Genomic DNA, 72,089 nt, shown 5'->3' on the forward strand with positions numbered 1-72,089 from the left:
ATCAGACTAGGCTAATTTTGGTAATGAGGCCCATGGGCCCCTGGGGTAACGTTGTGCACCCCTGGTTAAGAAAGTGAGGGTTAAAGACTTGAGTGACCTAAACAATTCTTGTTACACCATTAATCCAATTTGTTGTTGCAATGGAAATATCATAATTTCAGAATCAAAATACTTTATCATCCCTACCATATCTAAAAACACCATGTCGCTTTTTAAAAAATGGAGCATTGGGCGGGGGAGGAAATAGTTGTCTCTGTGTACTTAGTTATTAGTTATGTGCCTGTGTTGTCGATTAGAATTTGTTTTGTGGTGTTGTTATAGTGAAAATACAACTTTTCCATCACTTTTGGTGCTAATTCAAACCGGGCCTTATTCACAACACGTGCATCTAATAAGGCCCGCTTGAGATTTTTTTTATTTTTTAATATTTTATAACCCCTTTTACTTAGAAACTTGTTTCATAGATATGTTGTTTAGATAGACCCAAAGTATCCTCATTCTAAGTTTCGTTCAAAATTATGCAGTATTTAGAAAAATATTGAGGTTTGAAAATTAGCGGGCCTTATTAGCTGCAGGTGCCTTATTGCTCAACAACTGAATTTCTGAAAGCATGCTTTGCTGGCAAGCCAGTGGTTGTGTTGGATTACCGATCGATCGAAAAGTGAACACGTTACGTTTCTGTAAAGGCTACCTACTTTTGAGCGATGACATTATAATTCCAAAATAATGTCTATAACATTCATATTTATCGATATTTTGAATTTTAATAAATTATAGCAAAAATAATTCTGAAAGTAGCAAGTATATATATAAATATAAGGACTGTAGCAGATGAGTTTTAATCCGCTACAGTGGTGACATCTGGCACCACTGGCTCGCTTAGAGGGGAGCGCAGTCTGACTCGGCGTCACATTACAAGTATTTAAAAAGTATAGAACATGTATTGAACAATGGAGAATATGATTTTCATCTGGTAAAGTTACGATATGTGAGAAATATTGATTATTATGCATTTTGAAGATTAAATTTTAAAAATGGCCAAATTTAAGGCCAAATCTAGAAAAAGGCCAAATCTAGAAAAAGGCCAAACGTATAATTTCTAAGGCCAAAAGGCTCTAAAAAAAGCCAAATTCGAGAAATTTGGCCTTAAAAAGGCCAATCTGGTAACCCTGATATTAGCATAGCTAGAATAGCTGCGCCACCAGCGGCGCAGGGTGCTGCTTAAAAAACGGCCATAACTTTTTTTGCCAAGGGTCCTTGGTTGGAGGAGAGTGAAAATCCTAATGTAGAGGAATTAAGCTTTCCAACGATACCAAATTTGTTAAGGTCGCAATTTATTCCAGGCGGCCCTATATTTTCGCATTTTATGCTTAGACCACAGTCTTCTATATTACAGTCTCTATATTGCTTAGACCACAGTCTCTAGCTAGCTGTTTGCATTCAAAAGTGATTTACCAATACCTTAGCCCACCCGACGGTGTTTAATGCAAACATAGTTATTTTGCTTAAGTGTGTGCTTATGAAAATTAGCACAAGTGTATATATTTTTAGTGGAATTGGCTCAAAATTAACCATGGTTGTTTTTTTTTGTTTTATTATTTTTATCCTGCATTGCGGGAAAGCGGACTTGAGCGCTATGCATCGGTGTACGCCTTCCGACGTACACCTGACCCACGCTGCAGCCGACGGCAATGTCTGTTTCCGGTTGTCTACTCTACTTATGACTGAAATTTGGTACTACCCATTACTCGAAATCGATCACTGGGTAGAGGCAATTATCGTAAAGTTTCTTGCCCAGAGAAACAACAGCAAGTGCGGGTGGCTGGAGTCGAACATGCAGGCTCTCGACTGCGAGCCCAACGCGCTAACCACTCGGCCACTGCTGCCGGTAGTGAAAAAGAACTCATAATATATAGGCTACAAATGTGTCATGTCAAATGCAATTCTTCATTTTGGTGCAAAATATGTTAAGTGGAACAAGAAAGGAAATTACATACATAACGTAACTTTATATTTGTATCAGTAGTAAACAAACAATTTTTTTGCCAGTATATCTGTAATCTGTAGTGTAAACTGACAGCAATAAATATTCAATGGCAAGTTAGAATGAACTTATAGGGTCTAACCTAGAAAACTAGCCACAAGAATGGGCAATTTTTTTATTGTAATTCAAATATTCTTAATGAACAGCAAAATTGTTGATTGTGACGTATAGATTTGACCAATGCATCATAATTCGCACAAGTCTGATATAGCCTTATCTAGATTTACATAATGTACCGGTAATGAATATCTTTTAAAAATTCTTCAGAATAAATGCCTGTACATATACATTTATAAACTTTGAATACACAAAAGTACTGTTTAATCTTGAGTCTGGGTCAATTTCCATTGGCAACAAGTGCCTTCCTTTAAACTAACCAGTGCCTAATATTTCTGGCAGAAAAGTTTAGCAACTAACCAGGTTTTCAACAACCTATGTTTTGGTCTTCTGCTGAAGAAGTCAAAATTCAATTCCTTAATAATTTGAAAACTAACATTATCTTTTAACTACATATGTTCATGCTAACCTAAGCCTAAGAAAAATAGAACAAACGAATTTTACTAGATAAATACTGTAACTAACATCCTAAACATTCTACATTAGTTAAAAACAAGTCTGCAACCACAATATCTTGCACAATTTCACCATTGATAGTAGACAATACGGTATGCCTGTATTTGCATACCTTTGGTGCTTTGCTTTCATAATATTCTGACGCACCACTAGGGGCGCTGTTTTACGAGCGACGACAACTGCCTTTTTCGTTAGCCTTCCAGACTAGTAATATAGAGACTGTGCTTAGACTATCACTCTATCAGCACAAATCATAACATGCAGCGCACAAAAAAAAAGCACAGCGAAACAAAACCAACAAAAAACAGCCGCACTTCAGGCTGAGTCAATCTGCAAAAACATTTACAATTTCCCTCAAAAAGTTCAAATTTTTGCCCGAGATCATATTGTCTGCACGCTTCAGTGCTCACAGCTGCTAGAAACACTCAGTGGTGCCGTTCCTAGTGTTTTTCCACTAGATCTAGTGTTTTTGGCTTGCATCTAGTACACTAGATTCTAGTGTTTTTTTTTTGCTATCTAGTGTTTTTTAAGGATTCAGCGCTATGTTGGTGTGCATAAGTTTGGACAGTGTTCAAAGTAGCCCCACCTATTTTTGTTTGGCTGCATCAATGTGTTTGTAGTGCTTTCCAAGGTGGACAGCGGGTTTTTTTTCTGGTTGCACCTAATGATGACCAAATTTGAGATATTTAGCATAAATACTTTAAAGAATACACACAAATGAATGTGAAAAGTGTTCAAAGTAGACTAGCGAAGTACGGTAGGCAGCGTAGTCGGCTTACATTTGATGAGTGTGGAGTCCTTAGACTACACTACCTCAGAGATTGTGAGTAGGGCAAGCTGAGGTAAAATGATCACGGGGGCAAGATGATCACCCCGATTTATTTTCTTTTAAAATAAAGCTTTAACGCAATGCTGCCAAGTAGTGGCAGCTCTACCAAAGCGCCATTTTGTATGTAACTTTCAGCCATTTTAGACTAGCCGTTTAGGAGCTGTGCTGAAAAACGTGATTTTGGTAGCTAAAAGTAAAATTGCGAAATCACAAAAAGCAGATGATAACGTTGTGTTTGAAGAATGTCAGAAAAGCGAAAGTATGCGCATCAGTTAGGGATTCAAGAATTCTTAATTTAGCCTTGCTTCTTACAGCTCGTTAATATTTTTAAGTTTCAGCAGAAAACTTAAAAAGTTGAAAATAAAATGCTTGGCTTATGCAGTTGAAAATAAAATGTTTGGCATGGGGCAAGATGATCAGTTGCACGTGGGGCAAACTGATCAGGGTTATCATCTTGCCCCACTTGAAATAATTTTGGACAATATAATTCTGCTACTTTATGACTAATTTAAATGAGTGGATTTATAGTTAAAATTGCTTGCACTGTTGCTGCTGGTTAACCTCGTGAAATTCCATAAAGTGACATTTGCATGAGTTACTGTAATTTTATTGCAGATCTTTTGGTTTAGGCCTACCATACTTCATAACATATTTACGGTACTTTTTCTGAAAGAATTAGGCTATGGCACGGCTATAGCCTATAGGCTAAACGAAAAACTGATCATGGGAATGCTTCTTTAGAACTTCAATACAATGCCAATTCTTTTTGCCGATAGCTTCAGTGACTGCGATTCAAGTGATGCCTACAGAAATTGTAGAAGGAGACTTCATTGTAGGAAATATTACCGGAAAATCGAGAGTAGTTCCATATATCGTGAGAATTGACTCTTTTGAAGATGGCGAATACGAGGAAGTATTTTTGAAGAAAATGCATGCTTACCAGGAACATTTGAAAAGCTTCTCTTTGTAATTGATGAAGATGATAGTGCTTCATTCACAAAAAGTGATATTATTCACAAATTGCCGTCACCTCACTTCGGGAGTGGAAGCGAGAGAAAATCACATCAACTATATTTTAATGCTAACCGGTCCGCATTTAATTTGTAAAAACTTTGTCTAAGATTCTCCAAGCAGGGCCCAACTATAAAGGAAGCACATTTATGTTTGAGGTGCAGAATAAAAATCAACGTTTTTGCATAGGGAATATCATGAAATCAAACGATTGACATTCCTAAATTAGTCTTTTTTTGACATTCATGCATGCTACAGTAAAGAATTGGGTTTTGTTCAATTGTACCCCATGATTTACCCTTTTAGAGTAGCCTACCTATGGCCCAGCTGTTGAGCAATGTGCCGTGTGTTTGAATGTTTTTTTGCTGTTCGTTTGAAAGATTCTTTTGCAGTTCACGTATTGCATACCAATCGTTGATTTTCATAATGTCAGTCGCTTGCCTCTTCAATTTGAGGCTACACCAAGTTGTTTCTATTTTTCCCCACTTCACAAAATGCATAAAATGTATGATCACCTTGCCCCATATGTGTGATCATCTTGCCCCAGTACCGGGCAAGTTGATCATCTTGTCCACATTTTTTCAAATGGCTATAGATTCTCATGCTGTTGGCTTATAATGTAAAGCATGCTACCATTAGATGCGCTGATGAACACATACTTTTGTAATGCTAAGAATTTGTAAATATCTTTTAAACTTTGAATTTTATGGAGATTTTAACCTTACGATGATCATCTTGCCCCACCTTGACAATATATTTGTAAAGGCCAGATTTGGGGAAAATTTGAAAAATAAAATTGGGCAAATTTTTTTCGCCCCCCAAAATGTTTTACTTTTCTGCGGCTATGACTTCAGGGCTCTCACTTTCTGGAAAATTCAGTTCTATTTTGAAATTTTAAAGGCTTTTAACACCCACTAATGCCATTGGCTGTGATTTTTGTAGGCTACATTATGCATGTAAATGATCGTGTATTTATGATACCAGTGTTTTTTTGTGAATCTAGTGTTTTTTTCAGTCAAATCTAGTACTTTTCCACGACAAGGGAGTGGCAACATTGGAAACACTATGGTTGCAAAAAAGTAGGCCTACTGCAGAAAGAAAGTGCGGAGGCAGCTTCAGGCAAGAATACATAAAGAAGGGGGTGCGAAGACTTACAGCGTTCTCACGACACAAGAAAGGCGGTAGTTAGTACGGTAGCCTACCGCGCTAAACATACGGTTCTTTTTAAAATTGCAAAAAGTTTTGTAGTGCAGCTGGTAGGCCTACAGTTAGCACAATGCGTTGCTCAATCAATCAATGTTTTATTTGTCAGTAACAGGAACATAGGTACATGTTTGAAATATGCAAGTAATATAGCCTACAGCCCTACACAATGCAAAAGTTACACAAGTTCCCATACCGGCAGGAAGACAACGAGACGACCATACGGTCTACTAGTCAATTGCCACCATGCGCTTAAGCGCACACCCCGAGAGTCGAACCAGCGCCGGTTCATCTTGAAGCTTCTTCCTTCACCAAGTTACGCGCTAAGCTATGGGGGCGGCGACCATCTGATCTTTGAAGCGTGACGTGAAAAGCAAACCACTTCACGAGCTGAGTTCATAGTGGTGAAGCACAGTTTTTAAACGTTTTGATTAGCCTATTGTTTCGATCAAATAGTCGCTCATTTTAGTCGTAGCCTACATTTTGTACTAAAAGTACTTTATTGACTGAGTACAATTAAGTTATCTATATTTGCAAAAAAAACAGAATTTAGGGTAGGCTACTGCAGGGCCGCAGCAAATGAGCCCAACTACGGCCGGCACAGCGCTATAGCCGACTGCACGCCGGCACGGGCCCACTGAACGAAAGGACCTAACATTGATAAATTTTATTTTAAAATATTTCAGTTAACAAATAAAGTAGGTAGGCTACGGTAGCCAAAACTTTTATTTTGTAACATTTTAGTTTAGCCTAAGTTATTACTTAGGCCTACCATATTTTCATCACCTAAAAAGAAGACACGCTTCGCCAGCAAGTAAAATACAAGTAGAATGTTACGTATGAAGAATTTTTTACATCCTTTTGAATACTTATAAATGATATGGCGATCGTCCCCCCCTGCCAGGCCCGTAACTAGGAGGGGCGCAGGGTGGGCGAAGCTCCCCCTACAAAAATTTTGGCACCCCCTGGAAAAAATGATGTTAGGCTAATTAGCTCTGTTTGCTGACTTTTCAGTTTTATATCTGATTTTTTTGTGTTGTTTAATTGTAAACATTGTGTGTTTAATGGTGTGGTCGAATGTTGTGCTAGACAGATTCGAGATTTAATGTTGGTTAGATCCAGAATACACCAGTTTCCAACTGAGCAAAGCAGTGTGATAGCCGATAAGTCTCCAGAATACGGTGCAGAAAGTTGACTGCCAAATACACGCCTTACTGATTTGTGATTTCCTGGTGATGGAAGAGTTAGCCTAGCCTACTAGTTGCTGTAGGAATGGAAGAGGAAAGGGATCTGAGAAAGTTACTGATGTAGCCTATGCTGTGATAGACGACATTGTTTTGGAGATGAAACTCAGATTTGCTGACAATTTTTGGTTTTTCACATCTGTTCGTGCCCTTTTAAGAAAATATGAAAACTTCTTAGACCGTGAATCTCTTATTCCATTAGGCCAATATACGCAACTGAAGATAGATATTCCATCAGAGGCGGAATTGCAAGTTGCAAAACAGTTCCTACATGACCGTGTGGAAGTTGCAAAATTCCAATATATTAGCCTACTGAAAGAACTGTACAATCAACGACTGGCCTTCCCGAATGTATATAAACTTGCTGCTACTATGGCATCATTTGGGTCCAGTAATGCGGTTTGTGAGAGTGGCTTCTCGGTCTTACCTCGGATAGACAAACCTACACGCAGGTCTATGTTCCAGACAAGACAGGCGAACTTGGTCCTGTTGGGTTTCAAACGAAAATGACCGAGAAAATAGAGGTGAACGTTTTTGTTAATAGACTCAGTGAAGTCAACCAACGCCTTCTGGGAGGACCTAACCTATCTATGGCGAGGATATATTTCACTGATGGTGTGAAATACATTCTCAATATTATCCTTAAAAGATTGATCTTGAAGAGATGATTGTTGATTCTGCACTAGGGAAAAATAGGTGCAATGTAGGTTACACATTGTACAATTATTTACAAAACGATGAGTGACAGGTGCAGCGGCTGCAGCCCTATTTGATCATAGTTGAACGCCTATTTTCTGTGTATATTTTGTGTGATTTATACAGCGCATTAGAGGAAAATGCAAATAAACTAAAACGAACTCGAAGTTCATGAAAGGATTAAAACTACCAAAAAAGTCAACTACAAAGTCATAAATTTTTATTTCACTGCAGCTTCTATGCCTATTTTTAACCATTTTATCGCTAGTTGATGGTCGGATCCGGATCGGATATTTTAAAAATGATTTTGTTTCTCAATTTCTATGCTATCGTCATTATAACTGCTTTAAAAGCTACAGTATGTAATTGACTCTATAATGCCAGTTTACGCTGCTGTTTCTATGATAATCTATGCTAATGTAAACGCTGCTATACGATTAATGTTTTTGCGTAGATATACCACATTGTGTACAAACGTCGTTTTCGTACATGATACGGAAGGTAAAAGTTGGGCCCCCTCTGGAATACTTTTTGCCCCCCTGGTGCTCCAAGCTAGTTACGGGCCTGCCTCCTGCCCTAAAATTTTATCTGGATGGGGGCCAATGGTGCCCTTTTAAGGTTAAGTGAGCTTTTAAGGTTAAGGTGAAGTGAGCTACTGCACATTTTTCAATAATAATAATTTCTGCTATTCGCTTTTAGCCTAATTACAATCTTTCATTTTGCCTCAAAATAATAATATTCACACACAAAATTCTGTATCACAGTAGCATGATGCCCTTCCGTGCCATTGTTTTTTGTACACTGGTATGTAGGCCTAGTTCTTGTAACTTACCATTACTCGATAATGAGCTATTGTGTAGGTCACAAACATAATTTATTGCAATCCTACCACTCCTATGCTTCTTCAAAGAAGGTTTTGTCACAATTATGTTTGGTGCTACTACCAGCCGTGAAAATCAAACGCCAATGATTCGAGGCACCACTAACGACCGTTTTGCGTTGCATAGGACCAAAGATAGGGCCGTATGGCCGGGTATTATCAGTGATGTACGCGCATACAAAAAATATTGACGCCATCAGCGTTAACGCAAACGTTCGAAAAACCATACGCCGTATGCGTCAACGCAACTTGTAAAAAAAGTTGGCGGCGTCAGCGTCAGCGCATACACTAGCGTAAACTAATTTTGTTTGCTAGGTGCCAAACATTCACACGGTATAAATCACTCGAAACAAACAAGTTTTATTTTGAATTTCCACGAAGAAACACAAGCATCTGAAAGTGTTCATCTGACATTTTGCTATGTTTTGGTTCCAATATGTCTTTGCCCATTGAAAACATTCTTTCAACTGCAGCGCTGGAAGGTATTGGCGTGTTGTAGCGAAAAAAAGACATTAAAAAGTATGCGTTGACGCTATGCGCTAAAAAACCGCAAAAACTTTACGGCGTAGCCTCAAGCGCAATCTATCCAAAAAAATGCGGCCGCAAGCGTTAGCGTAAACAAAAAGTCTACGCCGCAAGTATGCGGCGTAGAATTTGCGGCGTATACGTAGCCTACATCTCTGGGTATTGTTGATGGCTGACTTATGAGAAAAAAATTTTCCTCGTGATCTGGGTTTTAGTTAGAAAAAAGATCTGATGAGTGATATAGAATTGTAGAAAAGCTAAGGAATGGTAACCTATAAACGTTCTTGGCTTAGCAAAGAGTGTGAGAACCTGGAAGTTAAAAATTTTTAGAAGAAAAAGTGTAAGTAAGCTGTTATGATATAGCGTCAAATTAGGAAAGGTGAATGCTGAAGGCAGTTTTAGCGCCACGAGGCGTGTAAAATGTGGCTTCGTACCACAATGACAGACAAAAGTTTAAACAACCGACTGTTTGCGACTACTGTATTCACAAACAGGTGATGGACACCATAGACTTAAATGCTGTTGCAAATAAGCTCATTCGAGTAACCGGCGCGCGTAAAATGTACTTCGAATTGGTTTGATATTTGTCTACATTCTACTGTCGGTCTATAGCAGACATGGGCAAACTACGGCCCGCGGGCCAAATCCGGCCCGCCGGCTCTTGTATTCTGGCCCGCCGGATGTTATCGACATGTTGCAAGTTTTATTATTGTGAAGTTTCAATAGGAGGATTAGATACCTCTTGTCTCTAAATAGCGATACAATGTAGAATGTAGAGCATTATGATGTCACAGGTACATTTGTGCGTCGCTTGACGCAACAGTGCTTTCTGCTTTTAACCAGTAATGTCTCGTTCTGTTGCTCAACACAACAAACAGTTTACCAGCCTCATTTTTTTAGTAAACTGTTTGTTGTGTTGAGCAACAGAACGAGACTATAGATAAGAGACAGTCAACCGCTTCAAGTGGACAGTTTGCTGGGAGGTTCACTAAAAACAGAAAGTTTTATTAGTCAATTTAACCAGTAATGTACCATATTTCTTAGTTTAGTGTTTTTATCAACAGTTTCGTCAGTGTGGAATGCTAAGCGAAATAGACATTGCTAAGTTGTTAATAAATTATATTGTTAAAATGAGTGCAGCGAAGAAGCGTAAAGTCGATAGTGAGCGCAGAGTGTTCAAAAAGGAGTGGACGACGAAATACTTTTTTACCGAAGTGGGATCAACTGCGGTATGCCTTATTTGCCAAAAAAACGTTGCTGTTTTGAAAGAATACAACATCCGCCGCCATTTTGACACCAATCATGCAAACCATCATAGCAGCCTGTCAACTCAGCAAAGAAAGGACGTTTCTCAGAGATTAGTGGCAAATTTTCGGATTCAGCAAAGCACTCTTTTTCAGCAGAGTGCAGTTTCTGAGTCAATCACCAAGGCAAGTTTTTTACTGGCTTTCAAAATAGCACAAGCAAGCAAACCATTTTCCGATGGAGAATTTATCAAGCAGTGCATGGTAGAGACAGCAAGTCTCTTGTGTCCAGATGCAAAAAGCAAATATGAACAAATCAGTTTATCACGCAGAACTGTAACTCGCCGTATAGAACAAATTGATGAGCACTTAGCTAACGAGTTGAAAGGAAAAGCAGATTCTTTTGTATTTTATTCGTTAGCGCTGGACGAAAGTAATGACGTAAGAGACACGGCACAGCTTTTGATTTTCGTCAGAGGAATTAATGACAAGTTTGAGATAATAGAAGAACTTTTAGCAATGGAGTCGTTAAAAGGGACTACTCGAGGAGAGGACCTTTTTCTTAAAGTCACTAGTGTGATCGACAGGTTTAAATTACCATGGAACAAACTTACGAATGTCACCACTGATGGATCACCAAATTTGACAGGAAAAAATGTTGGACTGCTAAAAAGACTTCAAGATAAGATGAATGAGGAAAATGCTGGGGTGGATATAACTTTTTTGCACTGCATTATCCATCAGGAAGCCCTGTGTAAATCTGTACTGCAGCTCAATCATGTAGTGAAGGCAGTAGTAAAACTGATCAACTACATAAAAGGGAGAGGACTTCACCATCGCCAATTTATCAAGTTTCTTGAGGAAATTGATTCTGATCACCAGGACTTGCTTTATCATTCTCATGTGCGCTGGTTAAGCTTGGGTAAAGCATGTAAACGAGTCTGGAACCTTAAAGAGGCAATTACCTCATTTTTGAAGTCAATCGGGAAAGCTGATGAATTTCCTGAGCTGGAGGACAGAGATTGGCTCTGTGATTTTGCTTTTTCTGTCGATATATTAACACATATGAATGAGCTGAATGCAAAGCTGCAAGGGAAAGAACTCTTCGCTCACGATATGTACACAAGCGTTACGGCTTTCAAATCAAAATTGGCTTTATTCTCAGCACAAATGTCCAACAATTCTTTTGTTCATTTCCCCACATTACTGACGATGAAAGAAGCCCCTAAACATGCAAATAAATACAGCAAATCACTAAATGATTTGCACCACGAATTTTGCCGTAGATTTCTTGATTTCGAAAAACTCCAAAAACCATTTCAGATTATTTCGGCTCCACTTTCACAAGTCGCTGCAACAGCACCACAAGAACTGCAGTTGGAATTGATCGATCTTCAGAGTGACTACGTTTTAAAGGAGAAATTCGAAGCCCTGAAGCTAAATGAGTTTTACGCATCGCTAAGCAACACCAGATTTCCAGAAATTCGAAAGGTGGCACAAAAAATGCTGGTATTGTTTGGTTCCACATATATTTGTGAACAGACGTTCAGCTTGATGAATTTTAACAAATCTAGCCACAGGTCTCAGCTGAGTGATGCGCACCTCAAATCTATCCTGACTATCGCCACAACCAAAATGATGCCAAATTTCGATGCTTTGGCAAAAAATAAAGCTTGACAATCCTGTCAGACGTCGTATTTAAATTCGATTTTGTTTTTTGGTTGTATTTTTCAGTTATTTGTTAATTTAATCTTCCGTTTTTTTTGTCCCTTTGTTATTCGTGTGACAAACTATATGTAAGTGGCGGCTCGATCACTTGGCCCGCCAGTCTAAGAACAAAATAATTTTGGCCCCTAATTCAAAAAGTGTGCCCACCCCTGGTCTATAGCCTATACACTATATAGTGACTATACAGTAGGCTACCGGTATAAGTTACAAATTATCCCGTGGACACATTTTATCCTTTGCAGCAGATTGTGACGCTATGAACGTGAAATTTATCTTTCGTTTCTTCTTGTTCAACCTATTTCAATATATTTCATGCATTTATCTTCATCTGTCTCAACTGTCGAACTCAACAGTCGAACATCTGTCGACCTGCCCAGCATTATCGCTATACCTTATTTTTGGTCACAGCGGTAAACCATAATCTCTTCGTGGGAAAATTGTAACATAAGATTCCCGAATCCGTTCGTCTGTATGTAATGACCGAAAGAAACACTCCTTTGAAACCGTCTATTCAAAATTGTATTTCTGTAAAATTGGCCACCTGGCTGTCGAAATTGGGATGCAACACCGTACACCACTAAAACTTGTCACTACAACAAACTACTTAGATAAAAGACGGCAATTTCGTCCAGCTGGCAAGTACTAAGCGAAACAGTTAAATTTGCGACCAACTTTCAAGCAACAACCTTACGAATGACTAGAATAATTTGCGATATCTCAAACTCACGTAAACAGTAACTGTGACGCAATAATGAAAGACATTGTCACGCAATTCAAACAGGTGTTCAAAGGTGGTGATGCAATGTTTCATCAGGTCTTACGAACGATGCTGCAATATTTGGACATTTTCTAGCAATTTCCATGACGTAAGATGCCAGCTAGGTTAAGTAGACCATAACGGTTTTTATATGACGTTTGATTTGGTGAACCATTGTCGGGAACAATTTTAAAACTTAAAAAGTGCCCTTTTTTCATAATCCTGCCCCCCTCCCCAGTCAAAACTCATTCCGGCGCCCCTGGCTAAGGCTATAGGATAATGATTACTTGCAAGTATCGGTACAGTAACCTACTTTGTGCTACAAGTCTGCATAATTGCAATCCAATCCCGTCAGTCTGAGCTTTATTATTTTGTATCAAAACTAAACGTAAATATGTTAAATCTGGTTGCGTGACTCGGCTTTGTGTGTTTATTCTATAAGTTATTTTTGCCAACCGCATACAAGATGAATTTCTTTAAATATAAGTTATTTTATTAACGTATCTTGTATTCGATCCTAAAAATCCGATAACCACGCCAAACTGTGCTATAATTATCACATCAAAGTAGTCTAAACTCTCGGCTCTAGAGTTTAGGGCCTAGGCCAACGTAGATCAGAGGATAACAAGGTCTGATTGTAGCCTAATAGGAAAATTCCAAGTCATAGCCTACCAGTAGGCCTACAGTATATTCGACCAGTTATAGCTAACTAGCTGTTAAAAACGTCGTTTGGCATCAAAACATCATTTACTAAGTTACATTAGGGTGGGACTTTTTTTGCTTACTGTTGGGCTAAACGTGTTTGTGATTCAACAAAAACACTGACGAAGAAAGTCCGGCTGTTTAAACATGCAAAATAATATATTTCAAATAAGATGTAATCGCATAACAAAACAAGATTACGTCACAGCTGAGATTAACACAATCAGCACCAAAAATGTCTGTTTTGAACTACATGGAAAGTCTAGCACAAAAGTTGCACTGTAGGAGGGTCGCTAAGTTGCTTGTTTATTTAAAAGTCATATGTAGGCTCTATCACTGCTTTTGAAGCCATGTGACAGTAGGGAAAAGATGGAAGAAAAACTCCAGCTTATGTTGACCTCAAAATAGTTAGGCAAACTTAAAGATACATGTGAAACGAAATAAAATATTTTTTGAACACTCACACCTTAAAAATTTTAGATGAAGCTTTTAAAATGAGCATGGTGTAAGCTAACAATTAGCACATCACGTTAAAATTCTAAGGACTCTAATGCATAAACAAATCGTTCATATGAATGTTCAAGCAATAAAAGAATTTACCAACAAAACAAGGATATCTAAGTTATAGTTTCTGAATTAGAAACTTTACGAACTTGTATTTACTTTGTAGTAGTAGCGTCATTGATTTCTGCTTTCCGTAACGTGTTGTCTATAAATTATATGCTTTGTTCAGCTAAAGCAGTGGTTCTCAACGGGGGCGGTACCGCCCCCGGGGGGGCGTTTTGAGTTTGCAGGGGGCGGTATGATTACATCGGCTTAAGAGGGGCGTTTTGATTATTGAGGGGCAGTTTGGTTTAACCAATCTACCGTACAGCGTAACGATTTCGTCAAAGAGCTCGTATCTTCGTGATAGCATTTCCTACCTCATACCTGGTGGAAAAGGGATTCAGCTGTGTTGTTCTGCTACATACCAAACAGCGAAACCCACTTGACATATCCATAAGTGATATTTGAATGCTTTTCACTTACTTCGAATGGTTTACACCGGATGTGAACAAACTGGCACTTTCTGACCAAGCCCAAGGTTCACATTGACTACCAGCAGGCCTATAGCCTACTGTTTTCATGCTCGCAAATATATATTTGCTTTTCATCAAATACAGTTAGGCTACTAGTCTCTAAAACCCTTACAGCTTGTTTCACCCTAAAAAGGGGATCATCAAAAGGTTCTTATTCAAATAGAATTCTACTTCTACATTTAGAAATTGAAAAATATAATTATATTTCTATTAGAATAAGGACCTTTTGATGATCCCCCTTTTTATGGTAAAACAAGCTGTAGCCTAAGGGTTATAAAGACTGGTGACTAGCTTATATTTGATGTAATTCGCTCTGCTTGATTTTTTGCTTGGCATTGAGCGCTTTTGGTAGTATTAATAGTATTTATTGTTTTACATTCGCTTTTCGTGATTAATCGTTTTCGTTGGTGGGGGGTAAAATTTTGCCAGGTCATGAAGGGAACGTTAAGCTAAAAAATGTTGAGAAACACTGAGCTAAAGCGATGGAAATTTATAATTAAAGATTGCAAACACATTAAGAAGTCATTATTGTAAAAGCACAGATAATGAGTCAGCAAAAACAGAAATATTTGGCGCTTCGTTGCCTCCAATCCCAAGAGGAAGGAACCTGAGGATGATGAAGCAATAAAAGGAATATCGAATAGTTTTATGCTCGGTTTCTTCTACAGTATTTGTGCATTAATTTTAAAGCATGTTTTTGTATTAACATGTACATAATTTTAAAACAACTTTGTATTGTAGAACCATAGGCATACGAAGCCGAGCAACGTTATCAAGTTTAACATATTAAAGATTATTATATTTACAAAAAACACAAAACTACGCAACAATTAAATATCAAACGTTTTCGACATCACAAGATGTCCTCTTCAGGAATAATATACATACAACTTAACTACATCTGAATAAAATACAATGGTTAACTAAATCTATAAACAGGAAAAAACAAAAACTGCACAGTAGCCTACTTCTGACTAGCTCAAACTCAACGATAGGCTCCACGAAAAATGTCTTGTTGACATAGGCTACCGATGTATGTCAGGCTTGCATCACGCAAACAACTGAATTTATAAACGACATTAGAACACAGAGCAAAGGGCGTAGGCGACTTCAGCTGGAAATATTTGCCTACTTTGAACGTTCTATATACGCCCTTTGCTCTATGTTCTAATGTCGTTTATAAATTCAGTTGTTTGCGTGATGCAAGCCTGACATGCATCGGTATGTCAACAAGACATTTATCGACTAGAGCTGGGGAACACCTCAATTTGAATTCTGTACAGAAAAGCGCAATTAAAGATCACATTTTCTCATGTACAGAATGTCAAAACAACGTTTCTATCAAGCAATTTGAGATCATGTCCAGAGGCAGGTTTGAGTATCAACCTAAGATCTTGGAAGCCTTGTACATAAAACGTCACAATCCACTTTTGAACAGACAATTGTAGGCTTGCGGCTCGTCTTTCTTGCTCTCTGTATTTTAAAATTAGTTTTTTCGCACCTTGCCTTTCTACCATATCATGTGATCTGTTTAACACCTTTTGATGCAGTTACCTTTGATTCTCGTGGAGCCTATCGTTGAGTTTGAGCTAGTCAGAAGTAGGCTACTGTGCAGTTTTTGTTTTTTCCTGTTTATAGATTTAGTTAACCATTGTATTTTATTCAGATGTAGTTAAGTTGTATGTATATTATTCCTGAAGAAGACATCTTGTGATGTCGAAAACGTTCGATATTTAATTGTTGCGTAGTTTTGTGTTTTTTATAAATATAATAGGCTAATCTTTAATATGTTAAACTTGATAACGTTGCTCGGCTTCGTATGCCTATGGTTCAACAAGACAAACTCTCTACAAAAGCTGTAACTTTGTATTGATACAAATATAGATTTCGCATTCTATTAACATCCGCTTCAGCAGTTTATAATTTAAGCTTCAAATTCTTCATCAATAGATGAAAACAATTTTTGTAAGTAGAAAATAATAAAAAATCAAGTTACGTTGTAAGTTTTATGTGTACAGAACATGACAAGAAACAAGAGAGCAACGTCTTCACAGGACTATTTCATCGTTGCAGCCTACATATAGCCTAACCTAGCAGTTTGATTATATTGTACGGAAAGAAAACGCTCCATAATGACAATGGAGACTGAGCCTGCAGCTTGAATCATAGTTGTACAATCTTCAATCACATTCTAAAACAGAAAAAAAAATGTGTAAAGCGAACTCGGTTCCATACTAAATTATACCACGACAAGTAGCGGTATATAAAATTGGAGGTCTATAGGCTATTATCAGTTTTTATTCGGAAATGTATCTATCTCAAAAAGCTAGTGTTGCTTTTAAACACATAGGTTACAATTCAGAAACTTTCAACGCAGGCGGGCGGTGAACTAATATGAGTTTGATGTATGATATACACTTAATCTTATAGTAGGCTAGGTTTACCAACACGATTATAGGCTCCCTGGCTCTGCAAAATAAGCAATTGAAGTTATGTTTTTTCAAATCTGAAAGTTCAAATTTCTTCGAAATACAGACAAAAAAAACTAAAACTCTTTAACCCAACTTGATTGGACAGTTAGTCTACTGGCTATAGCACTTCAACTACAGCCTATAGCCTAGGTGAGAGCATGCTACTTACAATTATTTTTGTGCTAGTTTTACATCAGAATAATAATTTTCTTACCTTTAACATACAGACAGGCTTTGCTTGTGGCTACACCTTTGTCATTGACAGCTTTGCACATATACTCTCCAACGTCATCAACAAAGCTCTCATTCATGTACAAGGAATACTGGGTGCCTTTGGCCATATATTGGTAGTCCGGGCTGTTTCGTATCAGACGATTTTTAAAATACCAAGTCACCTGGAAATTGAAATTAATATTTAGAAAGGTGCAACGAGTAGGTTACTAGCCTATTTATTTATTGTTGACCACCACAGCAAAAATAATAGGCTACATCCCAAATATAGTAAACGTTTAGAAAAAAGTGAACCTCACAAAACGCGAATCAAGACGTGCAGACCAAAAAATGTGGCCAGAACTCTGAAATCAAACAAATTGGCACGATAGAGCACTTTCAGAAATCATAGTTCTACCTGACAAAGATTGTCATCAACATCGCGTGTATGTTCAATTGTTCATGCCTAGTAGTAAATTTTATGGCCTTATTTCGTGAGTTCTTACTTTCCCTTAGAAACAAAATATCTACCGTACCAGTTTTTCAAGTGCTTGTGACAAAAAGCAACGTTAATTTTAAAACTTTTTCTCATGACCTTCGGATGTGGATTCGCATTTATGTTGGAATCAAATCGAACAGGATCGCCTTCGGTCACTGAAAGATTCCGCAGAGTTTGCACAAAGTAAGGTGCTCCGCTGTAACTTCCTGAAGAGTTGCTTTTTGTGCTTCCGCTGTGCGTAGATTGTGATTCTGCGTCTTTTAAAAAAGTGAACTTATTCACTGCAAGTCAATTTAAGTATTTAAAACAGAAATATTTCAAAAACTAACATGGTCATATACTTAGGCTACTATATTGGCATTTCACTCAAAAACTTGATGAAATATAAACAATATGAAATTCATTCTTGAAAAAAAATAATTAAAATTTACTTTATTCAAATGAAGATAATTAGAACATAATAAATGTTTGAAGCATTCCAATGGGCTAATTTCTTTAAAAAACAGATGTGATCTGATTCTGACGCATAATAGTTTATTTGTTATGATGCTTTCTTGATCAAAGCAAATTAGTAAAGAGATGATAATACAGTAATTTCACATAAGTTATAAACATATTATTGTGAAAACAATGGCGAGCGACAAACATCTTCTCACCTTCATCCTCATTTTCGGAAGATTCTTTTAACTGAAAAAAAAAAACTTTCTTCTTGACATTGAATAGAACATAGGCTACAGTAACAGATGCTTTATGGCTGCTGAGATGAAACATTTAATAACCAATTGAGGCTTTTATTCACTGAAATATAGAAATACAAAACAATAAGAACTAAAGACAAACTGATAGCAATAGGTAACGTAGTAGGCATACAACACAAACTTCTACTATAACATATAGTTTCAAACACAAGACTGCGACGCTCTGGCAAAGCAGTTGAAAGGAAAGAATGCTTGTGGTGCCAGAGGCATCGCGCTTCTTAATCAAGCAGCAGATGGCATAACTACCAAACACAAATTGCAGATGTTGTCAAGACGTAAATACCACATTCTTCCCTCCTTCATCTTCGGAACACCATCTTCGAATAATACAATACCAAATTGACAAAACGATATAATAACAAACAGATACATTTCATACATGATAAATAAATGCATTACCTACAGGCACCTCAAACATCGTATATATTGTGACCATATCTTTCAGGTGGTCTAGTTACTCTAGAACAGGGGTCACCAAACTTTTTTCTCTGAGGGCCGGATTGCTGCGAGATTAACAGCTGCGGGCCGGATGCAGACTGTGAAAAGATATAGGCCTACAACTATTTAGAATCTTCATTGACTTAAATTGAGCACAATAAATAATAAAGTCAGCGGTGGAATAGCAAAGTTGTGATGAAAATCGAAAGGTTGCTGGAAAAGTTATCCCCTGCTGTGATACACTACAGGGCATCGTGCTCTTGATAAAACATTACATCTTTCCAAATTTGGCCTAGGCTGTCCCCATTTGTCGTGGCCTAATGATAAAAACAGAACACCAACATGTAGGCTTCCTGGTGGAAAATTATACAAATTCAACAATCAACATACAACAATGAACTATAAGAACGAACAATTCTAACAAAGAAGTCTCTATTACACAAAAAGTCCTCAACAGTTGTAGTGCAGCTGTTATTTCCGCAGCACGTGGCGGCCGGATGAAATCAGTTCGCGGGCCGTAGTTTGGTGACCTCTGCTCTAGAAGAACGTCTCGGGTGCGTAGAAATGGTTAAGGGAGATTTAGTCATTTCATGATTAGATTCCGAAGAAGTATGAGCATCTGCATCAATATCTGGTGTAAGATTTTGCTGTGTACCTGCGGTTTCTGGTGAAGGGTTCTGTTGTGTACATGGAGGTTCTGATGTAATATTTTGTTGTGTGAGTGAAGTTTGAGAGGGAGATTCAGAAGGAGTAGAAATCATGTTATCATTGTTTGATCCTTTTCTAGGTGTTGGGGCAAGATCGTTGGTTGAGACGGAAGATTCCCGACCATTGGGAAATCGCACATGGGCGAAACTCGGGTTTGCGTCCAATAGCTCGACCTCTTCCACAAGCGGATCGCTTTTATTTCGGACAAAACGTCGGAGTAGGACTGGTCCTGGCTGGATAAGCCAGCTAGGAAGAGATTGACCGAACATACTTCGACGACTAAACCCCAGAAATCGTTCGTGGGGAGTGGTGTTGGTTGCAGTGCATAAGAGAGATCGTACTGCGTGCAGAGCTTCGGGTAGAACTGCCTCCCAGCAGCTCTCAGGCTGGTCATACGTTCTTAAGAGTTTGACAGTTCTCCAAACAGTTTGGTTAATTCTTTCACATTGAGAGTTGCCGGTAGGGTGGTATGGTGTACTCCGACTACTCGCAATTCCTCTGTCTGAAAGATATTGCTTGAGATCTTGAGACATGAATGAAGAGCCTCGGTCGCTGTGGATATACAATGGATGACCAAATAAAGAAAAGAGTTGACCAAGGCATCGAATAACAGTGGGCGAAGTCATGTCTTTACATGCAAATGCGAAAGGATAGCGACTATATTCATCAACAACAATCAACATATACTTATTCCTGCCATCGAGGGGTCCTTTAAAGTCAATGCTAAGTCTTTCCCATGGTCTCATCGATTTAATCAACAATTCGGCTGGTTTACGATAAAATCGAGGTTTTAATTCAGCGCAGACTTTGCAGTGCAAACAAACATATTTGACATCTTCCATAGAAAAAGGCAGATTTTTAGTGCGAATGAAATGGGACAAACGTGTAATGCCAGGGTGCCCAAGTTTTTCATGGATTTTGGTAAGATCGGGCGAGTTAGAAGATAGTGTACACGCTCTGGATAACGCATCTGGAACTAGATTGCTTTTACCGGGTCGATGCAAGATGTCGTAATCGAAATTTCCCAATTCGGCACGCCAGAGCTGGATTTTGTTGTTTTTAATTTTACCTAGTCGTTTTGGGTCAAACATGAAGGAAACGGCCCTTTGATCTGTCAGAAGTGTAAACTTGCGGCCATGTAATAAATGGCTCCACTTTCTAACCGTATCCATGATAGCCGAAGCTTCTTTTTCTACAGTTGAATAGTTTGCTTCGCAACGAGAAAATGTTCTAGAGTGAAAGGCAACAGGTTGCCCTCCCTGATTTAAGGTGGCAGCTAAGGTATGCTCCGAAGCGTCGCACTCCACTACAAATGGAATTCCTTCTTTGACACTGGTGAGGCAAGCAGATGCAAGACCCTCACGTAAAGTTTCGAAGCTTTTAATAGCGTCAGAGGGTAGAGGAAAAGAAGATGATAGATTGGATTGTACTAAAGGTCTAACCTTTTCAGAGAAATCAGGTACCCATTTGGCATAGTAAAAAAACATTCCCAAAACCCGTTGTAATTCTGGTTTAGATTTCGGCAAGGTAAGTTCGAGCAAGGGTTTAAGGCGTTCGGGGTCAGGTTTGATTTTACGGTGTGAAAGTCTATAACCCAGTAAGTCAATCTCATTACGAGCAAAAACACATTTCGATTCATTAAAAGTTAAGCCCTCGGCTTTAGCTGCAGCAAACAAGGCGTTTAATTTCGCGTCATGATCTGCTCGATCATTGCCACACACAGTTATATTATCAAGATAGGCATAGGTGTCAGTCAAATTATGCTTTTCGATCAGTTTGTCAACAATTCGTTGAAAAAACGACACACCGTTAGTAATACCAAATGGTAAACGCGTGAATTGAAATAATTTTCCTTCGGCTTCAAAAGCCGTAAATGGGCGGTCAGCAGGACAAAGCGAAATTTGATAATAAGCGGATTTTAAATCTAAAGTGCTAAACACAGATCCTTCTGCGATTTTCGCAATTTGATCACTTATTTTAGGAAGCGGATAAGCATCAAGTAACGTAAATCTATTTATAGTTTGCGAATAGTCAACAACCATTCTTGGTTTATGTCGTCCATCTCTTGCAACCAGCACTTGCGCTCGCCAAGGTGAATAAGAAGGTTCGATAATTTTCTCGGACAAAAGTTTGCTTACCTCCTCCCGGATGAATTTACGATCTTCTTGATTGAAATTCCGAGACTTAGTAGCGATGGGCTTGGAGTTAGGTTCCAAACTTTGGAATAAACGAGGAGATTCCATGGTTGAGGCAGATACTCCGCAGTAAGAGTCTCCGATCACTAACTTTCTTTGTGATCCATCAAGCTTGAACACAACTTCTTCATGCTGGTTTAGAAAACCTTGACCTAGTATGATGTCGGCACAAAGTTTTGGTACTACTCCAAAGACGACGTTGGCATACTTTCTCTCTTGAAGTTTGACGTCAGTACACACTTTCCCCAGCACTTGTGCAGTGAGTTGGTCCGAAGCCATTGAAACTTTAGATGGCTTGCCTTGAGGTTGCAGTTTAATAAATTTTGCAGCTTTGGCACTCATGAAGTTGTCGGATGCACCTGTGTCCAGCAAGCAATCGAAATCCACCCCTTTAATTTGTGTACGTAGTGTGGTTTTGTTTAAGCATTCTGGGACTGTACCAAGAACAGAATACAAGTGAGATTTTTCAGCTTTATCATGGGCTGTGTTGTCATCGTCAAGTGGGGACTTCTGGCCTGCAAATGGTATTGCAGCTGCTTTCCGAAGGTTGTTTTGGCAAACACGTTGAAAATGACCGATCTTGCCACAAGCATTGCAAAGCTTGTCTTTCGCTGGACAGAAGTATCTGCCACCGGTATGGAGATTACCTCATTAGGTTATAGAAAGAAATAAAAATTCAAAAGTTGGCTACAGAAAAAGACTATTTACCAGGCATTTCTTGATTACAGAATAATTCTTACGTTCTTCTGGTAATTGCAGACTAGGCTACATTTGCCTACCGTTACCCACATTTGCCTACCACTAAAAAAATTCAAAGCAAGCTATGGGTACCTATACGAAAGGCTAAACAACATCCGCTGTCAAGTGATGAATCTTATATATTTTCCGATGTGATTTGTTCATATGGGTCAAATTTGCAAAAATATTGAAATCATACGTGATTTGGTGTGTAATTGCTTAATGTTAGCTTAGTGTGAAAGTATCCGAATACGAAATGTCATCGGCTTACCGCTTCATTGTCTTCTTGATCGCTGTAGCTTCCATCTCCGCTTTCACTTTCCTCTTCATCATCATAGCTTTCGTCATCCGAAAAAGATTCGGTTTCAGCGTTTTCTATCTGCTTTTTGAGCAATTCAATCTGCAAGTTGAACTAAAACATCAGCTCTTGCAATCGGACTCGAGTTTTAAAACTAGATTGGGCGTATACTTAGAAGCTTTGGTTTAACTTCAAGTTAGCATCACCAAATACTACTGCAAAAAAGGTAAGGTGAGTCCCATACTTGATCCAAGCATCCGGGGATGAGGAGATAACGTTCTCATTGTACTAAGCCTTAAATACGACTATACAATCATGGTTTAACACAAAGTATTGTACATATGATAATGCAATATAAAACATTGTCAAAGTTTAGTAATTGTTATAATTAGGCTACGTTGTTAGTGTGCAATGCTTACAAAAAAAAATCTTTGCCTTTACAGTATTAACAAAAGCAAAATTTAAGTGAAAAGTGCGTGGGGTAGCTAACGTACAGTTCCCATCAAAAGCAGTGTGCGACAAAAACGCTTAGCCTATATTTCCTCTTAATCTTCAACCTGGTTATTTGTCACCCCAGAGCCATTGCTCTGCTTGTCTCACTTAATAGATCGATAAAATCCCACCAACATTTTTCATTTCATTAAAAATTTGAAGACTCATATAATTAATTTGACACGTCAAAGTAGCTCAAAAGAATAGAAAAAAAAGAAAGAACTTTCTATAGCCAACCTTAAGTTTGTATGAAAATAAAGATTCTGTGACTGTTATAACTTATAGCGAGAGACACCGGAGTCTCAAGAGAGGCTATTTTTCAATTAAAACAATATATGCAACTATAAATAAAAAGATTTTATGCCGCCTATAAACTGCATTTTTTTTTTTCTTTAAAGCCATAGTCACTGCAAAGATGCTCCAAGATCTTGCTTTAATTTAACAACAATTCCAATAAAACTTAAATTAAAAATCGTGAATCTTTGAGTTATCAAAGTTAAAATACATGAAGCTTACAATTGAAAAAATGAAAGAAGAAGTGTTACTCATTATTGCTAAGCATACTGCAGCCAAGCTTGTTTATTGTACTGTACCTGTCTTTGCTTAGCTAAAAATATTTCCTGCTGTTCCACTGTCATTCGTGTGAATTTTGTTTCTTCTATTCTCTTTCTTTCTGCGTCTTCTTGTGCTCTCATAACAGCTTCCATTTTTCCACGAATGTCCATCTTTTTAATTGATCTGTGGTCCAGTGTTGTTCGATCGTGCTTGGAATTATCTTCGTCTGATTCACAGTCAGGCTGTAATTACAATAGTTACAAATGTTATTTCATTTCCGTGACAACAGCAGATCCAAGGAGAACACGTAGTCACGTGATTCAGCATAAAAATACGATGCGTTTTTAAATGGTCGGGCTTGTTTTTGTCCAATGTGTTAGCTTCGTCTTGTAGATACATATAAATCTTATCCATTTAACTTGCGTTTTTTTGACTAGGCAAATGATTACAATACTTTCTAACTACAGTCGCCTATGCAGCACTTTTGGCATCCCTTGCTATCGAATTCAAGCTCTGCATTTCGGATTTGCCTCAATAGAAAAGGATGTGTTGCTGTTCACTTTTCCTCTCAGTTTGGACCCTAATGAGGTTGCAGCTCACTTGCAGTTGCAGCTGGACGTAATTGAGTTTTACTGGAACGCCGAATGCAACTGCCGACAGCAATATCTTTCTCTGGTGCCATTACCAGCAGCTGATAAAAAAATAAATTTTCGGAAAAGCGAACGTTTGCAAAGAAAATGTTGTTTTGCTCAATGTATTTGTGTAAGTAAATATTCCCAGTTATGAACTTTAAAACTTTCAATCAATTTAAAAATGTAATGGAACTTACCATATCTCGTGAGCTTTTTGCAAACATTTTTCTTTCTTCTTCTAATTGTTGAGCTTTTTCTTTTTGTAGCCTAGCTCTCTCTTCCTCCCTTCTTTCCTTTTCAATAAGATCGAACTTCGTGAAGGAAGATGCAAGACGTTTAGGTCGAGGAGCTTTCTTGTCTGACATCATCAATTCTTTAGATGCACTGGTGATATCATCGTCACTGTCCTAAAATATAAAAAATTATATAACAATTGGTTTTTTACAGTATCCGAGCGTAACAAATTGCTATCTAATTTCAACAAGAAGGTTAAAAATGATAAGATTGAAATGACAACAATTTCCAATTATCCAACGATATCCACTATTGGATATCGTTGGATAATTGGAAATTGTGATAATCCAATAGTGGAAGTTATAATAGAATTTTACAAAACTATAAGTAAGAGAAGTACTGCGTAATTTTTAAAAGGTTAAACTTAAAATGCCTTTCATGCTGTAATTTTTTCTGATAATCAATCTACCCACACAAAGAAGTCAACTCCAGACTAAGCGACAAACAGTTCATCACATCACGTAAAGATGGAAGCTGTGTTGGTTCGATCATTTTTTTCACGTGCAAATGTGAATCCAACGAACATGGTTTTCCCATTGTTCTGGCACCTTGCATTTCTCTCTCACTTCGCTTTGTCAACTTGGAACATACTATTTTGTAACGTTCACGGTAACGTACTTCCGTATCACAAAGTGTTTTTCTTAAAAATTTGATTTAAACGTGTTGCTCACGTCACCACAACGTTGGTCCAGTTACGAAGGATGAGGAGACTTTGATTGATTGACACCAATCCGTTTACGCAGTAAGGAGTAATGAATTTCTAGTTTGTTTGTGTTGCTTCTGGTAAAAAGTGGCATTCGGTGCCGCTGAATGAGAAGCTCTACTGAAAAAGCAATACTTGGGTAACTGCATAAGCGCAGAATTGAGCCAACGTTATTTATTCTTTTTCAGTTAAAATGAAGAAGACAATTTATTTAATCTGCACTTTAACGTACTTCGTATCCTTCTTTCTGTTTTTCAAACATTTTCAATTCGTCTTCCAACGTCTTTATTCTTTGCTGCTGTGTCTTAAATCGTTCCTTTTCCATTCGCTCTCGTTCAAGCATGTCAAAATTTGTTAAATTAACTGGAAGGCGATTTGGTTTATTAGTAGAGCTGCTGACATCTTCTTCATTATCATCTGGTTCGTCTTCAGTGGTCTATAAATTGTAGTGAAAGTATCAGAAACAATGTGTACTTTGTCTAAAGTAAGATAAAATTAAATAATTTTATTGTTATTTAATAAAATTAGTTTGTACACTGTGCAGTAGCTCGCTCATGCATTTTCATTTCTACGCTAAGCATTATAAACTAAGCACCATCTTTTCTCTGGCTTCTTTGAATAATCTTTTCTCCTCCTCTAATTTTCTAGCTTTGTCTTCGTGGAGCTTGTTATTCTCTTCTTGTAATCTTCTTCTTTCTAAAACATCAAATTCAGTGAACGATTTATCCAACCGTCGGGGTTTTCTTGTTTTCTTCACTTTTGTTTCACCTTTGATTTCATCGTGGCTTTCTTCTTTCTCCATTTTCTGGAATAACAACAAAGCAGTTATAAAATTTTATATCGGAGAGGGGCCTAAGATTAGGCGTGGCTTTAATAATTAAAAAAGCTTCTCTAGTGAGTACCTTCCTTAAAATCTTTGGAACAGCCTGGCTTATGACAGGCTTCAGTATCTTTTACGTTTACAGAACAGCTGCTCAAAAATGTTGTTTTTTTGGCATCGTGCGAACGTTTTTTTGATCAGACCAGAAACTGCATCACAAAACATTTACTTGTAGTTTTAATTTTTCCTCTTCCATTAACTTTCTTTCTTCAACCATCAGACGGTCCCTTTCATCTCGGATTCTTTTTCTTTCTTCGTCGAATTTTTGTTCCGTCATAATGTCGAATTTGGTTCTTGAATAATCTAAACGGCCTGGCTCTGTATGTTTCTCCTGGTATATTTAAAATTATTTGCAACAATTAGAATGATAAGAAAAGAGTTACTTATTTGCCATATTTCCACAAGACAACATAGCGCTATTTGACTTTGTCGTTTCTTCGTTTACAAATGTCTTCGAGCTATTACCCAACTGAGCTATAGGGAAAATAAAAATACAGTCGATCTGATGCTGTCATAAGCCTAGTGTTGTCGTCGGGTTCTGCACGTGCCGAGGCATCGTCCATTACAAACGCTCTTCCCAATCAATGAGTCAAAGCTCACTGATGGGTCAGGAGTCTATTAAAAGTGGACCGCAAGCCATCTTAACAATTTCCGATAGCTAACTAAAACATCTTTTGAATTAAGAAAGTAAATACATTTGTTTATTGAAAATCAACATTCTATAAATTCTCCATTGATTACTCCGTGAAATGGTAAATGTGCCTATGCATTGTGCGAGTGTGTTCTTTATGGTTTTGATGACCTTTACATTTTGAACTGATATGTCAATTCTGTCGCATAGAAAGCGGTTCTTTCCATTTTCTTTGAAACTTGAAAATAAACTCACTGAGCTTTCTAAAAACAGCAGTCCCAAATTTCAATATCAAGGAACAGTCATACTTTAATCTAGATTTATGTCAATAAAAGAACATTCTTCATTGTCAGAGGGTGTCATTAAATTGATTTTGCCTTGTACCACCATGCACATTCTATCAATTTCCTATGACGTTTTATTGAATTACATTATCCTTCTCACCATGTAATTACGTGCAACAGGCAGATAGACCTAAACCGATAGGCCTTCTCCCAATATGAACAAAAAAATGCTCTGCTCACTTCGTCTTTGTCGTCGTCAGACTCGCTTGATAGTCCTTCTTTTTGTTGCTTAGCAAGTTCAAAGAGCCGTTTTTCTTCTTCGAGCAACAAATTTCGCTTTTCCTAATTGAAAACATATTTTAGGTGCATCATGGTAAAACACATGAAAACATGCTGCTGCAACAACTAAACATGTGAAACAAAAAACCTTATCAGTCTGCTTGGTTTCAATCAATCATTTTAACTGAGGCTTTTGTGGTAATCGATGGAGGTAGCCCTTTGTAATTCTGAAGGTTTTTTGGCAGATTAAATTAACGTTATATTATAATATTTAATATCTTTTCAGGTATTACTGATTTATTGCTTATGCATATTTTCCCGGACCTTCTGATGATCCCTCATTTAGGGTGACACAGGCTGTAGAGGTTTTAGAAAGTAATCACTATATTTGATGTAATTTGCTCTGCTTGGCTTTTTTTTGGCATTGAGCACTTTTTGTAGTATTGACAGTATTTATTGTGTAATTTCACCTAAATAAGCTTATTCTAATAAAAATATCATGTTCAAATTCTTTAAAAAGCAACTAAAAAATTGAATGTCAATCTATAAAACAAATTTGAAGTTGACAAGGAAAAAGAAGTGTTTACAGGTCATATGAGATGAACACAATCATTCAATGTACTGTATAGCACGAAGATTAGATACTTTATTAAAATTAGTATAGTGGAAGACAAGGAAAAGAATGTAATCTTTTACGGTAGCCTAGTGATCATAATCCTAAGTTTTTTTTGTTCAAACATGTTATTAAACATGTTGGTACAAGTATTTAGTCTATATATGTAGCCTACCTGAATGTCACGCCTTTCTTTGTCCATTCGTTCTTTCTCCAAAACATCAAACTTTAACCTGGACCTGTCAAGTTTGCTGGGTCTTCTTTCAACTTTGTTTCGTTTTTTATTTCTTACAATTTTAGCATCAGAAGTATCATCACCATCTGTTGAGTCTTGGCCTCCTTCTGATTCTTCGTCACTTGACTTTTCGTCGGTTCTCTTATCCTAGTCAGTTGAATGAAGATTGATTTATTTTGACTACAATTCAAATCAAATAGGATAACAGTTTAAAATCATCTAGCCTACTGCACGTCATCTAATTTGAAAGCTAAACTATAAGTGAATAACTGCCATAATGAAGGATTGATGCACATTTTAAACATATCCGTTCAATGAAGATATGTTCACCAAGATTTATCGGAAACAAACAATAAAAATATTCTTTTTACAACTTTTAGTGAATCACCTTTAATTTCCTAAAATGTGCTTTCTCCTCTTCTAAAAGTTTAGCTCTTTCTTCCCACAGTTTTGTTCTTTGCTCTTCAAATCTCTGCTGGGTGACCAAGTCAAATCTGGTTAAAGAATCATCCAGCTTTCCAGGTTTCTTATCCTTTAAACGACAAATTTCCATGAAAGCTTGCTTTAAATCTTCAAATAAATAGTCTACAACATGACTTTCAGAAAATACTTGTGCGACATTGCTGTTGGTTTTCGAAAAGATATCTCAACATGCTCGAAGGTGAACTTGAAATTATTTTCTAATCGTCAGTCACGAGGCATAAGGCTGTTACGTCAAACATAGATCCTATGTACTGCATTGCAAAAAGTAAAGCGTTATGCATGCGACAGCAGCCAAGGGTTGTTCCATTTCTTTTTTTCTTTCTTACACAATAGCTTTATTTCTTAAAGAAGACATTTTTCTTTTGATGTCAACGCCTTAAATATGTGAAAAAATATTGTTTTTTGTTTAGCATCTAGAACAAATAGAAGCAATGTAACCAAACGAGATTTCAAGAACATTATACGTCTGCACATATATTGTACCTAATGTACCATACATTTTTTCTACTAAAAATGTTATCTTTAAACTGTTTTAAACAGTAGACCCACGAAAACGGTTAAAAATCTATTACCTCAATTTTATCATTGTTTACAATTTGCTTTATTTCTGATTCATTCATTTCTTCCTGTTGTTTTCTTGATTCCTCAAATAATTTCCTTTCTTCTTCTAACAGCGCTTTTCGTCTTGCTTGCAACCTTTTTCGTTCTTTCTCCATTCTTTGCTTTTCAAGAACATCAAATTGTGTGAAAGATGAAGATAAACGGGAAGGTTTTGTTTTTATTTTCTCAGTGCTGCTTGTACTGGAAGATGCTAGTGAAGCTGCGCTGTTCGTCGTGTCATTGCTTTCTTGGGAGCTGGAAGCCTGTGGAAAAACATTGCTTCTTGCAGTATCAAAAATTGGAATTTATTGTGTATATGCAGTAATTGGTTAATTCCATTAATGTTTGCTATGTGCAGTATTCGGACTTCAGGGTAATCATCTTGTTTAGTATTTCAGGGAGGACTTTCAAGTTTTTAAAAACATTTCAATCAATCAGTAAAAAGCAATTTTTATTTTTTCATTTCATGTAATTTGCAATCAACAAAATTAATACAAATAGTTTTCAATTTTTGAAATAAATTGAACAAGTTTATGATAAGTTGTTTGATATAATTATTCATATTTCTACTTTTTGCTACATGAAACAACTAATAATATAAATTTAAAAAAGCACAAAATAACATAGGTGTAGTGAAAATAATATCTAAACCGAAACTAACTAGTTTAGCAAGTCGAAACTGTTGCTTTTCTTCCTCTAGTTTTTGTCTTCTTTCTTCTTCTACAAGGTGGCGTTGTTGCTCTTCTTGCTCCCGAAGAATATCAATTAAATTTGTCTTTAATTTTCCTGGAGTTTTGGCTTGGGGAGATTTAATTTTTGACTCATTGTTCTTTTGAAAAAAAAGATAGCAGCTTGTTTTCCGATATCGGTAGCATTGAAATTATTTATGCCAGAAACATGTTCGGCGTTCGGTATTTTTCAAAATCTTGTCAGTGGTGAAAGTCAGCTTTGTCTTCAAAGCTGGGAACAACTTAGGCCTATTTATCATTTTGTGGTCGTCAAACCAAAGTTTTTAAAAAATGGAAGTATTATGCTACCTTGAACACGTATGAATAAATCCAGTGATGTACGCGTATACAAAAATATTGACGCCGTCAGCGTAAACGAAAACGTTAGACGTTATGCGTCAAAGTGACTTGTAAAAAAAGTTGGCGGCGTCAGCGTCAGCGCATACACTAGCGTAAACTCGTTTTGTTTGCTAGGTGCCAAACATTCACACGGTATAAACCACTCGAAACAAACAAGTTTTATTTTGAATTTCCACGAAGAAACACAAGCATCTGAAAGTGTTCATCTGACATTTTGCTGCGTTTTGGTTTCAATATGTCTTTGCCCATTGAAAACATTCTTTCAACTGCTGCGCTGGAAGGTATTGGCGTGTTGTAGCGAAAAAAAGATATTAAAAAGTATACGTTGACGCTATGCGCTAAAAAAACGCGAAAACTTTACGGCGTAGCCTCAAGCGACAACTATCCAAAAAATGTGGCCGTAAGCGTTAGCGTAAACAAAAAGTCTACGCCCCAAGTCTACGGCGTAGAATTTGCGGCGTATACGTACATCTCTGAATAAACCTACTCACCCATTGGGATGCTTGATAAGGCATACATAGTTATATATACTGTAGCCTACTTACCTCTTTTTCTTCCTCTTCTTCCTGTGCACGATGGAGTTCTTTCATTGCTTTCAATTCTGAAGATAACTTTATTTGCTTTTCCAATTCAATTTTCTTTTTTTCATGTTCTTTTCTTCTTTTATCAGATTCTTCAAAACTACTTTTCAGCTTTCCCGGAACTTTCACAGGTTTGATAGTTTCCACTGATTCATCATCATCTTCAAGAAAGCCCTATTTGTGAAAAATGTTTCCATGAACGTGTAACGTGTATGCTTGGTTGAAACGATACAATGCAGTTTTGAGCATGAAACAGATGCACTCCTGCAATACTGTTTTCCATCACTTAAAGATTTTCGCTCAAGATTATGATTGTCATTGTATATTTTTTCTAAATATTCGTGACCTCTGCACCAAGTTGCTGATGTTTATCAAGCTACTAGACAAGCGAACGTTGAACTATTGGTCTGCGTCTTGTATGGCAGCATATTTTTATGAGAAAATAAAGAGTTGAATAAAAGTAATTCTCTTACCTGCTGTTTTTTCTTGGCAAGTTCAATCTGAATTCTTTTCTTTTCAATTAAATCCCTGGTTGTCCTCCGCTCCCTTTCATGTAAAAGTTTGTTTTCTTCTTCTTCCTTCTTTTTTCTTTCCAGTGCTTCAAATTTTCCCTAAAATATTAACGAGTCGTACTTAGCGTCGTAAATAAGTGAATGGTACTAATGTGTGGGCCAACACACCCACTTTCAGAGTCCTAATGTTTATGTTCATAAAAATTGCAGGGGCAATCAAAGCATATACGCTATTTTACAATTTAAATTGTTTATCACATGACATGAGTAGTTTGCAAAGAATTGATGAAATGCCCAAGAAATTAGTTCATTTACTTTTCATCTGATCAACATCTGTAACTGTACAAATATCAACATTCAACACAACGCTGTGATGATTTGAGTTGAAGGGAAGAAAACATCTCGCTGCTACTGCATAATGTCATTATTGCATGCTCCCTGCATCAATTGCGAAGGCTATGAAAGAGTAATTTAGCCTATTAGTATTACTGCATTCTAGAAAGAGTGAAGAAGGTAAAACAAAAACTATTCAAATTTGGCAAACGGACACATCTATGGTAGTTTCATATTTGTTCAAAATCTTAAAGTTTATTAACTAAGTGGTCGTGGTATATTTATTATACAACTAAGTCAGAATAGCCTTGCTGTATCCATGCAATTTTTCGGAAGCTAGCATGTCGTAACAAATTTTGCTTAATTTGTGCATATTTTGCAGATATTTGCACATATTTTTGCACATATTTTGCACATATTTTGCAATTTGTGCATATTTTGCAGAATTTCAAGACTTTCAAGACTTCAAATCAAACCTGATTACCTTGACGGTCCCTGAGAGCTTTGGGACATAAGTCTTTTCATCTTTTTTAGCAATTGCTTGAACAGAAGAAGTGTCTTCCAAGAGAGCATCTAACTGTATTGACAAGCATCACGTATTGAGTATTTGAAAATGTTATCTTTTGTTTGACTTCCGATATATCTACTTTAAATCTACCCTAAATGAAATACACAATATTTTATCATCAATAAATTCAAAATATCACCTGAATGTTTTTCTCAATTCCATGATACCGGTGTTCTAACAACAAATAAAATATTACTGGTATATTCAAGTCTGAGTGCTGTTTTTTAAACCAGGCGTAGTATAAATGTGATCCTTGCTCATATACATCTACATTTTTTGTGTGTTATCCAAATAATTAGTCTTATAAAGGTTGCATACCATGGCTTAATCTTCACAGGACGTTGTTCTACCAAAGCAATGTCTTATTTCAAAGAGATTAGTGAAAAAGGTAGCCTACCTCTGCTTGAAACTTGGCCATCTCCCTATCTTTCTTTTCTTTGGCACTCTTACGCTCTTTTTCTCCTTTTTCTCTCTTCTTTTTCTTAGATTCCTTTTCTCCAAGTGCGCTCTACAGGAAATAACATCTTCAGGAAGGTGTAGTTTTGTACAAAAGAATTTCAAAGGAATTAGGTTATTCTTGTCATTCGCTTTTTCTGGCTACATAGGGCAAAATACTACAGTAGATTACCAAAAAATACAAGCCGGAATCTGTGCAAAACTTTAAAGACTTTGCTCAAGCGGCATTCACAAAGGCTACTGAAGAAATGAAGTGATAGAAATATTGAAACTTTGACATATAGCCAATTTTGTAATATGTTCACAATAAATTAAATCACTCTCACTTGACAATATTTACTTGATAATATCTGATTCAACAAACCTGAAACTTATCCAGCAACTTTCCCTCTCCCAGTGATGACACTAAGCGAATTGGCCTTCGTTTTGTTCCATTTCCAGTTGCCTGTTGAGGCTTCATTAAAAATAGTTCATTAAAACAACAGAATTGAAACACAAAAACAATCGCAATAAAGTTAATGTTATTATTACCGTATTATGTATTTTTGTTGCTGTATTAATATTTACTTTAACTTATGCTACTAACCCGTCTTTTCCGTTTCGATTGCATTTCCACTAATTGTTCTTCTTGTTTAACAGAAGACATGATTTATATAGTTTGCTTTTCAGGTATATCAGATGCATTAAATTAACTAGAACAAAATGTAAGTTTATGAAATAGCAATGAAAGATTTCAATTATTTTTGATCAAGAAAAAATGGCAACTGTAGACTACTAGCCTAACAGGAAAACAAGTCCCACAAATTATATGTTTTTGGCTAAAACTGTACATCTAGTAAAACAATTCATTGAAATATGTATCAATTGCAAATTTGAGCTTCTGCTGTCTTCTCCTGTTTCAGTACCAACATTGGTTGTTTGAACTGCCAGCACGCCAACTGCTACCGCATCAACCCAAGCCGTGAAACCCAGTATGAATGGTTTGAAACGGACCACGTTGTATAGTCACAAACAACCAACCAGATTCCACTACCGGCCCTAGAGCACAAGACCAAATTCTGACTTGGCCTTTGCTGGCGTCGATATTTTTCTGCTAGAAAGAGACGTGCTTTTGAAATTATTTCGGTAAAAACTCTTTTAAAACTTTTCTCTTACAGCTTTATTCCAGCTCCGCCATTTGCGGCTCCGGACCAAGGTAGGCTACACCGCTGAAACAGTTGATCTGCTAAAGAGCAGATTGGAATTTGATACAACCTGTTGTCCTACGAGTCTACTGCATTGTATAGTATTGCCTATATAAAAAGCATACAGCTACAGCATCACATTAAATTGACAAATTCAAATTCTTTCAAATCAAATTTAATAAATTTGAATATTTTTAAAATGAATTTAATATGAATTTTGAAATGAATGAATTTAATAAATTTTCAATTCAAATTCAAATTTAAAAAATTCAATACATTTTGAATTTACCAGTTTTAGTGTGATACGCATACAGTATACTTTTTTGATTATTTTGTCACGCTATGCATCCTTTTAAATCAAAAGAAGATTTTAATAAAATGTTTAATGACGAAGTGTTTATTTTGGTAGCCTAACTTATCGATGTCATGATTATTTTAGAACAAATATTTCAGAGAAGCAAAAGTACAAATTTGTTTCAACATTTAAATTTTGGAATGCTGGTGCAAAAAATCCTACATGAAAAGCTGAAATTATTTATTGCAAAATAACATAAACACAACAGAAAAATGGCTAATGATGGCGCATAATTGGTTTTGGAAACAAACACAATCTTTGTTGTCAAATTTGAATCAGATCGAAAAGATTTTAGAAAGAAAGAAATCGATAGTAGGTACCTATGGTAATACTTTACCTAATGACACTCTGAACCAGAGGTTTTCAACCTTTTTTCCATCGCGAGCCTCTCAGAGCAATCAATGTAGTCTTTTATGGGTTTATTTAAATCAATTTCACTGAGATCGTTGGTGCTGCATATTTTTAACTATTAAGTTTGTCAAAGCGTGCACCTATTGCTGAAAGAACTTTTAAACAAAATAGCCGACACTAATTTTTTTTTCAATGCCATTGAAAGCGATACTCGAGAAATCTATATTTTGCGTAGGATTTTACATATTTTTGCTTTTTTACCATAGCGTTGTTACTGGTTAACTTTAGTCTGCACAAAGCAACGTACAAGAACTTGGTGAAAAATATCGAATGCTTTGCTATGGTTAAAACCTTTTGCAACGTCTAAGGCTTAAACGATATAATAACCTCAAGAAGAGGAATGGGCAGTGTTGGGCGCGATAACTCATTTTTCAGTTAAGCGATAACGATAATCGATAAACAAAAAATGCCTAAAGCGATAACGATAAACGATAAATCAAAAAAAAGTTAAGCGATAACGATAAACGATAAATTATCGCCGATAATGTCCGATAACGATAATTTTTTTTTTTCTTGATTAGCGCTGCCCCATTCCATGCGGCACGAACTGTTTTCATCAACATGACGAAAAATCGAACATAATATAAGTTACTGTAGTGTAAAGGGACAAAACTTTTTTAAAGTTATGCATGAATAGAATCGCAACAGCGGCAGTAGGTATCGAATCTTCAACCTCTTGATCCAGAATCAAACCACTGAGGTAACCGCCGTGCTCACAATTACACCTTCAGATACCAGTTGGCTGCTTTTATCAATTGAGTTACACTGCCGCTTACGTGCAGTAGGCAAAATGAATAAATCAAATGAAAATACCATAAAAAATTTCAAACTTTGTATTTTGCTTTCTGCTCAAAGGGCTGTTTAGGCTACAGCAAAGTCAGCAATAATTTAAAAAATTTCAAAAAACGCAAAATGCTTGAAACTTTATCAGTAATCTTAAGCGTTATTGGTAGTAAAAATGTGCATACTGTGAAATCCATCAAGCTTGTCAAATTAGTTGTGTTTGTTTTAGAACAATAACATAATTATCGTAATTTACTGATAATTTTTTTCGTTTTCTTTGTGAACACCATCATTAAAGCAATGGCAGAACGCTGAGTTGTTGAGATAAGAATTACAATATAGGCACTGTATTAGTGGGAATAAAAATATTTGATTGAGGTAGGCTATGTCGCATTCGCATAAGTAAATGAGAAAGGTAATAGCCTACTGTATTTAGCATAATTTTATCACGCAACTCGATGCGCCTATTGTCATGCAAAAACTACTACAAGATGCAAAAAATATCATGTCGGTCTGCATGTCAAATGCTTCAAGCAATATCATATTCCGCAATGACTTGTTTTAGTGATGTTGTGTTACTTTGCTAATTTTCATCTTCATATTTTTTGAACTTTCATTTCAATAAAATGCTCGATGACAATATTGACATGACAAAACATGAACAAGACATTTCCCATTTATCACTTTGAGCAATAAGAAAAATGTAATAACACTTAAGCATTACGCACAAGAAACTTGTGAAATTTGATAACGGATTTGCCTAGCGTCTTATATATAGGAGGGCTTTTTTCTCAAAAAGTACAAACACAATTAGGAAAAAAATAATTGTGATATGTTTTTTAGGTCATAATTATGCAATATTTAAATTTTCCGAAATTTTTTTTAAGTAGGCCTACTTTCACTTTCGGCACAAATGGGTTAACTTTTTAAGTTAAATGGCACTTACGCATTTGGTTATTATTTTTGGATTACAGTTATATCGCCAACCTAGAAAAAAAATCGATCTTACAGTCTATAACCGATCTTGTGTTGTTATTGTGTATGAATTTTGTCTTTTAAACTGACTTTGTGACGTACACGTCTCAAGGCAAGTTCTTACAATTTTAGTTAATCTACTCATCTAACGATTTCGTGCGCTTAAAACAGTAAGTTTCATGTTTTGACGCGAGAGATTTTATTTTTTTACGACAATTACTAAAAACTAACACTTCCAACGAAAAAAGAAAACACAAAAATAAAATAGTTGATCGTGAGGTGGCGCGAAAGACCATGTTTCCGATGTAAAAGCGACCTCGTATTGCGACACTTTCACAAACCACTTGCCAATTTCTTTCGCTTCGCTTCAAAGGAATCTGTACCGCCATGCGCTTACATTTTAATTGTAAAATTCACTCGCGATTGCCGATTGCAGCAAAACAACAAGAGACTTGTTGCATGCATTTCATTGCATTGCAATTTGCAACTCTAAGAATTATTGTGTTGTCAGGGCCGTCGCTGCAGGGGGGCGTGTCTTCTCCCCTGACAACGACCTGTGCACACACATTTCAGGCACTGAAGAAGAACTGGTTTTAATTTTAGTATCATTACTAGGTGGCTAGTAAAAATATTACTTTTCATGATCTTTCCACTTGTGTGTTGATCCGAAATAAAATTTATCGGCGATTAATTATCGGCGATAATCAAATATTGCCCTTGGCGATAACGATAAACGATAACTGAAAAAATAATTAAGCGATAACGATAAGCGATAAAAATTTATCGCCGATAATTATCGCCGATAAATTATCGCCGATAATGCCCATCACTGGGAATGGGTGATTGCGAAAAAAACAGTTTTTAATCTTTTCTAGCAAAAAAGAATTGAAAACAATACATTGGAATTACAAGCGCCTCGCAAACCTCCAAAAAACGACTCGCGACCCTCAGGTTGAAAAGCCCTGCTGTAAACTCAATTTCGGTAAAAGTGGCGCCTACGTGGTTTTGGAAATGGGCTCTTCATATGTATTAACTCAACTCAGTCATTCGTTTTTAAGCAAAAACTGTGCTGTATTGGTACTGGATCTGTATCACTATCAGCCTTACAAAAATTGAGGGCCGAATTTTTCCAGGGCCTAAAGCTACAGCTTTATTAGCCTAATGGTTAATCCGGCCCTGCTTGTGTACCATGTGCGCCAAGCGGTTTAGATGTTACTCAAAAGCGTAAGTTATGCAGAGCCTAACATACCGATACACTTCCCTTGTTTCTATCATCAGTGCAAAAAGAACAGTCTCTAACCTTGTTTATACCGCTAATACATTCGCTGTCCCCGAGGAATAAAATCGCTAAGGGTATGCTATGTGAGTTCGTAACGTGGAGATAAATATATCACACTGCGCGTTGCTCTTGATATTTATTCTCATTGAACTCGCTATGTATAATTTATCTTCATGTGCAAGATTTTTAAATCGTTCTGTTTGCTGGTATCAACGCACATTTACATGCAGTAAAATTGAATCTAATTTTAAAAAGGTTAGTGACAAAACCATAGATTTTAGACAAAAATACGATGCAATTACACACCATGCCAATTCACACTTTATTCTTTTTGACGTTGTATCAATGTGAACTTATTGCAACAGATTATAAACCAAATTGCATTTTTCTTTGTATTTGTCTTGTTGAACTGTTGTAATTTACTTGATGGATGATATATATCCATGTATTTATTGAATTTTGTATCAGTAGGTTGTTGGAAATCTTGGCAGAACATCAGTTTAAGATTTAGTCTTGCAGCTTTTATTTTTAATCTTATTTAACCTTTATTCAGAAGAGAGTTTTTATACGTGTTGATAATATCGGAGTTTGCTTATTTGTTAGTTTTACATATTTATTAAATTTTCTTTTTTGCATGTGCTAGCTGAAGATACTACTGTAGCCTATTACCATAGCGAAATCGGTTCTTAATAAATTCAGAGGTTAGATTGTTGTCCAAATTCCAGCATTTGACGAATGTAAAATAGCAATACTAACAATAAAGCAGTTATACTGTACTTAGCCCCCTGAGACAAATTTTGTAATATTTTGAATTCAGGCCATTCTTAAAAATTCCGGGTGTCTAAAGAGTTGATAAATTCTCAAATGGGTTTGTGACTTAAGAGGTTCGGTGGGAAACATTCTCTCAGCGCGAAGCAAGAGATTACTGAATTTCTACAACCACTGCGGTTTCATCCGGTTGCTTTTGCAATAGCATTGTTGGATAACAAATTGTTTGGCTGGCCTAGCTCTGTTATCACCCATGGGACTGCAGCTAAATATTTAACTTTACTTTTAAGTCGCATTTTGTAGAAACAAGTTTTTTGTTTGTTCTGTGTTTGCAGTATAAGCCTAAATAATGTTCATTCGGATTTGAACACAAAGACAATATGCGACAACTTCGAGCCTCATTCTAAAAACTTTCTACAAACAGTAAATTTAATCAAGACAATTAAAATTAGGCAAAAAGGGCGGGTACAATTTTAAAAACTTTATTTTTTATTCCATTCTTAATCAATTCAGAAAACGCCATTGCAATAACTTACAATTTTGTAAAATATAGGCTTAATGTTTTCGACTCAAACCTTCCTGTAGCTACGTTACAATTGAAAGCTAACTCTTTCAGCACACATCCCACTCTTTACTATTATCTACACTTCTATAACCTACTTGTGGCCTGTGCATATGTGTATCTTATCTCGTTCAAACTAACATGTGCTGTCGCTTATGAAGAAAACAGTCCGGGTGTCATAAAGTCTGCTCGTCCATCAGCCACCAAACTTTATCATGCTGCTGTTAAGTACTTTTTCTATCGCTCAAGATAACTTGATGACAAGGGCTGTGTCCAAACGTTGCATTGACGTTACGAATAGTTAAAGTGATGGAAAGAAAATAATGATCTGCAATCATGAAAGAGACTGATGAACGACATAGCAAGCCATTATCGCCAGATTTGAAATGATACTCATTCCAGGAGAGTAACAGATTACAATCTTAAAAGGGATCCAGGGTTAGAACCATATACAAGATTCACAATTATTGCTTCCCAAACATGCAAGCTAGTATACCAACTGTTCAATGGCGTGCCGTAAACTATAAATTTGGAGTGTAGCTTTAGTGCCCACAAAGTATAGATAAAATATAATTTATTTTAGTATGTGGGATAAGATAGCCTGCATGCCATTTACTACTCTTGAAAAGATGACTTAGCTGCTAAATTTTTATACCTTATTGCGAAAATCTGTTTCGATTTTTCCTCCTTTTTTCAATGTCACCCTCTCAAAAGCAGGATTGTAGAGATTAATTTCGAATCAGCAAGGTAGCGGGGTAGGCTATTAATCCAACTACGGAACAGAATAAAACAATTCGCATACCGTACAAAAATAATGAATCATCTTTGGGTTAAATTCCGTATACAGACTCAACACATACTCATACAGTATGCTATTTTTTTTGTAAGTAGATAAAAGTTTTGCGACATTACGAATTATAAAATTTGAGATCATTTGTTCAACAATAGGAGTTTTACTATTTCAAAGTATTTAGAATGTCATTATCTTCACTAGTAGGCCTATGCATTTCAACGTTGACATCTTGTAACTTGGTTTTCGAATATTTTCGAGACTCAAATCTAAAAGCACAAAACAATGTTTGTGTAACTGTAGAGTACAGTATGCGATGTGTCTTTTCATTTCAAAGCAAGCACAATGTGCACACGAAAAGGAATGTAGCTTATGAATGTCATTATCGCCCATCAATCAACAAACAGCCTAGGCTAAGTCATAGAGAAAATAATAGAATGCGATAGTCTGGTAAAATACTTAGAGTTAAACGATCCTGTGTTTGGTTTTAATGATGATATACTTTTCGATGTCGCTAAAGAGTTGGAAATCTCGAATCAATTTCTTCTGTCATTCTAATGCAGCACCAACAGAATAAACTCAAATAATTATTTAAATACGGTATAGCCTACTGAGTAAACTCGACGTACAGTTGATTAGTGGTGAATAACTGGCAGAAATCTTCACACATCAACGTGAATTCTTTGTGGCAACTACTGCAATTCAAAGTAATAGGTCAGTTACTTTTTGAAACAAAAAAACATTAAGGCGAAACACGGTGTCTATCCCTGTCGATTCTTGCTACACTAGACTGCCGAGAAACACGTAGGTATGCTTGACTTTGCGTCGATTACAGTATGCGTAACTTTGTGTCGATTCCAAGTTCTTGTCTTAGTCGTTTGGCTAAAATTGTATTATCCTTTTGAAAGAACGATTTACTTTGTAGCTTACTGGAGGATCTCTAAATGTAGACAAATCACTGAGATCCAATCACTGAGATCGACAAAAAATGATAACAATGTCTAAACTAAAGCAACCCCCAGATATCCTGCTTGTTTTTTCATCCTTAATCATATCTCAAATATTACATTCTCCATCTTGTTTTAAACATTTTTGCTTCGTACTGATTCTGCTGCTCTCACAAATTTTTACCTAGGTCCGCTACTGCGTCGTATCCATCTGTATTCTTCTTCTTGTTTATGTACCGTCTTTGTGGTAGAATACGTACATAAGATAATAGCAATAGAAGAAGAGGAAGGCCCTGTCAGCCTTTATCTTCAACTAGCCTATGCTCTTTACATTGGTGATATCAACTTCGCCGCTTTGTGTAGTGATATGTTTTGTTGCAGTAAACCCGTGCAGTGGCGGTTTTGCCCTTTTGGTGTGCAATTATTACCTTTTTTCATTGCAAAAGACGATGACTAGCCTATCCATGGGTGCTCGCTCGGTTAGCGATAGTTGGTCTTTTTGCTATCCCCACTTCCATGTCAAACGAACGTAACAAACGATGTATTAGGCCTAATACATGACCAGTTGGAATTCTTGTCAATGATAAAAAAAAAAAAAAAATTGAATTGATGTAACAAAGCAGGCAAAATTTTAAGCTCTTTTACAGAAGAGCCGATTCTCCAACACGTCACCGCGCTATATCGCCACCTTGCAAAAGTTTATCAAAATAAACTTTGGCATTCTCAGTTGTTAATACACCTCCATTTTGTTCTACTTTTGTCAACAATTTCGGCATGCTTGCAAGTTGCGAAATTTGTTTGATAGTGTCAAAGTAGCCTACTTAATTTTCTGTCGTCATTTTCTTGCGATATCCTGGGCAACATTAGCCTACATTTTGTAATGCGTTGTTTCTTGCGATGTGTTCGAAGTATCGTAACTTTCTTGCATTGATGTCCTGGCCTGCTTGCAGCAGTGAATACAGCATAGGCTGCTGTTTCTCTTGTAGCCTACAGCGGGACTAAAAGACACAAATTATTAAATGACATGGGTTCAGTTTCAGTGCAACCTTTTTAGGGAAACTATGTAGGCTTCGGTAATTAACCTACAATAGGCTACAATGTCCAAATTCTATACCCTACTTTCAGTACTAAGCAAGCTGCAGTGCAAAATGTGAAAGGTTGTTTCAAAGAGAGTCGTACAAGTCTTTATTAACAGTAGATGTTAAACTTGATCACGTTACTCGGCTTTATATGCCTATGGTTCAACAAGACAAACTCTCTACCGAAGCTCTATAAGTCTTTATTAATAGCCTAATCCTTCCCAGGTAGCCAAATTCTACCTTTTCCTATTAGTTGAAAGTTTGCATCGCGAAAAGGTCAAATTTCATCAGTTTGAAAAACAAAACATTTGACTAAACACGAGCCTTTAAAGTGTTGACAATAAAAACTTGAAATTTTTTTAATGAGCTATGCAGAAATGCGGAGAATTAGCTTTGTTTTTTTTTTCAGACCATACGATCCACATCACATAAGTTAAACTAGAGTTAATAATATGGAACCAAATCCTCTTCCCATAGGCTTTTATCCGCCCCCTTAGCTCAGTGGTTAAGCACCCGACTAAGATGAAGCGGCGCTAGTTCAGCTTTTTCGAACTGTGCGATTGAGCAACACATTCTGACGACTGCTTTCCATTCAGCGGCACAATGAGGATAGAATAGTTACCCGGCAACATTACTTCCACAAAAGCAGAAACTTACTCCATCAATCTCGGGGACCGGGCCTGCGTCAGTGGTCCAAAGCCTCTACGGTATGGGGAGAGTGAAGATGCGACATCTGTTCAGTCCCTAGTTAGTTTTTCTGCAAACCATGTAGGCTAACAACCTGACGCAATCCTAATCGTATCACACAAATACACGTTGACAATTTTATTTCATGAATTTCACAACTTCGTGTAAAGAAATTAAAAAAAAAACATAGGAAAGCAGTGGACAAGAGATGATAATTCACTAGGCATGACGAAATAAGTGTAAAGTAAAAAAACTAAACAAAAACTTTCCCTTCGCTCTTAATTAGTTTTAATTTCATAAAAAACTCAAATAGGCTACCAAGAGCCGGATCGATGAAATGAGCACATGAAGCAACATAAAAAATAAAAAAATGCATTGAACGTTGAGCAAAAACAGGTTAAGAAACAAACAACACATGATTCTAGTTTGGTTTGCAGCGAAACGTAAGTGCACCATCAAGTGATTATGACAACCAGAAGGTATAAGATATTGAACATCTTTCCAGTCGATCCTTCCGACACCTCTCCTCACTATACGAGGTAGAGTTGCCTCAACAAATCGCTGAACATCATCAATTTTATTAGGTTTCATTGTTTGATGTCGTTGATAATCATCTGATTTTGTTACCACCTTTCAAAGTCTTTAATAGCAAACCTCGTTTGAGATAAAAAGATGAACAACTGAAACTACAAACTAGCTCTACTACATCCCTTCTTGACATTTATGCATTTCAAGCAAGCGTAGGCAAGAAATAAAGGCAAGGTGAGAGTCAAAGTTTTGTAGCAAAGAAAAAATCCAAAAGCTTTCAAGTACAATTCACGTTTTAGCACTTTTATCTTTCAAACACATTCGTAATATGAAACTTTTGTATAAAAATTAATAGCAGCACGACTTTTCAGTACTAGATGTGTGTCACAAATTCAATTGTTCTGCTGCTTATGCTTTCAGTCAAGCCCAGTCATTGTGACCTATCATGGTCCCTTTTGCTTTATTATGTCATTGTGTGATTTTATTTTGGCAACTCTGGTCAAAGTTCATTTTCAGCTGAGGCAAGGAATGGCTTGTTGCTAGACAAAGCTTACTTTATCTATTTTTGACTTTTATGTATCATAGTTGAGTAAAAAGGTCAATTATTTTGTTATAGTTAAGTAAGAGTGTCGTTTATCATGTGTCGTCTGTAATAACTAGATAGTTATTACTTTACCTTAAGTATTCGCCTGACCAGTTAGCCCAGCTCTGCAGTTATTGTGAAACTGTAAGTAACTACTAATTTTTATCCATTTACTTGGTTAACTAAGAGAACTGGTGTGTGCTATGTATTTCTAACCGCCATTCCTTTTGTTTTTCATGCTCGGATTCTATTTGAATAAGACTTGATTGATGTTGTAAACTGTACTTAATAAAGTGACTAAGGCTACACAAAAAGTGCTTTCTGCATATCAGTCCGCGCACGTTTGTAAATCAGACAAACCGTGACATCTGCGGCCTCGTTCGGGATATTTTTATTCCAACAAAAAGTGACTGCATATGCAAACCTGTTGTACTTTGCCTTAAAAAAAAGTTGCTTGCAATGGATAGGCTTATCGATGCAGGAAAACAACTGGGATACGAAGATGAAGAGTTGAGGAAGTTTGTGGCAGATCAGCAAGCTCTTGAAAGAGAAGCGAGGCTTCGCTTAGCTGATGAGAGGAGAGCAGCGACAGAAGCTCAACAAAAAATGAAGGAATTGGAACTTGAGCTTGCGAAAGTCAATGGAGACACTGCCTCGGTGCTTTCCCACAAAGGGAAAACCCCTAAATTGCCAACATTTGTAGATGGGAAAGATGAGCTTGATAGCTACCTGTTAAGGTTTGAAAGGTTCGCTGCAGCTAGTCGGTGGGACAAAGAAGAATGGGCAACGTCGCTCAGTGCTTTGTTGACGGGAAAAGCTTTAGATGTTTATTCGCGTTTATCCGATGAGGCTGCGGTAAATTACGACCAGTTGAAGCAAGTGTTGCTCAACCGGTATGAGCTGACTGAAGAGGGGTATCGATCGAAATTTAGAGATGCGAAACCTCAACTAGAAGAAACTTCAGAACAATTTTTAGTGCGGATTCAAAATTATATTGAGAAGTGGATTGAAATGGCTGGATGTGGCACAGAGTGGAAAGGTGTTAGAGATTTGCTTGTAAAAGAGTAATTTGTCAAGTCATGTCCAAAGAGTCCATATATCTGAAGGAGCAAGCCCCAAAAGATCTATTTACACTAGCTACCATTGCTGATCAATTCCTAAGAGCACACAGTCTCGACCTATCAGAAGTTACAAGAAAGACAAATGCAGAAAATGAGAGCAAGAAAGGAAGCCCACACTGTTTTAACTGTAAGAGTCCTGGACATATGGTCAAAGATTGTCCGAAACTCAAATCAGACACGCCAAATGCTAGAAAGTGCTACATTTGTAACAAGATTGGGCACTTAGCAAAAGACTGCCGAGTACGCATTCCAGCTAGGAAATTTGCTGCTGCAGGACAAATCGAGAAGAGAGATTTCCAAGATGTTTATGCTTCTAATGGCTGTGCATGTCTGGCATCGTGTACCGTATCCGAGAAGTTTCCTATTAATAAAGGCTTAGTTGGGGAAACAATGGTCACTGTGCTTAGAGACACTGGCTGCAATGGAGTAATTGTTAAACGAGACTTAGTGAATAACTCCCAATTGACAGGAGCAACTGGCCATTTGAAGCTTTTGAACAAAGCAGAAATTGATGCTCCAATTGCAAGAATTCTAATTGACACTCCATTTTACAAAGGTGAAGTGGATGCTCTTTGTCTAGAAGAGTCTCTCTATGACCTGGTGGTTGGTAATATCAGTGGAGCTAGACAACCAGATGATCCGGACCCAGTGTGGAAGGAAGCATCTGCTGTGACAACCAGAATACAAGCTCGAAAGAAAAAAGAAGACCTCAAACCTCTGAAGATTGATGAAGGCAGCCCTTGGCATGCAGTCAACAGAGAAGAGTTTAAAGAAGCTCAACAGGCAGATAATTCACTCATTTGCCTTCGATCCATGACTGAAGAAAGAATCAAAGGACAGGGAAGGTCTTACTTTAAAGAGGACGGAGATTTGCTGTATCGTTGGTTTCAGCACCCGAAAGTTAATGGTGGGAATTGGATCCAGCAATTAGTGGTACCAAAATTATTGCACTTAAAGACCATGGAAGCGGCTCATGATGCTTTGATGGGTGGTCATTTGGGAGTCAAGAAAACAATGGACAGAATTTTGACAAACTTCCATTGGCCTGGCATTAAAGATGATGTAAAGTGGTTCTGTCGTTCATGTGACATATGCCAGAGGACAATATCCAAAGGTCGGGTACCACACGCTCCATTACAGAACATGCCTATTATTGACATTCCATTCAAAAGAGTTGCAGTGGACTTAGTTGGACCGATTCAGCCTCCCAGTGCTGAAGGTCATCGGTATATTTTGACTTTAGTGGATTATGCCACGCGTTACCCAGAAGCTGTCGCTCTAAAAAACATTACCACAGAAGTTGTCGCTGAAGCACTGGTCGATATCTACAGTCGACTTGGGATTCCGGAGAAAATTTTGAGTGATATGGGGACGCAATTTGTCTCCGAGTGCATGCAAGAAGTAGAACGACTGTTAAAAATTAAGCATATTTCAACGACACCTTACCATCCGCAGTGCAATGGTCTTTCAGAGAAGTTCAATGGCACGTTGAAGATGATGTTGAAGCGGTTGTGTAGCGATCAACCTACACAGTGGCACAGATTCATCAATGCTTTACTTTTTGCATACAGAAAAGTGCCGCAAGAAACAATTGGATTTGCACCATTCGAGTTGCTGTATGGCAGATCTGTGCGAGGCCCGATGCACGTTTTAAAGGAGATGTGGTCCAGCTCGAGCACCAAGCCCGAAGTTTTGAGCAGCTATCGGTATGTATTTGACCTTCGAGAGAGAATGGAGGAAGCCTTCAAGGTTGTGAGTAACGAAATTGAAAAGGCCCAGACTCGTTACAAACGAAATTTTGATCGCAAGATAAGGCAGAGAACATTTAAAAACGATGACCTTGTTCTCATCTTACTACCTACTGATAACAACAAGCTACTGATGCAGTGGAAAGGCCCATTCAAGGTAATCAGTCAAATTGGCCAAAACGACTACAAATTTGATCTTGGTGGAAAGTTGAAAGTGTTCCATGTAAATTTGTTGAAGAAGTATTATGTGTGAGAGGACGAAAGCGATAATGTTGGTGCTGACTGCATGAGTAGAATTAACTAATTGCACGGTTTATTGTGTAATGTACTCTGTACGATTTCGTACTTTGCTCATAGAATTTGTGTTAGTGTTGTTGACAGAAATTGAGAATTTTGTTCTTGACAGGGGGCGATGTCACAAATTCAATTGTTCTGCTGCTTATGCTTTCAGTCAAGCCAAGTCATTGTGACCTATCATGGTCCCTTTTGCTTTATTATGTCATTGTGTGATTTTATTTTGGCAACTCTGGTCAAAGTTCATTTTCAGCTGAGGCAAGGAATGGCTTGTTGCTAGACAAAGCTTACTTTATCTGTTTTTGACTTTTATGTATCATAGTTGAGTAAAAAGGTCAATTATTTTGTTATAGTTAAGTAAGAGTGTCGTTTATCATGTGTCGTCTGTAATAACTAGATAGTTATTACTTTACCTTAAGTATTCGCCTGACCAGTTAGCCCAGCTCTGCAGTTATTGTGAAACTGTAAGTAACTACTAATTTTTATCCATTTACTTGGTTAACTAAGAGAACTGGTGTGTGCTATGTATTTCTAACCGCCATTCCTTTTGTTTTTCATGCTCGGATTCTATTTGAATAAGACTTGATTGATGTTGTAAACTGTACTTAATAAAGTGACTAAGGCTACACAAAAGTGCTTTCTGCATATCAGTCCGCGCGCGTTTGTAAATCAGACAAACCGTGACTATGTGCAACGCAAACAAGTAGACATTAGCAAATTAATAACATTATAGAGATTACGACATTGTTTGCACTGGATCTTGTTCCAGCTGCTAGCACACATGGTTTCACTTTGATGTAGAGCACCAACAACTTTTGTAAAAACATAACAAAGATCATGTTCATGCTTTGATGCCTTCCTCTTCTTGGAGTTTGAGGATGGACTTTTTCACTCTGAGAGCAGTGAGGCGAGCGCTCCCGTTCTCATACCAGCATCCTTGCATCAGCTTCCACATCCCGTTCATGCTCTGCAACATCAACTGGTTAAAGGAGCTACCAGGCTAGGATACCTTACAGTTGTGACGCAACATCGCTTGGAATGACGGATTGCAATCCACATTATGACCCATGAGGTGATAATGAGTAAATTCCATCAGAGTATTAACTTTCAAACAGGTCGGCACCTCTGTCACGTAAACAAACTGAAAGTTGTATGTCGATAACTACGAATTGACACCACCGTGGGAGCATTTGTGAGTTGTATACTCACATTAACAGGCCAACTTTCACACGACGAATACTTCGAAGTTATAAACTTACTTCATATTTGAGCCACTTTTCTTCCATCAAGGGTCGACGTTTGTCATCACAAACCACAATTTTCATTTCTTCAACTGAGGGGTCATCAGGAACGCAATCATAATAAGGAAGCCGATACTCCAAGTCTTGGCCTGTTGGTAGATTAACTTGTCAGTGGTAAATTCACATGAAACGTCACAACATTTATTTAAGATAAAGGTGGTCCCTGGTCCCATACTTTATTACAAGTGTCGGAGATAGGGTTCTCATTGTACTAAGCCTTCGGCACTAAGGAGAGTAGGGTGGCCAGTTCTTTTCTCTCGGTCACCTTTCCTTTAGCAATTACACCAAGCTAATTTACTACACCCTGAGTTAGAAGTAAGCGGTGTTTTTCCATCACCAGCTTAAGTCGGGAGACATCTATTTAACCCTGGAGGAAAATTGATTCCACGCGAAATTGGAAGATTTATCCTAGCAGTCTTCTTCATCGTGTGTCACACGGCCGTAGCCCAAAGCATCACACAAGCTCTTGCTTTATCGTTGCTCGGCTAAATCCTGTGCAGAGCATCTTGCTTTTAGGACGGGTATTCGAAGAGATGTTGCACCGTGTGCTCCTGTCCACAACTTGTGCTTCCCAAAGAATATCCCCAGTGTTGCATCAATGTCTTTCATCTTCCAATACCAGTTCTTAAGCGGTTGAGGCATCGCCAATACTTCCAGGTTCACACTTTCTGGGAGGAAGGCCTTCCGTTGGGAAAAAGCTCAATATTAGCCGGTGTCAGCCCGGCTGCCAGCTCCTCCTTCCACAGTTGGATCCGCACATTGGCGGCGACACCGTCTTGACTCAGTGGGACAACTGAAGGAAGGGAACGTTTCTTGATTTCAATCGCCTGCGTGCTGGAGTTTGGTCATTTAATGGGTGTCTTAAATCCATGTCCTGAACATCTTTCTTCTTTCCTGAAGATCTTTCTTTTCTGCTGGTCACGCTTCTTCTGATGTTGGGAGGAGCAATTCCAGACAGAATGTGTAACGACGTGATGTTGGTTGGTTTGAGACAGCCTGCAATCAAACGGCAGCTTTGGTTCAATATAGAATCGATTTTTCTTGGCATGTGCCGAGCGTTCCCAAACTGGGCAGGCATATTCTGCGGCTGGACAAACAACAAATAAATGCCAAACACACGCATTAAAAAACAATAGGCTATATTTTTCTGTTCTATACAACATTTTGTGTGAAAAGCATTGCCGGATAAAGCAGCTTCACTGACTCAAGCCAACACTAACAACAAATAAATGCACGCGTAGTCGCGCATTAACAAAACAACATGTTTTTCTGTTCAATATAACATTTTGTGTGAAAAGCATTGCCCTACCTGCCAAGCTGATACAATCTGCAGACTTTATTAGGAATAGCACCTAAATGAACGGGCGCCACAGTGCTCCGCACCTAAATATCCGGACGCCGACTTTATTAGGAATAGCACCTAAACGAACGGGCGCCACAGTGCTCCGCACCTAAATATCCGGACGCCACAGTGTGCGCACCTATTTGACCGGCGCCTAACTGTCTGCGCCTAAAAGACTTGCTCCCCTAAAACACTCCCCTGTGGCAAACCATTATTCTGCTGTCTCCAGCTACTATTTATGCCACAAAAACAAACTAAATCTAAACATAGAAGCAGCGATTGCTAAACAATGATTGTATCAGCTCAGTGAATCGGAAATTTTCAGTGATATTGAGGATCTTTGAAATTAGGAGACAATGGTTGGCGGTGAGAAAGTCCAGTCTGAAGCATAATTCTAGAAGACGACAGACCCGACCAACAACGTACGAATTCTCAGTCAACCACTAATGCGCTTGCAATTTCTTCTATCTACTGAACGGCGCTGAATGGGGGGTTGTCCGTGAAATGCGCCGTTCACATGCTCAGGTCGAGACTAGAACCATCCATGGATGATGAATATGATGGAGTCAACTAATAACATAAACCATACAAAATGTATGGAATACAACGTCGATCCTACATTAAAACAAGGTTGTACTTACCACCGACATTACAACGGCGAGCAATCTCCCAGTAGACGAGGCCGAGGGAGTAGATGTCAGCTCTTTTAAACGAATCAAAATGGAGGATGTTGAGGGAATCGTCCAGGACTTCGGGGGCCATGTACCTGTTAGAAGTTGAACATTTTCAAAATGTTGCCTTAAAGCTGTGTGGTCATTTCTCGTATAAGCCATTGAGTTCTTCAGAAAAAGTGTTGGCATATGATACACGTGTAAAATAAAAACTAAAAATAATAAATCAAGTATTCTGAACGTTGCTCCGTCACTACTCAGAACAGGCCGAATGTTTTGTAAATTTTATTATTTCCCTACTGAGATTCACAGCTTTATTCAAGTTGTTGTGCCTTGCCTGTCTGTGGTACAAAAAACAAATTCTTTCCCGAAACTATATTTAAAAATTGTTGATGAGTCGTGTTTGTTTATTCTAATTTACTATCATGAAAAAAAAAATGATAATCTGACAACAGGAATTATGTTTTTCTTCGTGTTGGAAATCATTTAGTTACTTCTCAGCGGCAAGATCTGTCTTTTAATACATAGATTCAACGTCTGCAAATTCTTACGATCATTTTAAATAGCAAAAATCGTGGGTAAAAATATGTGTTACAATTAAGACTGTCTAGAGATTAGGCCTGATTTGTCACATTCTGTTGAAATTTACAGATTTTGCAAATTTTTGGTAACTGTCTGAATGAAGTCTTCAAAAAATTATATTTTAACGTCTTCACTGACTTTCCCAGGTGACAAAAATGGGTTTTAACATCATCAGGCGTTGAAAAATAAAGACAAATAGATTCATAAAATTTCAGTCAAACCACTCAATAACAGCCTGATTAGACGTTTTTAAAGTTACATTTGTCATTTTCTACTGAATATTCAAAGCAACAAAAAGCTTTTACATTATTACCAGTCAGTAAAAAAATCGTAGAAAATTGCGGTTAGACACAAGCAGCAACGGTTATCAAAATCTGCAAACCTGACAAATCAGGATGAATGTCCACTTGTCCAGGTAGCCATGTTACCATATATTTCATCATTTGTTGTGTTATATCGAATATTCAAACATTCCTACGTTTATTCAACGTTAGACAATACAAAAATGATGAAATCATTAAATCACCATACGAAGTTCTGCGGTCGCCAAATCTAACAAACGCGACACTAACAATGTGGTCTTAGGCAACTTAATCGAATGAAATACCTGAATGAGTGTAACTCATAGCAGGGTTGCCAACCTGTCTTCACCAAAAAAAGCCAGACCTAGTCACAAAAAAAGCCTAAAAAAAGCCAGAAGAAAATAGCTGAAAAAGCCAGTATAAAATAGCTGAAACAACCAAGAAAAAGCCAATTAGTATTCATTAAACATACACATATAAAAAGTGCACAACCAAATAGTGTCCCACCGAACTTTGATTTCAGCGACAACGCAGAAACATAGTTAATGAAAAGACAAACAACTAGAAAATTTTCTAGTTTCGGCTTCAAAACGGCATTCGGTCGGACACTGCAACCAAATATAAGTTAGAAATCACTGCTCCGATTGACGCGGACTGAATTTTTTTCTAAAAAAAACGGGAAAGGTAAAATTAAGCCAAAAAAAAGCCAAAATTATGTTGGCTTTTTATTAAGTTGACAAAAAATCGATGAAACATGAAAAAAAGCCAGAAAAAGCCTAATTTTTCTGGCTTTTTTTATTTAAAAAAAATAAGCCAAGGGAGTTGAAAAACAGCCAGATTCTCAAAATCTGGCTTCAAAAAAGCCAAATTGGCCACGCTGACTCATAGTTTAGTTGTGTCGATTGAACGTAAAAACGCCTTTCCTACTATGTAGACGAAAAAGTATGCCGTGCTTGCATGAAAACAACATCAGGCGACTTTGTATGTACGAAACAAGCGAGACGCTGAGTGACGCTTTGCAAGACTAGCGTCATGACGTCATCGTCTGGAAACGCTTTCTCCTTAAATCTGTCTGATGTTGAAAACACAGCGGAAGACGAAACCTCCGTTGGCACCTGCTATTTTCTTCGTTTTTGGGCAACGCAAGCAGTTCATCTCATAAAATCAATACTTTTGATCTAATCACATCAAAATCTAACAATTTAACAAAATTTTCACCAACTGGTGAAACTGCCACCAATAAGAATTGAACACTGCAAAAGTTTTGTTCTGTGTTCGATCGGGTTTCTTTATGTCTATTGCAATACAGAAGTACTTGCAAAGTTAGTCTGATGAATGAGGAAGTAAAACAAAGCACTACGTATTAAATACACAAAAAAAAACTCTCAACTGCTACAGCTTGAAGGTGATTATTCGAAAGTTGTATGCTGTACGACGTAAAAGTAACCACCTATGCACCTCTTGTTCACAAAGCTAAGTAAGTATGTTTGGATTATTGAATTAACCTCTTTCTATTGCCTTTACCAGTCTGTCCTGTTGAATTCATGCTGTACGTTATTATCTCTGGGGATGTGTATTATCATAATAGGGAAAATGTCAGTGAAGCAATGAAACACATTTCAACTTAATTGTTTCTGCTTCCACTTTATCATTCAATATGAACATTGCGACTTTTGCTAGAGAAATTATTAACTCGCAAAAAAAAACAGTGCAGCGTTCCATCAAACTTCTTGCTGTGGAGCAATAAAAAGAACCAAAGTGAAAGCAAATGCAAAAGTAAAAAGACTAACCGTTTAGTGCCAACTCTGTTGTTGAGCGGAATGTCGATTGTGTCAGTCGTCGAATCGTGACGCACGGCGAGTCCCAGGTCGGCGATGGCACACTCGCCATTCTTCTTCACAAGAATATTCTTCGACTTCAAGTCCCGATGAGCTATCGGAGGTTTACCTGATGGACAACATGGCTAACGGTCAATTACAGAGGTCTGAGTCATCGAAAAAAGAAATACGAGTTTAATTTATATCTTTTGTTAAATAAGCAACATTTCCGACTTAAATTTGCAATGATGTCTGATTAACTGGAAGCTTGGTCCAGCCATCAAAAGTTTTCACTTTTACGTCGTTTCAACATCAACGTGTTAAGTTACGAAGCATGTTTTATTGTTTACCATAAATCAATATAGCCGCAAGCAATTACTGGTAGGAGGAAGCAATGAAACAAATCTTTATGTCCATGTCGTTGGTGGTGAGTGGTAGATTTAGACAGTGAGAAGACATACACCATCAACTGAGAAACAATGCAATAAATCAACTTTGACAATCTACAGGACTTAGTGCATCAACGCGGCTGCAAGAGCTTTCCACAATTGAAAACACTACTAACGTCATAATACCCCAATTAACTTGCTCAACGCATCAGGTCGACATGAACAAACCTTGCGTTCCAACGATCTCCATGTGTAGGTGGGCCAACCCGTTCGCTATGGAAGCTGATAGTTTCAACATGGACGCAATATCAACTTTTGTTTCGCCAAGATAATCGAAGAGCGAGCCATTCTCGTGATATTCCGATATGAGCCACAGCTCTGTCCAGGTGCCGACGTCTGTGAATGAAACCTTCGTGTTCAATCACAAACGAACAATTGAAATTATAACGAGGGACAATTCATTCGACGTAGACAGCGCTAATTGGACTTCAGAGCCACATGAAAAGCTGCCGTACCCAGAGTGCTACCATCATCTGAAAAGATGCCTACTACTAGACAGCGCTAACAATCAACAAGCTATGACATTGCTATGCACACAAACAGTAGGGTGTGGAAAAACAAAACGGTAAACACCAAACAAACAGCTGTGTTTCGGCAACACTTACCTGTAATGTATATAGTTGCTGCTACAGTATGCAGTAATTCATCAGCAGTTCAAATTCAAAAAAATTAACTGAGTAGCACGACCATTGCACCTAAATCTATACTGGTGCAGACGCTTAACCAGATTGAATAGCCCTGCACATCAGTCTAGCCTAGCCTACTGTAAGCAAATGTTTCATGGTTGAATTGACGTCAAGTTCGAAGGCCAACCAAACCAAGTGATAAACTTCTTTTGTTGCAATTGATTTATATTTCCAGAATCAAATCGTTCGTTGACATAAAGTTACTGGTTTGCTTCCCGCAAAGGAAAATTGGCTACAGCTCTCATTTTTAATTTCCAGACACGGTTCGTTGAATCTAAGAATAACAAGCTTAACAACAAAATTGAAAGCCTACCGACCTTTATTATCAGCGGCTATGAAGCCGAGTATATTGTCATGTCGCAGCATCATGGTTTGATATATTTCTGCTTCTCTGAACCATGATTGTTCTTCTCTGGTGACAAACTTCTTCACAGCAACATCTTCTCCTCTCCACTTGCCTCTGTATACTTCGCCGAATCTGCGGCGAAAGAAAGCAACCGAGATTTGAACATTCCCTCCTAACTGATATGATCATTGATCAATACAGGACAGGTATTGTGAGATTTTCTACTATCAGTTAAACTGGAGGTATGCCGTAATTAGCATTTTTTGTGGGGAGTCTAAATAGTTGATATAAAGCAATATTCCTTTGTTGAGTCACTGCATGGCCACCTAGTATGGTCATTAGGGTGTTTCATTTGCTCCCTTTATTTGAATTTTGATCTGTCCCTAAGTTAATTCTGTTCCATTTGGGAAAAAAATAACCTGGAAATAAATTTTAATTTCATGGCCCCCCGTTTACCCCCCCCCCACCGCAACTCCGAAATTTCTGCCTACTCCAATCGCCATAACTCAAAAACCACTTTAGATAAACATGGGTTGTTGGGTATCAAAGTTATTGCCATACCCCACTTTAATTCAAAAATGCTGTCAAAATAACAATCTGAGCAAAAAAAAAATTATTTTTGCACAACATAAGAAAAGCAGTTGGCATGAATATTGAATAGCCAAACATACGATGTGAACAACCAAGCATAAGTGGCAACTGACACAACACCAAAATTAATCACATGACACAATATTATCAAAAACCATCTATGAAGTAATAGGACATCACAATAAGTAATAGCACAGCAGGGGCTCACACAACCTCCATTAAGCAGGCAGCAACATGGTGTGTTGTGCTTAGCGCATTGTTCTTCGCACCAAAGAGTGTTTACTGTTTACATTAATTTCAGCTACTGAAACCACTGTGTTGCTGTTTTCTTGTGCAAGAAAGGTCAAAATGATTGCCTCCATACAGTAATGGGTGGTTAAAATAAATTCCAGTCATACTAATGTAAGTCACTGGAAACAGTGTATTGCAGGCAACTCCAAAGCGAGTGCTGCAAAAATTGCCTACTATGTGCTGTGCTCCAATGATGTTTTTTCCGTCCTGGAGGATAAAAATTCAATGACGACAATACAAGTGGGACACGAATCATGAATAGTAACACAGCAACAGCTAATGCTGATTAAGTAGGACATGGATAAGATACTAAGGCCTGTATTCTAAGATCCAACTTGAGTTCAAACTGAAACTCAAGTTTGGCTTGGTCCATGTATTTGGTATACCATAACCCAAGTCCAACTTTCTGATGTATTCAGCAGCATGTATCAAGATAGTCTGCAGCGTCCCTTGTAGTCTGCCTGTAGACACCATAGTATAGGGGAAGTCACTCTGTCTTGAATTTTTAATGATTTAAAATTTGAAATTACCAAGTCTCCTGATGTTACGCTGTATTGCTCAGCATAGTTTCCAGAGGGGTGATTAATTAGAGTTCATTGAACTCTGTCGTATTTTCCTGGAAAATTCACTGCAAAATCCAATAACTTTCAAAAACCCAGGAGCTTTGCATAAAGCCAGATGGACGGCAAAGCTGATTTACTCCATTAAGATATATCTTCTGGGAAAGTACATTGGAGAGCTTCCACTTGGCACTGTTACTACCACTCAACAAACCTCAAAGATAAGAGGCTTTGTCAACTTTGTCACTCATGTCATGTGTATTCTCAGTGGTGGTTGACATGTTCATCGCCCACTGATGCTCCATGGAATGATCTAAAGTTTTACAAGATGCTGTTCACTTACAGCAACATCAATAACTGTATTGCTCTGAAGGCATTAAAGAGACACCTTTGGTACTTGACAGAGGAAATGATTTCTCTTTCTCTATTCAGAGAACACACCCCTGTTGAAGAAACTTGGTTTATTGCTGATCGAATGCTACAATGCATTGATACACACTCAGCCATCCCAAAACAGCGACATGGATCTGGGTTTGAAAAACAAAATTTCTACAACACTTTGGGCCATCAACATTCAACAAGGCTTGGTGATTTAGTTGGACAAGATTCATGCTATTTTATGAACTTGTTAAACCTGAACCATAAATTTTTGCACCTGCCTGTTAATGAATGGCATGATAACAGCATCTTAAATGAAAACCTGGTAAATGTCCTAGGAATCAATGTAATTAATGACTGTGCTGAAAGGTATGTAAAATTAAGCTCAAACTTCTTGGGATCTTCTCACAGCGAAGACCATTGCCAAGACACCCTGCAAGTGGCAGAAAAACACAGAAAGTGTCAACCATTCCTTTACAAAAGAGGCACCCACTGTTGATGATGCCCAACTGCCTCTTTGACGATTATATGCATGCATCATCAATCATGATAATATGTCAACCAACTGGCTTGGATACTAATCGTACTTGCAGTTTTTGAAAAAATGCAACTATTTGCAGGATTATAGATAATTTAAGCCCGTATTCTAAGATCCAACTTGAGTTCAAGCTGAAGCTCAAGTTTGGCTTGGTCCATGCATATGGTATACCATAATCCAAGTCCAACTTGTGTTCCAGCTTGAACTCAAGTTGGATCTTAGAATACGGGCCTTAGTATCCTATCCATGTCCTACTTAATGAGCATTAGCTGTTGCTGTGTTACTATTCATGATTCATGTCCCACTTGTATTGTCGTCATTGAATTTTTATCCTCCAGGACGGAAAAACATCATTGAAGCACAGCACATAGTAGGCAATTTTTGCAGCACTCGCTTTGGAGTTGCCCGCAATACACTGTTTCCAGTGACTTACATTAGTATGACTGGAATTTATTTTAACCACCCATTACTGTATGGAGGCAATCATTTTGACCTTTCTTGCACAAGAAAACAGCAACACAGTGGTTTCAGTAGCTGAAATTAATGTAAACAGTAAACACTCTTTGGTGCGAAGAACAATACGCTAAGCACAACACACCATGTTGCTGCCTGCTTAATGGAGGTTGTGTGAGCCCCTGCTGTGCTATTACTTATTGTGATGTCCTATTACTTCATAGATGGTTTTTGATAATATTGTGTCATGTGATTAATTTTGGTGTTGTGTCAGTTGCCACTTATGTTTGGTTGTTCACATCGTATGTTTGGCCATTCAATATTCATGCCAACTGCTTTTCTTATGTTGTGCAACAATGAAAAAAAAAATTTTTTTTGCTCAGATTGTTATTTTGACAGCATTTTTGAATCAAAGTGGGGTATGGCAATAACTTTGATACCCAACAACCCATGTCTATCTAAAGTGGTTTTTGAGTTATGGCGATTGGAATAGGCAGAAATTTCGGAGTTGCGGTGGGGGGGGTAAACGGGGGGCCATGAAATTAAAAATTATTTCCAGGTTATTTTTTTTCCAAATGGAACAGAATTAACTTAGGGACAGATCAAAATTCAAATAAAGGGAGCAAATGAAACACCCTAATGGTCATGGTCACTGATGAAACCATGTACGGGTGTTGTGTACCCAACAATGCACGTTTGCTTGTCACAAAAAGGTTCAATATGAAGATGAAAGATAAAGATGTTGTTCTAACAAAACCTACCTTCCTTGGCCAATCACATCTTGCAGTTGGATTTGCCTGGCAATAGTTCTGTGCACAAGCAGAGGCAACCCCGCACCAGAACCGCTGGTGGACCACTGACCATTCTCTTCCAGGTCTGATATAAAGCAGTTTACGTGAGCACAAATTGTTTTTCGTTTCGGTTTTTAATTGAATGATTTGTAATCAATGTATCCATTTATCTTGGTAACACGATACTAAAATAAGAAACACTATTGCTTTTTTGCAATTATCTAAAACTTTCAGCAACACAAAGCCATCCACACAGCAACTCTCTTAACTCAATAGCATAGTCTAGCCAAGCTAGTGGTTTGAGTGCCCGCCTCTGCATCGGTAGATGTGGGTTTCATTTCCCATTGGGTTACACCAAACAAACACCTTTTAAAATGGTGCTAAAATTCATTCCTGCTTGGCACTCAGCAGAGGAGTAGGTTTAGGTACTGTACTTCCTCGACGTAGTTCGCAACCGCTGAGCACTCTGTTCTCGGTTCGGAGGACAAGCCTGCCCCTTCTGCGACTCAAGACGCCCTCAACATTTGTCCTGTGAATGAACCCAAATTACCCAATAAACAAACAGCAGCTTCCTCAATAGTGACAAGTTGAAGTTGAATGGATCGGGATATGGTCGAAAGCGTGAAGGCATTGAAACCGTAATAAAATAATAGAACAGTGTGGTAGGCTGCATATAATACTTTTCAAACAGGGTTGATCTTTAAGTGGTCAAAACTGGTTTTGACCACTAAGCGGTTTAAACCTGGTTTTAACCGGTCAAAACCCAGAAAAATATTTTTATGTAGTGAATGGTCGGCTACCTGGGCTATGGGCTATTTAGGAAATATTAAGCAGTTGTGAGTTGTGACCATTTTGATATAGCTGGCGGCCATGACCGCCTGAAGTTTCATTAACGGCCGCCAATGCCGACCTGTCAGTTCTACATAAAGTAGATGGGCATAAGGCATCACAATTTGTTCCTTTTCCCACAATCCTTTCTTGGCTTGATGTGTACTTTGCTTCAAAGAACGAATCATAAACTATCCTGTCTTTAATTTTTAAGATCTTAGAATATGCATTCGCATTGTTTTATTTTAACTGGATAAAATTTGATGGCAAATGTTTTTCATAAAAAAAAAATTTGTTGGAATAAATTCTTGTACTTCAGTTGGCTGTGCAAATTGTTCATCGATCTACCAAGCATTTTTTGGTTAATCAGAAACTTATTTTTAGAATTTGAATTTTCTCAATAATTAAAATAACCAACTGATTGAAATATCAAAAATAAACAGAGAAATTGAATGTTTTTTGTTCCAAATCCAGCATTTAGGTTATTGTTGATCAAAACAAAATATAGTTTAACATCATTACTAAACATGGGGGGTAATATTTCTAATTCAATTGAAAAGCAACTTGATTCATACACTAAAGGGGTTTTGACCAGCAATAGGTGGTCAAAACTGCCCGATTTAAACCGATCATCCCTGTTTTCAAAAGGTTTGCTGAACATCAGCATAGTTTCTGCTTTGTGAGCTTTGCTCGGATTCACAAGTTATGTTCTCATGGTAGCATTGGGTTTCTAAACGCTAATAAGAAAAATAGGAAACTTAAAAAAGGATCAACGTAAAATGATGATCGCTCTCATACTAAACCAACGTACTGAGTAGCCTACATAAGGATGTATATAATATAGTCAAGCGTCAACAACCTTCCTTTCAGCAATGAAATATATTTGAGTCAACACTCCCTACCTAGCATTTCCACAGTGGCAGGAGCTCCAGCGTCTGGTCCATTATTGAGTCGCAACTTTCTTGTCTTCACTTGCTTGTACACGATTATGGCAAAGGTAACGCCAAACAGGAGCAACACTGCTATTCCTAAAGCAAAAATTATTGCACTTCACTATACAAAATATCATTTCAATTTATAAAGATCATAAGGTTACCGGTAAGCTTAATTTTCTTCCTAAATCAAATTCTGTGACGAGTAAACCACTTGCAAAGTTTTCAACACATCGTCATGTCCTCATCAGAAATTCCCTAATAACAATTACATATATAATAAAAAAAAACGAAAATGATAATTAGAAATTAAATTTTGTTATTTTAACTGTAGCCTACTACATTAACTACAACGATCGTTCTGAACCAAACAGCAGAAACTCAACAAGTGATGCAAAAGCTAACGATTGGCTGTTCAAAGATAAATTGTTACGTTTGATATATATATTATACAAATCCTTGATGTTCAGAACTTGCATGATTATGGTTTGACATTCAGATCTGCCTCTAGAGATGATTTGAACGTTGTTCCTATATTTTTATTGCGAATGCAATTGTTGTTAAAATATTGCGGATGAGAACACAACAATGTGTTAAAAAAAAAGTTAAAACATTTTTTTTCAACTGTTCTGCTTATTTCTTTCGCGTGAGCAAAGTGTGTTAAAGCCATTGATGTCACTAACCCTTGGATGCCTTTGTGAGAACAAAGTAAACTCTTTACCAAAGCTAAATAATTATTAGATGCATTATAATATATTATAATACAGAGAGCTTCACACCAGAACAGCCTAGTAGTACGTAATACAGCGCACCAGTAAGTCCACAGTACTTAGTACACCACAACCAAAAAAATGTCAATCCTGTTTTTGTGACTTTTTTTAAAGGTTTCCTTTCTACTGAAAATAAATCTACTTGGGGTAATGAATGATACATTTCCTTAAAAAAAAAACTATAAACTTTTCAAAGATTTATTTGTCAAAACAATTTAATTAGGTTTTATACATTGTAGTGGTAACTCTAGACACAAAAATATAGAGTCCTCTTGTTGACCAACTTACCTCCCAGTAGAATGCCTAATTTTGTTGCAGACAATTCGTTGCCGGAAGCTGGAAGAAATACGGAAAAATGTATACCAGACATGCAACATTTAGTGCACTTGCATCAAAAGTGCAGTGTATATAGTAATCGAGGTTTCAAAAAGAAATCTAGTTTAGGAATATATTTAAGACAGTTTTAAGGTGTTAAAAGTGTTTAAAACAAATAGTATGTATATACGAATAAAAGCACATGTTTTGATCCGAAAATAAGTATATTGTGAAAATGAATCATCTTTTCTTCAAAACGTCTGACAAAGGTAAACAGGAGCAAAAAGGTTGAGAATATCCAATTTGACAAAGCATAACTGATGATATTGACTTTAAAACTCAAACACCTTCACAAAGCTTACTTGCTACGGGTGTAGTTTCATATGGAGTCAACGTTGGTGGAGTCAAGTTAAGATTGCACATGCTAGTTCCGCAACAGTGTATCTGGCTATAGGGATTTATAGCAGGCTGGCAAAAAGATGGGTTCTCAGGTGGTTGTAATTGTGATTTTTTCCTACAACCATAAACAATGTGGGTCTGCAATGAAATAAAAATAATATGAATGGCAGCACTGCAATCTCAACAATGAAGTAATGGTATTTCGCATTAACAGCATATTTTTGACTAGTCAAAAATATCATTTAAATTAGTTACCCTAGTTTATACCCCTAGTTAGGGTATAAACACATATTGATAAAAAATAAAAATCATGGTTTAAAATTATGATACTTATAAATCTATCACCAAATACAAACGAAACTGGACAATCGTATACGGTAGTCAATTAGCCAAACTTTTTTATACGTTCCACTGATGTTATACTTCTTCTTCCTGTTTTATGTCTCATTTCCAGAATATTGAGGTAGGGTGGGGTCTAACAAGGCACATACGGTATTCAGTTTTCACTCATCCATCACAATCTAGGGGACAAGTGTTGGTTTATGCAAATCTAATTCTAAGATCACTTCAGATGAATTACTTTCTTCAAATTTTCTTGTTATGAAGACACTATGAACTGGTTTATTTAACACACACCTAACTATGAAAGTTTATTTTTGTAACCAGAATGCAAAAGGTTGAACATAAAACACCACGCTTCAAAAGAAACAATTTGGCTGTAACAGACTTTTTCTAAAAAGATTTTCAAAAGTTTTTTTTTTAGCTTGTCATGAAGAATATTTACTATTTTAAAACAAAACATTGTCACGTTTTGTGTTAATTTACAATTATCTGTGAGGAGCAGCACTTTTATAAAATAATTGCATTACTTGTGCATTGTACTTGATTGTAACTTGAGTAAAAAAATATGCCCTACCCCAACGTAAACAATTTGTGGTTTCATACCCTGTCTCCTAAGACCTTTTGGTGAACGTAACACAAGCCACCTTTCTCCGTACATGTCTCATTGTGATCACACAAATGACTTGGCCTTTCACTGTCGCTGCAGTGACAAGTGATGTCTAAATAAGATGATAAACAAAGATAAATGAAAAGCTGTTGCATGTTTAAGATAAACCAGTAGCATTTATAAATTGAAATAACATAAATCAACTCTTTATTTGTCATGAATTAAGGCATTGTAGTGCAGTAGGGTCTCAAACAAGCAAATAAAGAGTTTACGGTGCTTTGTTGGTGTAGAGTACACTTTAAAAGGGTCAGTTATAAATGACATTGATACTTTTGCCTTGATGCATGTTTCTGGTTAGAATCCAGACTAATTCAGTCCACGATACCAATCTATGCATAAACAGGTAGACAATAAACATCCTCACTATGCATGACTACGCTTGAATGTTGTGGACCCTGTTTCAGTTTTATTTGCAGTTAGAAATATCAGGAAACTGAAATGGAACTTACTCTTGTTGTGAGGTAGATCCATCAACAAGTCAAAATTGCACATGTCAGTAACACAACATGATATTTCAGCGTCTGAATAATAGTTATGTTGACATTTGAATTGGCGTGGATATAAATGTTCAGTCTTGAGACATCCAGTCACTACACGAGTCTAAAGCAAAAACCAATGTTGGCACTGGGCAACGTACAATAAGCACTGAAACATCATTCCATTCATTTATACCGGAACTAAAATACACCAAATCAACAACTATTAATTACTCATCACAAATTTAAATAAAGGAGAATTACTGCAATAATAAATCTATCTTCCAACCATTGACTGAATGATGATGACTCGATAACTTTGATTTGACTAAAATCAAAGAGTCATTCAGGAAAAATTATTGCAATAGATTAATGAATGACAAAAGGTAAAATAATGGGCACAATACACACAAGTTGTATATAATATATGAAACATGGATTCAAAGATCAAAAAAACTACCGTACCTAAAATAAACTAGTGGTAAGTTGAACTAATTATCTGACAAAGTTGATACAACTAAAAAGTAAACATGAGAAATCTTGCTTTTAATATAGCTAAAAAGTAGTTCTGGTAGGCTACTTTAAGAGTAATACTGTACTGGGTAGGCTAGTGATAAAAAACAAAAACAAAAAAAAACAATAATGAGTTGCATTAACCTGAGTTTCCTTTACTTCTCTGACAGTAAAACAAGCTCCAATCTTCTCGAAGCATGTTTTATTATAATTGCATAGAGATTTTGCGTCTTCTTTTTCATTACAATGGCATGTGATTGCTGGAAAGAATAAAAGTGGTAAGTACATTTCAGAAACGTTTTCTGTTAATTTAGAAACTGCCAAAATTGGCAGCCAGTGACTCTAACTTAGCCTTGCCAGCAAAAAAACAACCAAAAGATTTTGGCAAAAATATTGTCTTAGAATATAAGAGTTTGGCTATATAGATAGCCATATATATATTAGGGTGGCTCTTAAAATTGAGTTTTTGAATTTTGCTTGGGACACCCTTTCAAATGGTGAGGTTGTCAGAAAAAATAACTCTTGCAAATTTTTTTTTAATTTGAAGTTGATTTAGAGGTGGCCCTCCCCCCCTAAAGTTCTGTGCCCTCCCTCGAAATACCAAATCTGCGTAACTCGAAAACCACTTGAGCTAGAGATACAGTTATTGTGTTAAAAGATGCAGAAAACATGGTTTTCTATCTGCTTTCTGAACATTGAATGCATCTATCTTGAGTAGAAAAGCAGTTATTTAGAAAAAACGCATTTGACCAAATCTTGATTTTACAACCTTTTTATTTTTTGTGACCACGCAACCGTCTACAAAATTTCTTTTTTTTTGTCTTAATTTTTGCACCTTAGAGGGAACACTGGTAACGATATTCATTTCAAAATGTAATTCTGGTCAGTATCATACTGGAAGAAGCGATATTATTGACAATATTTTACATATTGCCTTGCGTATCGTGACAGGATGTCTGCGACCTACACCATCGGACAATTTCCCTGTCCTTGCAGGCAACCAACCAGCTGAGTTTCGTCGCGAAGAAGCCATCCTGTCTCTTTCTCGCCGCACTACGAACCCCAACCACTTGCTCCACTCAAATCTCTACGAATCTGTGAGCGAGCAATCGAGCATCCTCGGCAACTGAAATCGAGACACCCATTTGTATGTGACGCACAACTCCTGATGAAAACCGCTGAAGACCAATCCATCAGCGCGGCTACCTGGGAGGACAGCAAATGGAGCTCAGAGTGAAAGAAGAACTCCTCAAGACTCTAAAGTTGTATCTCCGACACCAGCCCCCATCCAACCGGAATGGATAATTTGCCAAGGAAGGCCTGGGTGCGGCTCAACCGCCTGCGTACTGGGCTAGCCTACTGGAGTCAGACTATTCCGCTTCAACATGCACAAATGGGGGATGGCTCCATCCGCAATCTGTGAGTGTGGCAAAGAGGAACAAACCACAGACCACACCATCTGTAACTGCACCAAATGGTGTGCGTGGTCTGCTTGAACTGGATGACGAATCAATGGATCAATGGACGAATCAAAGGATTGCTGCTCAACACCTGCTCAAGCATCTAAACAGCATCGCCACTGCCCAAGAGTGGTAAAAGACAGAGCCCTTGACCCCTGGAGTAACAAAAAAGGTTTAAAGTTTAAACGAAGAAGAATAGACAATATTGTTCTTGTTGGAATTTGGAAACAGTTTCCTGTGTTCAGTAACAACTTGCAAAAGAAACTGAAGTTGGTACTCATCTTCAGTTAAGATTTTGTTAAAATCCTGGATTAGACTTAGAGCAACTCCTCTCTCTGCTCTGTCATTGACTACTGAAAGTCCCTTCGCCATGTGTAAAGCTTGAATAAATGCACCATCTTCAGTCCAATGAGCAGGATCCTTTGAAAGTATAATTATTGCTTCATTTTCACCCAACACCAACAGCTGAAGAAGCCATTTTGAATTAGAGGTGCAATACTGATCTAGACCCTTATTGCTAAGAAACGCATCTACTTTGATGCTTGGTCTCCTTGGTGGACGTTCTCCTGTTTCATCTAACATGGTTGCCACCATTAGCTTTTTACTTTCCACAGACAATCGAGAGTCAAACAAGGCTAAACCAACCATTTCTTCGGACAGATACCATAAATGCAGACCAAGCTTTTTGCATAAATCGCCTTCGCCATCCAACAAGTGCGATGCATAGCACCTGAAGCTTGAAAGCGGATTCCACGCTCAGGAGTTTCTCCAAGGAATATGATAAAAAACGGGCATTTTAGCTATGCATGAATGCATAAAAGTTTAGGAATACTTATTTCGTTTATTGCTTTACCAGTTTTACAGGTTAGTTTATGAACTTTGTTTATTGAATAGCTTGGGCCACAATACTTGTTTAGCACTGTTTTGTGCTAGAATACCGAAAACAGGTTTTTTCTAAATAACTGCTTTTCTACTCAAGATAGACGCAATCACTGTTCAGAAACGGAATGGCCCGTTTCGGTGAGTCCGATTCGGTGAGTCCGATTCGGTTAGTCCGATTCGGTGAGTCCGATTCCTTAACGGGGATTTTTTCAATTTTTTTTTTAAATTGTCGGGTACCGTAGCCTAATTATCATTGCCGTTTTAGGGTTAGGGGTTAGGAGTTAAGGTTAGGGGTTAGAAGTTAGGAACTCACCGAATCAGACTCACCGAATCGGACTCACCGAATCGGACTCACCGAATAGTAGCAGACCCGTTCAGAAAGCAGATAGGAAATCATGCTTTCTGCATCTTTTGACACAAAAACCGTATCTCTAGCTCAAGCAGTTTTTGAGATATGCAGAATTGGTATTTTGGAGGAGGGCGCAAAACTTTAGGGGGGGAGGGCCACCTCTAAATCAATTTCAAATTCAAAAATTTTTTGCAGGAGTTATTTTTTCTGACAACCTCACCTTTTAAAAGGGTGTCCCACACAAAATTCATATTTTTTTCATTTTTTGCCAAATAAGAGCCACCCTAATATATATAGTATAAGAGTGACTACTTCATTGCAAAATCTTGTTACTAATAACTATGGCACTTGTGTGGGACTATAACCTAGGTGTGTTTCACTTTGAGCCATATATATATATATACAGCCATATATATACAGTAGATGTGATATATTGTTTTTTTTTCAAGTAAAAAATGCAAACATTTTGTTTATCAGGCCTCGAAATTCACGGCGGACACCGCGGACATGTCCGCCGTCACAGCATGTAATGTCCGCGGCAAGTAACATCTAGATCGGTCATATTTGTCCGCCGAGAAATAACACAAGATCTAGCGATACAAATCGTCATTGCATAGCACGAACAATTGTTCCGAGAATATAATTTCCTGCGCATTCTAGCACGCATCTAGAAAATGTGAATACTGTATCCCTTAGCTTCCATTCAAGAAGGAAAACTTTCGATATTTACGTTGCTTCAACGATTGATGACATTGAATCAGCGTAACAAATGTGAATTCTTCGCTAAGAATCGATGGGAGTAAGGGCGCTTCTACACGAATCAGCGCAACTTAGTTCAAGTTTTACGTCACAATGTCTGACTTTGATCTCCGAGTAATATTGATAAGGCAAGGTTGGTTACAAAATTAGATTATACGAGTAGGCTATTACAGCAAGATGCAGCAAAACTTGTTAAGTTTTGGTATTACAGTAAGAAAGAAAAGACCCAGGGAAAATTCACTTTCGCTCACATGACACGCAAAAATAAACTTAAAGAAAAGAGCCTGTGAAACTTTGCACAGCAGAAAATAGTAGCGTTAGTATAGAAGCTTTCCGACTCGTGCCCAGAGCATTGTGACGCAAGAAGCCACACGACCTCGTTCGGTAGAAGTTAATCAGTTATGCAACGTATTGAGTAGTTACACGGCGCTTTGACTCTTCAAGCGCACGCAGTTCGTCTGATGAAAGCCTTTCAGAGTGACTTTGCTGAAATTTTTAAAAGCCTTCAAAACCATAGCTATAGTTCTCAAATGGCAAAGAATTATCAAGATAAAGTGATTAAGCATGACGATCGACGCTAAAACTGGTGCGTCCGCCGTGAGACTTAATTTGTCCGCCGAGATAGCTGCTCAGACCGGACACGTTTGTCCGCCATCAACAAAAACGAATTTCGAGGCCTGTTTTATAGAAGTGCATCTTAAAATATTTGCATAGTGTTTGTACCGGTATGGGCAAAAATACTGACAAGAATGTTTTTGCCAATAAAAAGGGCAAAAGCAGGAGTACTATAATACAGGGAACATACAAAATGTTGTTTTTTCCACACAACTTTCTAAAACAGACTTCAAAAAATTGACGCAAAAAATTCAAAATTAACATATTTACAGAAAATATAAGTTGTAGTTTAGAAACCTGATTTTAGATTCTAGATCACTGTTTTCAAATTAGCTTTTAAAGTCAATTGTCAAATTCAATTCAACCGAATCTGTGTTAACAAGTGGAATTAATCAATAAAAAAACTGTTGATATTTTACCTTTGACAAGTGCTATGTTGATTAATAGCAGTCCAACGCTCATCACCAGGCAAATACATTGCCACTTCATAACTTCAGATATATATGCCTTACGCCTACACCCTACAGCCCTACACATTGGCTACGCGTGACAATGAAATGGTAAAATCAAAAAAAAATATTACATTTTATTCAGCGCTCATTAGAACAATCAATAATACAGTAGGCTACACTCAGAAATCACAATCTTGAAAATCACTTTTATGTTGATGATCTTGATTTAAGGTAATTTTTTAGTGTGTGATCTTGAAGAACAAAACGATGAAGATCAATTTAAAATTGAAATTCACTCAATAGGTAAAGACATTCTTTTACAACACGTACTGCACAAAATAGTTAATGGCAGTTACTAGCATTCAGACGCTGCTTTACTTTTGTAGGGCATGATATTTTTTGATGTTACAATGAAACCACAGGAATCCACTTTATTGTTTATCGGTACATTTTTGCAGAACTTATTCTTATCTTGTTTGCAACGTAATGCCGATGCTTTACATTTGTCACATTAAAAACACGAGAAGCAGCTGACTCGATGACTAACATAGGCTAGTCTTTCGCTGCTTCCTGTCTGTTGTTAAATATATTTGTACCGGTTTATATTTGTACTACAGTATTTGTACCGTATATTATACTATTTTTCGCAGCAGACAAAATTCAATTCAATTCTCTCTCTAGTTAATCAGGGTTGTCAGATAGCTTTTGAGAAAAAGAGCCAAATTGTTTAATAACGTTGCTAATAAAACATAATAACGTTAACAACGTCAATAACGTTACAACATTGCAACAACACATTCTACACAATCTACAACTACATTACTACAAGAAGTAAGAACAATTCCAAATCTTTATCTTCTACAGTGTTTCCACTCGAATCTTTGGCATTGGCATTTGGCATAAACATTGTCAGCTAATATAAACAAACACTGTCTAAAAAATCGTAATAGAGGGATTCCACGTTACGCTTCAATGCGCGCTGAGAGGTTGAAAGCGTTGCATGGAAACCAGGTACTGTATTGCGAAACCAGTCAAATTAGTTGTTTCGATGCTAAATATCTACGATGGAAGTGAATAACTGCTCATTATCTTTACAATATTTACCATCGTTTGATATAAGATCAATATCAGCCTGGATTGGACCATCTGCAAGACCTCTCAAAGGAAGTTATCAGTTTTTCATTGAAGATTATTTGCGTGAAATTTTTACTAAACGTGGAGATTCTCAAATTTTATCTGCAAGGCAAATTGTTGGACAAGTCAGAGAAAAACTGATAAACCGCATGAACTCTGACTTTTAAATATACAAGTCAGAGAAAAACTGATAAACCGCATGAACTCACACTTCAGATGAAGCAATCGACTCCAGTAATACAGAAAGCAAAGTGCTCTTGTAAGGCAGGGTAAGTAAATGGTTGTAGGCAATCTATAATGCTAAATATTTCTTTCTATGTCATGTGAAAGTTTGAATGGGTGATATTAAATTGTAATGTAGTTGCAAACTAGTCTTTTTACACTTTTGAGGATTATTGTTTTATTAACCATGCATATTATTGCTACTGCTGCTTGTAGCATAAGCCATTTGATATTACAGCTAAGCCTATATGCGGTTTATGTATAGCCTACCTACTGTAGTAATATGAAGCAGTTTATGCTACTAACATGGATAACTAAAACTAGGCCTACCACGTTTGGTTATATAGCCTAGAATACTTTGTTGTTTTACCGTGCATAAACTTTTGTTTGGTATTAATTTGCATTTCTTTGTGCTGCAGACTTGGTGGTAGATGCAGTCACATTACTGCATCGCTATAGGCCTACAAGATGCATCATTTTTACATTCGTGATGTGAAAATGATCCCAGGAGCTTTATCCTGCACCAGCACAGAGCAGTGGCGTAGCCAAGGGGGGGTTTTGGGGGTTATACAACCCCCCCTTTTGGCACGTGTATGACGTCACGATATTGAGAATGATGCTTTCAGTCTAAAAAAAAATTGCCTAATTTTAAACAAAATTGCATTAAAAGAGCGAGTTTTGCCAATAACAAACATTCAAACATCTCAGCCAGGAATTAGCAACAAGAAAACACAGAGACTTAGCTTTTTTTCCGAAAAATGCCGAAGAAAACATGATCCTATCCTTTTGCTATGCTACCGGACAGCACCATTTTACAGGAATATTCGTACCCACATTTTTGTTGAAAATGCTCTCAGAATGCACCAAATTCAAAGTAATTTTTCAAAATTTTCTGGGGGAGGCCCTCCAGACCCCCCGCCGTTGGGTGGCCAAAACCCCCCTCCCCTTTCAAAATTCCTGGCTACGCTACTGGCACAGAGCAACAGTGGCACAAACCAAGAGGCGACGCCATTTTTGCAGAACCAGTCACAAATTACATCTTTACAAAAGCGGAGACCGCCCGGACCAAACGGAGAGTGAAAAGCACCATCACATCACGCAGATTCGATGCCAGATGCAATGACCTTAAACGTCCCTTGCTTGAAAGCGAAATTGAAGCCTTTGCAGCATGCTCTGCTTCAAATGCACCATTTTCCTACCTTTTGAAACATCATGATGCATCAAATGAAGACATGCTTGTAGTACATGGGCTCACAGGAAGCACATCGTCGCTGCGTAGCCGAGTGGTAAGAACGTCTGCGCGACGTTCGAAAGGACGTGGATTCGACACCGCTCCAGAGCACACGGCTGTGTCTCGGCAAAGACACTTAGTGGTAAGCCAAAATAAAGGAAGCAGCTGACTCGAAGACTACATGTCACTTCGCTGCTTCCTGTAGTCTGTTGTATCGCATCTGTGATTGCAGTGTACCGTATGTTATCGCAATGGGCGCAAAAAGAAACAAGATTATTATTATTATTATTATTACATGCTCTTGAGGAGGCAACAACTTCGAAGTGTCAATCAGTTTTATGGCACAATAGCCGAAAACGACAACTAACCTCCTCAAATTTTGGAAAAATTATTAAGCGGAAGACTACTTCCTTTTTAAGATCAATTTTTAAACCACCAATGCTACAACATGTTCCAGCTGTTCGCCACGGTTTGACAAAAGAGAAGCATGCAGTTCGGTTATATCGCGAAGAGATGAAAAAACAACTAAACAGAGACGTAGAGATTTTTGACAGCGGCCTAATAGTCAATCCTGGGTTAAATTTTTTTGGAGCTTCAACAGATGGAAAAGTGTTTGACAAGTACGAAACCAGGAAAAATTTTGGACTCTTGGAAGTGAAGTGTCAATTTAAATATAGAAACAACTGTGTACAAGAGGCAGCTCTTAATGATGACTTTTGTCTCCATTTCGTTGTTGATGAACTAAAACTGAAAAGTACACACAACCACTTCTATCAAATTCATGGGAAAATAGCCCTCAGTGGTCTGCCTTGGTGTGACTTAGTTGTCTATACTTCAAAGTCTTTATTTATTGAACGAATACACTTCGATATAATGTTCAGGACTGCAAAAATGGTAGCTTACCTTCCCTTGCAAACTTTTACTTTAGTTTTGCGTTACCATATTTGGCTGAATAATTGTTTTTATGGTGATAATGTAGTTATGTAACCTATTTTGTGTTCATGACTTAAAAATAAATCAGAAAGATGGTGTTAAACTGGTTTTTAATATGAACGAAACAATCTGTGCAGTGTGCAATACTGTAGTTTGTCTAGACTTTCAGCGCAAGCTTCAACCCGTCACGGTCTGTTGGTTCACCGTGGAATCCCTCTATTACACTTTTCAGTCTCAATTTCCGAAAGACATTTATGTAAATAGCTAGTTTGATAGTAGGCCTATATGCCAACTGCTTCCAAAATAAGCCAAATATTGAAAACAAAGGGCCAAGGGGCCAAACAATCTTTTTGGGGGCCAACTACCTCTAAAAAGGGGCAATCTGGCAAGCCTGTAGTTAATATAATATGTGTGATATGCGTCATCGTCCTACTCCTAGAAAAGTCGATTTAAAGTTTTAAATCTAAATTGTTCAGTGTTGCCATTTTAAAATTCTTGTTTATAGGTCAAAAGGTCAAAACAGGTCAACTTCCGTTCATACTTTATTCAATTCAATTTATTTTTCTTTG

At 37.4% G+C, this 72,089-nt stretch overlaps 2 protein-coding genes and 1 pseudogene across 4 annotated transcripts; 1 reads left to right on the forward strand and 2 right to left on the reverse strand.

The window, feature by feature from the left end:
- The first annotated feature begins 10,135 nt into the window (after positions 1-10,135).
- LOC145787544 (general transcription factor II-I repeat domain-containing protein 2 pseudogene) lies at positions 10,136-11,926 on the forward strand (annotated as a pseudogene).
- A 4,368-nt stretch (positions 11,927-16,294) lies between these two features.
- Positions 16,295-33,742, reverse strand: LOC145771644 (uncharacterized). 3 transcript variants are annotated; one of them, XM_082583381.1, is made up of 22 exons: positions 33,636-33,742; positions 33,414-33,503; positions 32,991-33,101; positions 32,510-32,602; positions 31,654-31,791; positions 31,145-31,354; positions 30,173-30,340; positions 29,484-29,774; positions 28,817-28,960; positions 28,369-28,575; positions 27,542-27,643; positions 26,556-26,717; positions 26,275-26,311; positions 26,102-26,202; positions 25,739-25,942; positions 24,707-24,916; positions 23,916-24,119; positions 22,804-22,932; positions 18,352-18,382; positions 17,792-17,952; positions 17,201-17,381; positions 16,295-16,706 (listed from the first exon to the last, which is right to left on the reverse strand). In XM_082583381.1, the coding sequence occupies exons 1-22, from the start codon at positions 33,693-33,695 to the stop codon at positions 16,696-16,698; spliced, it is 3,045 nt and encodes a 1,014-aa protein (XP_082439507.1). In that variant the 5' UTR covers positions 33,696-33,742; the 3' UTR covers positions 16,295-16,695. The 3 variants fall into 3 exon arrangements, with proteins under 3 accessions (XP_082439507.1, XP_082439499.1, XP_082439514.1); XM_082583373.1 differs by having other exon boundaries at positions 26,102-26,311; XM_082583388.1 differs by lacking the exon at positions 30,173-30,340 and having other exon boundaries at positions 26,102-26,311.
- Positions 33,743-47,468: 13,726 nt separating this feature from the next.
- On the reverse strand, positions 47,469-62,533 carry LOC145769127 (TGF-beta receptor type-1-like). Its single transcript, XM_082580723.1, has 11 exons — positions 62,431-62,533; positions 61,449-61,623; positions 61,060-61,107; positions 59,972-60,097; positions 58,212-58,326; positions 54,611-54,771; positions 53,776-53,943; positions 53,132-53,288; positions 50,428-50,552; positions 48,403-48,533; positions 47,469-48,110 (listed from the first exon to the last, which is right to left on the reverse strand). Exons 2-11 carry the CDS (start codon positions 61,507-61,509, stop codon positions 47,985-47,987), a joined length of 1,218 nt encoding a protein of 405 aa, XP_082436849.1. The 5' UTR covers positions 61,510-61,623; positions 62,431-62,533; the 3' UTR covers positions 47,469-47,984.
- Between the last annotated feature and the right edge of the window lie 9,556 nt (positions 62,534-72,089).

This window comes from Aplidium turbinatum, chromosome 1, assembly GCF_918807975.1.
Source record: "Aplidium turbinatum chromosome 1, kaAplTurb1.1, whole genome shotgun sequence".
In the NCBI taxonomy this organism is placed as follows: Eukaryota; Metazoa; Chordata; class Ascidiacea; order Aplousobranchia; family Polyclinidae; genus Aplidium; species Aplidium turbinatum.

Excerpts from the sequence above, each read along its gene's own strand:
- LOC145769127 (XM_082580723.1), bottom strand. The coding sequence starts at position 61,509 with ATGTGCAATCTTAACTTGACTCCACCAACGTTGACTCCATATGAAACT. Across the intron at positions 58,327-59,971 it reads TGCCACTGTGGAAATGCTAG|ACCTGGAAGAGAATGGTCAG; the intron begins GTAGGGAGTGTT and ends GCTTTATATCAG. Across the intron at positions 54,772-58,211 it reads GATGTGATTGGCCAAGGAAG|ATTCGGCGAAGTATACAGAG; the intron begins GTAGGTTTTGTT and ends CTTTCGCCGCAG.
- LOC145771644 (XM_082583373.1), bottom strand. The coding sequence starts at position 33,695 with ATGTCTTCTGTTAAACAAGAAGAACAATTAGTGGAAATGCAATCGAAA. Across the intron at positions 30,341-31,144 it reads AAGAAGAGGAAGAAAAAGAG|AACAATGAGTCAAAAATTAA; the intron begins GTAAGTAGGCTA and ends TTTTTTCAAAAG. Across the intron at positions 26,718-27,541 it reads CTGACGACGACAAAGACGAA|GAGAAACATACAGAGCCAGG; the intron begins GTGAGCAGAGCA and ends TAAATATACCAG.